This window comes from Coturnix japonica, chromosome 26 (genome assembly GCF_054131305.1).
Source record: "Coturnix japonica strain WE chromosome 26, WE-NBRP24, whole genome shotgun sequence".
Taxonomy (NCBI): domain Eukaryota; kingdom Metazoa; phylum Chordata; class Aves; order Galliformes; family Phasianidae; genus Coturnix; species Coturnix japonica.
This window is the reverse complement of record NC_140688.1, coordinates 3723643-3785000: the sequence shown is the minus strand read 5'-3', so window position 1 is coordinate 3785000 and position 61358 is coordinate 3723643. Positions and strand designations below refer to the sequence as shown.

Here is a 61358-nt window from a genome sequence, read left to right as displayed (position 1 = left end):
CTTATATTTGTTATAAGGATATTGTGGGAGACAGTATCAAAAGCCTTGCTGAAATCAAGGTAGACAACATCTACCGCTCTCTCCCCATCCACCCAGCCAGCAACAGTGTTATAGAAGGCTACCAGGTTGGTCACGCATGACCTCCACTTGGTAAACCCATGCTGACAACTCCTGATAACCTCCTTTTCTTCCAACTGTCTGAAGATGGCATTCAGCACAAGCTGTTCTGTCGCCTTTCCAGGGACAGAGGTGAGGCTCTCTGGCCTGTAGTTACCCAGATCTTCCTTCATACACATTTTTGAAGACAGGATTGACACTGGCTATCCTCCAGTCTTCAGGCACCTCCCCCATTCTCCAAGACCTCTCAAAGATGATAGAGAGTGGTTCTGCAGTCATCTCTGCCAGCTCCCTCAGCACACATGGATTTCTGAATATTGTTGTGGCCTAGGCGCTCATGGGCCAACTCTACCTTGACTAAAGGCAAGTCCTCCATTCCCCATACCCTCTCACTAAGCTCCAGGGTCTGGGATTCCTGAAGGAGAGCTTTTACACTGAAGACAGAAGCAAAGTAGGCCTTCAGTATCTCCACCTTCTCAACAACCCCCATTACCAGAACACCTCCCTCACTTAGTAGGGACTCACAGTCTCACTAGTCTTAACGTAATTAAGTAATTACGTAATTAGTAATAATTACTAATTATTCTTAACGTAATTTCAAAAGCCTTTTTTATTATCCTATTTAATGAGTATCAACCCATTTACGTAATACTATGTTCTGCCTGTGAGGAAGCGTGAGAGGGAGGAGGGTCAGTCAGTGCTGGTTCTGTGGCAAGGTGTTTATCACTGAAGAATACTAACTGTTAATGGAAAGATATATGGTATTAATAGTGTTTATGGGAACTGAAGAACTGTATTGTTTGACAAACTGTTCTTATGTTATAAGAAAGCATAATTGTTAATGGCATATGGAAGTGTTGTTGAGGGAATGTGGAAGTGTATCTGAGAGTACAAATAGTGGAATAGTTCACAGAGGAAAAAGGGTTAAAGAGAAAGTGAGTTTATCTGCACTGACATGAGAGCAAAGCAGAGCAGAGCAGAGTAGAGCAACTGTCCCCATGTAGCATGTAGTGTTATTCTGCTTACTAAATGGATGAGCTCACTACAGAAGAGACAAATCTTCTGTTCTGCTCCATCTCTGGCATACTCTGGAGTCCAAGGCATTTCAAAGCTATGGAACACTTACGTTCTTTCAATGATGACACCTTAGTATGCTCTGGGCTCTCATTTCAATTGCATCTAAGTAAGTTAAGAGTCATGACAGCTGACTGGAAGGCCAATGGTCCCATAAAGTGCATCAAGTAAGTTATTGCCATCTGGGTGAGGGAAAGGGTCGTCCCTGTCTGCTCTGCACTGCTGCAGCCTCACCTGGAGCACTGGGTGCACTTCTGGGCACCGCAGAAGATAAAGTGCATCAAACTATGGGAGAGTGTGCACAGGAGGGCACTGGAACTGAGAGATCAGAGATTCAGAGTTACATTGGGATTGACTGCTTGTTCAGATGGGGCCCTTCTCACATCCCACATCCTGTGATGAGACACAGGGCACATGTGGGTTATGAACTTGACAGCATTTCTGCAACACATGCAGAGCCTGGGATCTTCTCTTCCCATGTCTTTCACTTAACATCCCATAGATTTCCAACTCACTGCCACAGGAAGTGCCCTGAGGCAACATGAGAGACAGGATCTCCATGCCAAGGGTCTGGGAATCAGGTCTTGTCCTGTTTGCTTTTTAAGACAAAGGAGGATTTTCTTAGCATCACAGCCACCATGCCAGTGCCTTTGCCTGACTGGAGTCATGGCTTCCAATTATCTGCTCTAACTAGTGCCTTGGAAAGCTTGCTTGCTAATGGCCCTCAGTGGGCCCATTAATACTCCAAGAAACTTCACTGTTACTTCTGACTTGGTCTTGCCAAGTGCTTTATGCAAACTTCTGTCTGCACTGGAGGTTGATGGACTCAGCACCAAATGCACCCTGGGGCCCATTATAAACTAAAGAGCCTCCTGTGCCTTGTGCCTTCCTGTTATCTTCTTCAGGTTTTCAGAACATGTTCAGCAAAATGGAGAGAGCTTAAAGAGCAAGAATCCAAAATGCATTTAATGTCTGTTTATTTATAGTTTGTTTTATACAAGAAGTTAAAGAAGCACTTTGCAACTGATGTCAATGCAGGATGTCCCCAATGAGTTCTATTCTGTTGCTGTGTGGACAAAGTTCCTCCTCAACCTCCCCACCCCTCTTCTACTCACACTGGCCCCATGGGACTTGCATCACTTTTCCTCACATCACTCTTCTCCTCTGCCGTCACCCGCTCAGTGTTAAACCTCCTTTGTACCAACTCCCACTGGCTTTCCACAGAGAACCAGCTGCACAAAGAAAAAGAAAGATTTCTCTTTATTTATGGCCAACAAACAGAAGGAAAGGTGATGCAACTGAATGAACAGAAAAACACAGTGATCAATTGCATGCCACGTCCAAGCTGCTTCTATTGAGGTTTATCTTTCTTAGGGAATATTTGCACGAGAAATGAGTTAGACACAGATAGGATGGGATAGATAAAATCACGGTGAAGGACTTGAGAACAGATTTTTGAGGAATGGAGAAAATTCCAGTAATCTCCCTGGGATAGATCAGCCAGGGAGTTGGGAGGTATCAACGTAAAATTGAACAGGACTTGTGAGTATTTCACACACTGAGCATGAAAAATTAAAAAGAGAGAAAGAGAAGGAGAAAAAGAAAAAAAAAAAGAAAAAGGATGAAAGTAAAAGGAAAAGGAAAATTAAAAGGAAAAGGAGAAGAAAACGACATAGCAAAAGAAAAAGAAAGAGAAAATGAAAAGATAGGAAGGGATAGAATCACGGTGAAGGAGTTGACAACACAGTCCATCAGACTTTGGTGAGATGGAGCAAACTTGAGTCATCCCCCTAAAAGTCAGAAATCAGACCGATAATTGGGAGGTATCTGACTGAACAAAGACAAGGGATGAGGAAATCTGGCAGGCTGTGACAGGAGCGTGTGTCTAAATGGCCTGCTGAAAACATGCCCTTAACCACGGCTATTTATTGAGGAGAACTGGAGACACCTGGAGGATGAGGGACATCAAATAGGCAGCAGGGAAAATCAGCGGCAGGCGCCGGGCTATAGTCACAGGTCATTGGCACTGGCACCGCTGTCTGTGTCTCTGAACCTGAAGGCATTTGTGCCCAGCAAAAACAATTCTGGAAAACATCGTAGTTTCAGAAAAAGACAAAGGAAAAAAAAAAAAAGAAAAAAAAGGACATCAAATCACCTCAAAGATTCATATTTACAACTTAAAATGGAACAAGACTCATGAGAATTTCTCATGTTGAGAAGGGTTAACACGTTCTCATTGATTTTGATCTTTGTCTTCAATCCTTTGTCTCAATTTTATTGACATTTATGAACATCTTCTAAGCTTACACCCTCAAAATAAATAAATAAATAAATAAAAAGAGATACATTAGCATCTCGCACTTGGCCTGATGCCCCTTTGACCTTTATAATTCCCACCAGACCTTCCATGCTGGAGAGCATGAGATCCAGCAGAGAATCTCTCCACTTTGGTTCCTCCACAGCTTGGTCAAGAATCTCCCATCTGTGCTCTCCACGGATCTGCTGGATGGCACATGCCCTGCTGTGCTGTCCCTGCAGCAGATACTGGAGTGAAAAAGGCTCCCAAAGAGGACAATGGCCTGACAACATGTTAAACCCATCTGTCTGCAGAGGGCACCTTCCAATTGCTCTCTATGATCAAGAAGCCAGGAACAGACACTGATGGTCTCCTCTGTTTGCCATTTCCATTAGCTCTGACATGGCTGCTCTTCCATCCCCCGGCAGAGCTCAGTGCACTCTCACAGAGGGCAGCCGCCCTTCCTTGTCTCCTCGCCCATCCATCCTAAAGACTCTGTATCCTCCTTGTGCTACAGTGCAGTTGTGGAAGCCATTCAGCTGTGCCCCTGTGGTCCAAACAGGAGCTCAGGCCTGCAGCTCTACCAAGATTTTGAGCTTCTTGTGTGTTGCTGTTTGCATTAGTGCAAAACCACACGTGTCAACATCCTCATTGGAAAGCATCCCTGGACACAGCTGGACTGGAGAGCTCATCTATGGTATCAGTGTGCAGAAGGTGGCACACAGGCATCAGAGCCATCGTGGGTCTTGGAGCTGACGTAGCAGCACGGACACACCATGGGCATGGCTTTCCTGAAGGCCCTGTGCCGCACTTGCAGCTGCATGTGAATTCACCAGACAGCCGGTGCTATCCCCTCTCTGGCCCTCAGCTGATGCCCAGGAAGAAGGTGTCTGTCAAAGGGACTTCCCACACGGTTTACAAGCACTGGCACACATCAGGAGCAGCCCAGGCACCTTGGGCATCACCCAGTGTCTGTGTGTGAGCAACCGCCTCCCTGCTGAAGGACCGAGGACTCAGAGCAGGAGCTCACATGCAGGCAACCCCTTGTGCACATCAGAACCCTGTTACTCCACGCTCATCTCTATCTCCCCCGGTTCCTCATGGGCCGAATACTTCAGGCTCACAATCTTTCCCACGCTCCACTAAACACACTGGGTCCCCTTCCCTTCTTTTCCCTTCCCTTCTTTTCCCTTCCCTTCAACTCCCTTTTCCACAGCACATTGCAAAGGAAGCCCTCCAAGGCCAAAATCGAGCCGGCCAGGTGCCCTGCCAGGCCAAAAGGCTGTGGGCCAGTCCAGGGCCTTAGAAAGGCAGAACAAGGGAGAGGTTAGGGTTAGTGTAGGGTTAGTGCAGGGTTAGGGTTAGGGGGGATGTTCAATGTGTACCGCAAAGGAATCTGATGCTAGGGCAGTATAGTCGGTAACTCTGTGTATATATTTGTATGCAGACCCATGCGCATATTATGTTTTGATTATAGTTTATTTCTATGTAGATGTTTATATTAAGTATGACGTCGTGATGTAGAAGAGCAAGAGCAAATATTAAATATTAAAAGGTTCATACTGCAGAAAAACAGATATCCCTGGTGGCCTAGTGCTTAGGATTCTCAGCTCTCACTGCCGCAGCAGTTGATGTTGCTGCAGCCCCTTCGCTGTGACTGCGGCGCTGTGAGGAAAAGGGGGGGATGGGAGTTAAAGGGGGAGGGGGACTGCTCACATTCCCTGTGAGCTCCCCCCCAACCCCATCCCATAACCCCTGTAAACCACCCCAACGCCATCCCATAACCCATCCCAACCCCAAACCCATCCCAACACCTCTATAACCCCCCCATCCCATCCCATCCCATCCCACCCCACCCCATCCCATTCCCTGTGACCCCCCCACTCCATCCCGTAACCCAGCCCAACTGCCATCCCATTCCCTTTGTAACTCCCCATAACCCCATCCCACAGCCCCCAACCCCCCCACCTCGATCACATCCCATATCGCCCCCATCCCCAGGTCCCCCCTCACCCCATCCCATACATCCCCCCCATAACCACTGCCCCCACCCTCCCATCCAGATCCCCATCTAGACCCACAACCCCAACCTAATCCCCACCCCCTGGACCCCTCCCCACTCCATCCCTCACCGCCCCCCCCAAAAATCCCTATTCCATGGCCCTGCAACCCCTCCTCATATCTTCACCCCCCCGTCCCATGACCCCATTCCCCTTTCCCCCGCCATGACCCTATCCCATATCACCCCCACCCCCACCCCTTGACCCCCAAAGACCCCATTCCAACCCCCACATGCCCAACCCCTGAGCACCCCACAGCCCCATTCCTCACCCCCCATCCCTACCCCTTTACCCCGTCCCAGCCCCACATACCCCCTCCCTTGACCCCACTCCGTATCCGCCCTCCAAGCCTTTGCTCCCCCCCATCCCACTCACAACCCCCCCCCCATCCCCCACCTGACCCCCAATTCCCCCCTCCAACTCACCCTGTTCCAGAGATGCTGCTAATAGTCCTGTAGGAGAATGATCTGGAGGGAGGGTAGGTGGGAAAAGTTTAGAGGTGGGGGAGTCACAGGGACCCCCCCACAGCGCCATGGCCCACTCCCACCCCCGCCTCCCCCCATGAATCCAACCCTCCACACCAGACCCCACAACATTTCTCCATCTTCAACAGTAATACCCCCCCATAGCAATCCCCCACCCCATAACCCCCCCACCTGGCAATGGGGGCAGCAGCTCCCCTGCTTACAACACCCCACTATCCCCTCCAGACCCCCCCTCTGCCCCCCCATCTCTACCACAACCCCCACACTGCTCCCCCCCCTCCAGGCCCCTTCCCGACCCCCCATGGCCCCCCCCCTCTCCTGGCACTGGAGGCAGCATTTCCCCAACATCCGGTACCTCCCAAGCAGATATTGCCCCATGGCCCGGCTGATCCGTTCCTGCCGTTCCCTTCTCTCTTCCAATTCTGACTGAAATTTCAGGACTACTGTTTCACCCACTCTGCTATGGAAGGGGAAAAGGAAAAAAAAAAAAAAGCTCTTTCTTCCCATGACTTGCAGGCAGCCCAGCCTCCCCCCTTGCACTTGCCATACCTGAACATGGAAGGTCTGCGCGATCTCTCCGTCCACGTCATAGATAAACGATCGCAGGAGAGTTTCCACTTCATCCTCATCCACTCCCTCAAAGACAAGAGATGATGGCGGTCACACTTAGGCAGGCCGTGCCATAAAGAACACACTGAGGCCAAAGGTGGGAGCCCTTCCAACCCTCCCTGTGCTCTGGTAGGATTGGAGCACAGCGGAGGGTGAACCTGAGTCAGGGCACGTGGAGCAATTGCTCCCAGCTGCTCGGCCACAAAGAGCAGCAGAGGCCTTTGGAGACATGGAACCAGCCGAGGGATTCGGTGCCCTCAGGCAGGATGCCGTGCTCTGCAGCAGCCCACCACTGAAATTTGGGAGCTCCCAACTGTATGGGGTCGTATGGGGCTCTGTTGGGTGTCTACCGTGTGGCTCTATGGTGCTCTATGAGCTCTTGTGTGGCTCTATGGGGTCTTACAGGGCTCTATGTGGCAGTTATGGGGCTCTGTTGGGTGTCTGTAGGGCCCTTATGGGGCCCTGTTGGGTGTCTGTGGGGCACCATGAGGCTCTTTGGTTCTCTATGAGCTTCTTGTGCAGCTCTATGGGGTCTTATGGAGCATTATGGGGCTCTATGGGGTGTCTGTGGGGGCTCTATAGGGCTCTTCAGGGTGTCTGTGGGGGTCTATAGGGTCTTATGTTGTGGTTATGGTGTTCTGTTGCTTGTCTCTGGGGCTCTATAGGGGTTCAATGGGCTCTTATGGGGCTCTATGGCAAAGCTTTTTCCTCGGGGGCCTCCAGAAGCAGCAGCAGGCAGAGACTTACCAAGATGGCAAAGTCTCTGGGGGCACTGCTGACATCCCCAGAGGGAGACACCGCCTTGGAGACATGCCACATGGTGAAAGCCGTGGGCCAGATGTTCTCCGGCAGCTGGATGACGGCGTGGCCCTGCGAACCTTGGAAAGCCCAGCAGTTGCCAACAGAAATATCAGGCTGAAATGAGAGAGATGCGTCCATCAGCGGTGAGGCAAAGGGTCCCAGTGTTGTCACATCACTGGATGCTGGGGATCCGCTCCACATCGCACTGCTGGATCCCAAGGGTCCCCTTGGCACAGCACTGTGGGATCCAGATCACAAGGATCCCCCCCATGGCACCACCTCCAGGGCTCCCAATGATGGAGCACCTCAGGATCCCAGGGGGGACCCCCATAGCAGCCCCTCGCTGGATCCCATCCCTCCCCTTCCACACCACCTCCTTGTCCACTCCTTCCTCCTAACCCCTGCAGCCCAGGCCCAGCTGCTGTGGGGTCTGGGGTCTCCGAGAAGCCCAACTGCTGTCCACTGCGGAGCCGGCGTTGCTCCACGCCGCCCTCTGGGGGTCCCAGGGGGGTCTTTGTCCCATCCCTGCCTCCTTCCGACACTGCTTGGCTTCCTTAGCCCAGCACCCAGCTCTGCCCCTTCCCTGCGCCTCTTCTTCCTCCTCTGCCTCAGGACCCCCCCCTCGCCCCACTTAACCCCCCATTTGGCCACCAGCCTCTTCCCCACGTTCTACGACCCCCCCGAGCTTCTCCTGCCCCACTTAGAGCTGGCGGCTGGGGGAGGGGATGAAGGGCAGCGGGGCAGCTGTTGGCTCCGGGCTTTTGTGGTGGGGTTGGCAGCTCGGGGGTGTCCTCCCGGTGTTTTCTGCCGGGCTCTGGTGGCCTTATCTAAACACCTGGGGGGCAGCAGGACCCCCCCCCGTCGAGTTGGTCGCAGCCGCCACATCTTTGCTGCTGCGCTGCCCCCATTTCGCCCCCCAGATCTTAGAGGCCACAGGGGGGGCAGGGGGCTCTGGGCGCCTCTTTGAGGCAGGGGGTGCTCGGGGCACCGCCCCCCCCAAAACAAGGCTGCCAGATGAGTCCCTTGACCCCACTCCATGGGTTCATGGAGTATGGGTCCCTTTACCCCACTCCGTATCCACCCTCCAACCCTTTGCCGCCCATCTACAACCCCCCATCCCACTCCCATCCCCCCACCACCTGACCCCCAATTCCCCCCTCCAACTCACCCCTTTCCAGAGATGCTGCTAATAGTCCTGCAGGAAAATCGTCTGGGGGGTGGGGAGGGGTGGGTACAGTTTAGAGGTGGGGGAGTCACAGGGAGCCCCCCACAGTGCCATGGCCCACTCCCACCCCCGCCTCCCCACCATGAACCCAACCCCCCACTTAAGACCCCACAACATTTCTCCATCCCCAACAGTAATACCCCCCCATAGCAATCCCCCACCCCATAACCCCCCCACCTGGCAATGGGGGCAGCAGCTCCCCTGCTTACAACACCCCACTATCCCCTCCAGACCCCCCTCAGCCCCCCCATCTCTACCACAACCCCCACACTGCCCCCCCCCCCCCCCCGGGCCCCTTCCCGACCCACCATGTCCCCCCCCCCCACCTGGCACTGGGGGCAGCATTTCCCCAACATCCGGTACCTCCCCAGCAGATATTGCCCCATGGCCCGGCTGATCCGTTCCTGCCGTTCCCTTCTCTCTTCCAATTCTGACTGAAATTTCAGGACTACCGTTTCACCCACTCTGCTATGGAAGGGGAAAGGGGAGGGGGAAATGAAAAGGGAAGCGAGGGAGAGCCTTCTAGCCCCACATGCCCCTATAACCCACTCTATAGCCCCATACATCCCCTATAACACTGTATCCCACTAGAATCCTCCTACTGCCCACCCACAGTCCCTTAGAGACACATATCCTCCTATAATCCACCCAGAGCACCCTACACCCCCCCCTTTAGAACCTTACAACTCCCCCACAGCCCTACAGAGCACCCCAGCCCCCTAGAGCTCCATGATCCCCTGGAGCCCCCCACAGCCCAGCATCAGCCCTCTAGCCCCTCCACAGTCATCTATATTCTCCCCACAGCCCCCGCTGTCCCATATAGCCCTAGACCACATCAAAAGTCCCAGACAACTCTCTAGAACCCCATACCCCCTCCTATGGCCACTAGGAAGCTCCCCATAGCCCCACATACACCTACATCTACCCCTGCACTCCCCCTAGCACCTTACAGCCCCATATCCTCCTACAAACCCCGCACAGCCCTATAGCCCTCTACAGCCCAAACAGTGCTCCCTAGAGACCCACAGCTCTCCCGATAACCCCCTCACACCTTTCTACACTCCCACTTCACCTACCTACATCCCCATATCCCCCTACAGCCACCGGCAGACCCCACATTCCCCTCACAGCCACCCATTTCCTCCTATCCCTCGGGATCCCCACACAGCCCACTACAACCCCATCTCCCCCACTGTTCACCCCTACATCCATCCCACTGCCCCCCACAGCCCCACATTACCCTAGGCCCTCCCTACAGCCCCATAGGACCTACAGCCCCCCCACGGCCACACATTACCCCACAGCCCCCTCAACTCCCCCATCCCCCCCACTCCTCCCCCACTGCCCCCTACACCCACAGCCCACCTCAGCTTCCTCTCCCCAGCCCCGGCCCGGCCCCGTTCTCCTGCACACCTCCGGCGCCGCCGTCCTCAGCACCGCTCCCGTCGTGCCGCGGTTCCGTCTCGGTGCTGCCCGGACAGCTCCGGCGCGCAGCGGCTGCACCGGCGCTGCCGTGCGGGGCGGCCCGGGCTGCGGCAGCGGCTTCAGCCGAACGAAGGGAGAGCCGGGAGGCCCCGAGACACAAGATGGCGGCCGCTCCCGCGCGCGGAGCCTCAGCCAATCGGAGCCGGCGGCGCTGCCGCTGACCAATGAGACGGCGACACGCGTCGGCGGGGTACCCGCTGACCAATGAGAGGCCGGCACGGGCGGGATGAGCAGCTGACCAACGATCCGTTAGCCCCTGCTGCTGCCATCTCCTCAGTGGGAGACCCCGTTCCTTCGTTGCTGGGTGGCAGCGATGTGGATGTGAGGACAGACGGCTCCTCGGGCAGGCTCGATCTCCTCTGTCTCAGCCTTCAGCTGCTCTTCCAGCTGGGCAATGAGCTGCTTCTCCTGCAAGACAAAGCGTGTACCACCAGGGGTGGCTGCGTTGGGTCCCATGGACCCGAGGGATTGGGACCGAGGTCCTCCTGCACAGCCAGAGGCGTGAGGATGCCGAGCTGTGAGGACGAGCCCTCACTGCCCCCTACCTGCTCCAGCTCCTCTTTACGGGCAGCCGTTCTTTCAGCCCTTATTTGCTGGGCATTCTGTGGGAAAGCAGAAGAGCATCGACCGTCAGGGCACCGGTGCTCCCATGGGGCTCAGTCCCCTCCTGCCTCCTCCATCGGGGCAAGCAGGGCCTGCAGGGCTGGAGCTGCAGACCCACACGAGGGCACTTCTCCCACCCCACACCACACAGCAGCATCTCCTCACCTTCAACAAAGACTCCCTGGCCGTGGCCGTGCGGTTCTCCATGAGCTGCTCATGAGCCTGTGGGAGGGGAAGGGAGCAGCGTTGTCCCCCGGCCCTCTGCTGCCATGCCATGGGCAGGGTGCCCTTCAGCCGGCAGCTCGGCCCTTGTGTGCCCGTCCATTAGGTGCTCACCTGCTCCAGCTCCTGCAGCAGCTCCACTTGCTGCATGCTGTTAATGTTCCGCTGGCAAACTGGGCCCGCATTGCTGTACCACTCACACAGCTGCTTGCAGGACCCGCACCGCTTGCGGAATGGGGCCGGCTGGTGCCCATTGGCAACGGTGCCGTGTGCTGGCTGTGGATCCCCACACCTTTGCTGGTGCCATCTGGACTCCTGGGAGCCACAGCCTGTTGCGGGGCCGTCCTCCCACCAGCTCATCTTGGTGCGCATCACACACGCGGGTTGCTCCTTGTTGGCAACAGCCACATGGGAACTCATCCCTTCCAAATGCTTCCAGTCGTTCGCCAGAAGCTCCTCCAGGATGTGGCACCCACCGCCCTGCAGCCGCTCTGATGTGGCTCCTGGGTTCCATGTCACACAGCAGCCTATTCGACGCAATGGAATGCAGGCGGTCATGGCTGCTGCCCATTCTGAGCCCGCCTGCTGCCTGCCCTGCCTGCAGGAGCCCAGCTCTGCTCTTTTCAGGCTGATGCTCACCCCTTGTGTGCCATGGCCCCCACCAGTGGGGATGGAGGTGGCCTCCTCAGGCAGGCTGGCCTCAGGATGAGATGCTGAGCCCACTGCCCTTCTCAGCATCTTCCTGCATGGGCCTGAACCTCTTGACCGCTGCCATCTCTAATGATGAGCATCTCGATTGCTACAGCTCTCACTGGTGCTCATTGGGCACCCAGGGCAGGTCGGCCTCAGAGCTCAATGAGGATCAAGGGGCAGGTTTGGCTTTCTTTGACACGGGACTTGTTTTCAGCCAAAATAAGCTTAGAAAACTGCAGGCTCCCACCCCTGAGACCCCACAGTGCAGAGGAGAAACAACCCGCAGTGCTCTGGGCAAGTGCTGTGAGCTGTCAAAGCTCTTTAGTGGGGGCATAGGGCCCATTGGAACCAACCCATTCGTTGTGAGCATTGAACACATTGCGTATTGAAGTTCAGCTTGGATCTGCTCAGGCTCCCATTCCTGTCCTTCCAGTGAAGTGAAACCCTCCAGGCAGCATCTGGTTGGTCCATCCAGTGGCAGAGAGAAAATCCTCCTGTGGCACCTGTTAGGAACTGTTTGTGCTTTGAGTTTTCCTTTCTAGGTGAGGCCGGACACGTCGAACCACCAGGAGAAGCCACGAAGGGTCATAAACAGCACAGCTGGTTATTGGGATCCTGGAAAGAAAGAATGCACCTCTTTGCATTCTGGGATAAATAGTGATATTCGGGTGAAAACTGTCTAAATCTTGACATAAATAGATATTGAATGCTGAAATCATTGCATTTTTTGAGACAAAAATCTTATACTGGGGAGAAAGAATCATATTGTGCTAAGAAGAGTGATTTTTTGTAGAAAATTTCTTCTTTTGGAGATGAAAAGCAGTGTTTTTGGAAGAAAATGTCTTTTTGTTGGGATCAAGTATGACACTATAGTGAGATCATCGGCCTTTGTCCTGGAAGGGCTTCCCTGGCCTGCAGGCATTTGAGCTGGCAGTGCCCCCCAGAGCAGACAGCTGGCTTTTAGCCTGGCAGTGCCCATCTAACCGCATTACCAGCTTCAGGCCTGGCAAGGTCCCCCCGGACTACGTGGCCGGCTTTTGGCCTCACAGGCCCAGCAGGTCAGTCAGCCATTTTGTTGCCTGGCAGTGAGCCCCGGGCAGGCTGGATGTTGGCCTGGTACGACTCCCCAGGCTGGCCAGCCAGGTTTTGGCCTTCCAGTGTTTGCCGGCCGGCGGCAGGCTCTTGGCCTGGCAGGGCTTCCCAGACCTGCAGGCTTCTGGCCTGGCAGGGATCCCCAAGCCGGCCTTTGGCCTGGCAGGCGCCCCGCAACCATCTGACCAGACAACTTTCTCCTTCGGGCCTTCCTTGCCATCTGGCTTTTGGCCTGGATGGGACCCCATGTGCCGGCAGGGGTTCTAGAGGTTATGGGATGGGTTTGGGGTTGGGATGGGTTATGGGATGGTGTTGGGGTGGTTTACACGGGTTATGGGATGGAGTCGGGGGGGGGGGATGGGACACAAAGGGAATGTGCGCAGTCCCGCTCCCCTTTTAACCCAAGGACCAGTGCCTTCTGGCTCCCGTGCCGTGCCCTGTCCTACAGCCCCCTCCTCATGCCATGTGGAACACCAGTGCCAGCAGTGCCAGCAGTGCGGCCACCATGTTAGAACCCTGGCCATGTCACAGCAGTCACCTTGGTCACCGCTGCCCCACGCAACGCACTCACCTCTGAGAGCTCTGGCCATTAACAGCCATGTGGGGAGCTAAGAGAGCGAGGCTGGAGGATTCCCAGGATTTAGGTGGGAAGATGTAGCTGGGGACCGCAGGGTCGAAGAGGAGGAGGAGGGGGCCCGCCATGACCATCAGGCGGCAGACAGGCAAGAGAGCCCGTTCCCGTCATGCCTGGACCAGCCGTGTGAGCCCCTCCGTGGAGCCCATGGAGGTGGATCCACCCCCTGATGAGACCATGGAGGTGGATCCACCTCCTGATGAACCCTTAATAAGCCCTCCGGCCCATAACGGAGCCCATAACAAAGCCTCTCCTCTTTGCATTGGCAGGAGAAGCCCCTTCAATCCTACCAAAGGATCAAACTGGATGTGTGGAGCAACTGGGGGTACGCGGAGTACACCTCGTGTACCGAGTGGAAATCCACGGCAACGCCTAAAAACCTCTAAAAACACCTAAAAACCACTAAAAAGCCCTAATAAACCCTAAAAACCCCTAAAAAAATCTAAAAACCATTAAAAACCCTAATAAACCCTAAAAACCCCTAAACTCTGATGTCTATTAGAGGGTTTTAATTAGGGATTGATCATTCAATGAAGAGATGTCGATAACTTTCTGCCCGCCTCGAGGCTGGTTGGGGGGAGGGAGGAGCTGCGGGGATGAGTTGGGTGGGTGTTTGGGGGGGGGACTGGGGTGGGGACCGGGGCTAGGCCACAGGACAAGCAGGCCAACTTGGCCTAGTTACCCAGGGCACAGCACATGCTGGATGAGGCAGAGGAACGTGCTGACACGGCTGAGTCCCAGGTTAACAAACTGCAGGCACAGAGCCATGACATCAGCATCAAGGTGGTTTCCTACTCCGCATCCCTGCCCTCCATCTTCTCACCTCCCTCCATCTCCTTTCCCAATAGAAAGGACTCAGTGAGGAACAAAAGCTGCAGATGCTCTGCCTTCCAGCCCCAACCTCTGATCTCACAACCCCTTTGGATCTCTCAACTCTCCTGCTTTCAGCCAATAAGAGTTGTTGAGCGGCAGCAGCTGCATTTGTGGGACAGGGCTTAGTGTGGGTAGTGCTGTGGGTTTGGTGTGGGAGCCACGGGAGATGGAGGGTGGCCAAGAGTGTGAGTTGGCCACTCAGGCCATCCCACAGTGCCGTGAACTGTGGTACTAAAGGGCTGGACTGGAAGCACTGAGGTTTTGAGGGCCTGATGCACAGAGGGAGGCCAAAAAAGAGACCACGAGTCCATGAACATTTATGGCACAAAGGAAGGCTTAGAGCTGTAATGGAGAACACACCTGGAGGCACAGATGCCTGTAAGCTGTCCTAGAGGCATAGGGGGAGGCCTAAAGGCTTAGCGGTTGCCCAGGAGGCTTAGAGGCCTTAAGGTAAAACAGCCTGGAGGGAGGCCCAGAGCCTGGCCAAGAGGCCTTGCAGCTTAGTAGTCTTGAGGCCAAGGTGAGGCGTGGAGGCCAAGCAAGAGAAAGCCTCTGTGGGTAGGAAGCTCTTGTGAGCTGTGGTGTGGGTACCTGCCTCTAAATAGGGCCGCGTGAAGGGAAGGGCAGGGTGTGTGATGCAGGAGAGAGGAAAGGACACTGCAGAAGTGGCACAACACTGTAGCAGTGGAACGGTAAACTGAAGAAACTGCTCTTGACCAGAAGCTTGTGGTTGGCTGTGCTCAGATCCTCCTCCAAAGAGATGCTCTTCATGCATTTCTTGTCTCCTTTCTGTCAGAAGCTGATGGAAGCAGCCTTCCAGCAAATGGCAGCCTTGCAGAAAGCCAGGGGAGGAGCACAGAGCCAACAAAAGATGAGAATTTGCCACCAGGGAAAAGGGAAAGGGGCAGGGAGATGGGAGCTGGGCACAAGGAAACCAAGAGAGCAGCAGCAACCATCTAAGGAGGCAAACTTATTTCACTCACTATGACAAGGGAATGCAAGGTAAGCCAGGCCCCACAGGCCGGACAGCCGGCTTCTAGCCTGGCAGGGACCCCAGTCTGCAGGCTTTTGTCCTGGAAGGGCTTCCCTGGCCTGCAGGCATTTGAGCTGGCAGTGCCCCCCAGAGCAGACAGCTGGCTTTTAGCCTGGCAGTGCCCATCTAACCGCATTACCAACTTCAGGCCTGGCAAGGTCCCCCCCGGACTACGTGGCCGGCTTTTGGCCTCACAGGCCCAGCAGGTCAGTCAGCCATTTTGTTGCCTGGCAGTGAGCCCCGGGCAGGCTGGATGTTGGCCTGGTAGGACTCCCCAGGCTGGCCAGCCAGGTTTTGGCCTTCCAGTGTTTGCCGGCCGGCGGCAGGCTCTTGGCCTGGCAGGGCTTCCCAGGCCTGCAGGCTTCTGGCCTGGCAGGGATCCCCAAGCCGGCCTTTGGCCTGGCAGGCGCCCCGCAACCATCCGACCAGACGGCTTTCTCCTTCGGGCCTTCCTTGCCATCTGGCTTTTGGCCTGGATGGGACCCCATGTGCCGGCAGGGGTTCTAGAGGTTATGGGATGAGTTTGGGGTTGGGATGGGTTATGGGATGGTGTTGGGGTGGTTTACAGGGGTTATGGGATGGAGTCGGTAGGGGGGGGGGGCGGACACAAAGGGAATGTGCGCAGTCCCCCTCCCCTTTTAACCCAAGGACCAGTGCCTTCTGGCTCCCGTGCCGTGCCCTGTCCTACAGCCCCCTCCTCATGCCATGTGGAACGCCAGTGCCAGCAGTGCGGTCGCCATGTTAGAACCCTGGCCATGTCACAGCAGTCACCTTGGTCACCGCTGCCCCACGCAACGCACTCACCTCTGAGAGCTCTGGCCATTAACAGCCATGTGGGGAGCTAAGAGAGCGAGGCTGGAGGATTCCCAGGATTTAGGTGGGAAGATGTAGCTGGGGACCGCAGGGTCGAAGAGGAGGAGGAGGGGGCCCGCCAGGACCATCAGGCGGCAGACAGGCAAGAGAGCCCGTTCCCGTCATGCCTGGACCAGACGTGTGACCCCCTCCGTGGAGCCCATGGAGGTGGATCCAACCCCTGATGAGACCATGGAGGTGGATCCATCTCCTGATGAACCCTTAATAAGCCCTCCGGCCCATAACGGAGCCCATAACAAAGCCTCTCCTCTTTGCATTGGCAGGAGAAGCCCCTTCAATCCTACCAAAGGATCAAACTGGATGTGTGGAGCAACTGGGGGTACGCGGAATACACCTGCGTGTACCGAGTGGAAATCCATGGCAACCCCTAAAAACCTCTAAAAACACCTAAAAACCCCTAAAAATCCCTAAAAAAATCTAAAAACCATAAAAAACCCTAATAAACCCTAAAAACCCCTAAACTCTGATGTCTACCAGAGGGTTTTAATTAGGGATTGATCATTCAATGAAGAGATGTCGATAACTTTCTGCCCGCCTCGAGGCTGGCTGGGGGGAGGGAGGAGCTGCGGGGATGAGTTGGGTGGGTGTTTGGGGGGGGGACTGGGGTGGGGACCGGGGCTAAGCCACAGGACAAGCAGGCCAACTTGGCCAAGTTCCCCAGGGCACAGCACATGCTGGATGAGGCAGAGGAACGTGCTGACATGGCTGAGTCCCAGGGTGACAAGCTGCAGGCACGGAGCCGTGACATCAGCATCAAGGTGGGTTCCTACCCCACATCCCTGCCCTCCATCTTCTCACCTCCCTCCATCTCCTTTCCCAATAGAAAGGACTCAGTGAGGAACGAAAGCTGCAGATGCTCTGCCTTCCAGCCCCAACCTCTGATCTCACAACCCCTTTGGATCTCTCAACTCTCCTGCTTTCAGCCAATAAGAATTGTTGAGCGGCAGCAGCTGCATTTGTGGGACAGGGCTTAGTGTGGGTGGTGCTGTGGGGTTGGTGTGGGAGCCATGGGAGATGGAGGGTGGCCAAGAGTGTGAGTTGGCCACTCAGGCCATCCCACAGTGCCGTGAACCTTGATCCATGGTGACTGAACATCATCGTAACTGGCTGTGGGGCACAGTTGGTTGCTACAGGGCAGTATGTTCCCCTATGCACTAATATGGGTCCCTGCAGGTACATGTGTGAGTGTGTTAGTATAGCTCCCATATGGGTCTGTATTTGTTCCCCTTGGCTCCCCGTGGGTCTTTATTGCTCCCTGTCGTTCTTATGTGGCTCTATGACTCTCTATGATGTTCTTTTGGTTCTCTATGGGTCCTGTGGGTTCCTGCCCCTGACAGACGGTGGGAGGGGCCGGGTGACAAGAAGGGCAGAAACAGCCCCATTTCTGTCCCTGGCCGTGTTGCGTAGAGCCCCATGGGGAACCTTAGAGGCCATAGCTTGTAGGCAAACAGAAGCTTATGGTGCATAGCTTACGGGGCTAAGCTGTGGGGGTTATGGGACAGAGCATCAAGGGCAGTGGTGGTTCTATCGGACACAGCCAAAAAAAGGAGGCTGAGAGGCCTTAACAGCCCTGTAGAGCCTAAAGTCCTTGAAGCTTCAGGGTAGGCCTGGAGCCGAGGTACTAAAGGGCTGGACTGGAAGCACTGAGGTTTTGAGGGCCTGATGCACAGAGGGACGCCAAAAAAGAGACCACGAGTCCATGAGCATTTATGGCACAAAGGAAGGTTTAGAGCTGTAATGGAGAACACACCTGGAGGCACAGATGCCTGCAAGCTGTCCTAGAGGCATAGGGGGAGGCCTAAAGGCTTAGAGGTTGCCCAGGAGGATTAGAGGCCTTAAGGTAAAACAGCTTGGAGGGAGGCCCAGAGCCTGGCCAAGAGGCCTTGCAGCTTAGTAGTCTTGAGGCCAAAGGGAGGCATGGAGGCCAAGCAAGAGAAAGCCTAGAAGAGCAAAGGCCAAGAGGAGCTGGGGGTTGTACTTGTACCTTGAGGTCTGGACACCCACAGCCCAAGAAGTCTGAAGGCCTTGAAGCTGGACTAGAGGTCTTGAGACAGAGAGGCCAAGAGAGCCACAGGGTGGCCCAGGGGCACTCAGGCACCAAAGAAGGTGCAGAGGTGTACAGACTTAGACACCTACGGGAGGGCTTAGAGACATGGAGGTCCAGAGGAAGGCTGAGATGGCTAGAGGACTAGAGGCCTCTCTCCTGGCCTGCAGGCCAGGTCTAGTGCTCTCTCTCATTGGCATCCGTGGTCTCTCAGCCTCTTGAAAAGCTTCTTGTTCCATAGGTCTCCATTAACCCCTTGGTTACTAAGTGTAGGCCCTCAGGGCCACCACACAGGCCAGTAGGAATTAGGCCTCAAGGCCACTGATGGTACACTCCTTTTTGATGGCTGACCAGAGGTGATGGCTGGTGAGAGGACGCTAAGTGCTGGCTTCAGTTTAACTCTTTAATTCCTTTAGTTCCTTTTGAGCAACCTCTATTACCGTTCTGCTGAGAATGTTTTAAGTTGCACCCGTGGCTGGCATCAGGAGCAACTTGATCAAACCACAGCAGAGCTTCAAATAACATGAAGAAACAAAGTGTTGCACGTTCTAGGGGAATATGCAGACATCACACATGTCAGGTTATGCACAGATTACTGAATTTTCTAGGAGGTAAATCTATCCCCCATTCTTGCTGTATTCTTCTGTCTTTTCCTCCTTTCCTTGTTAAATGAAATTCTCATCTCTGCTTCACCTTCTGTCCCACCAGAACCTCTCACTGCCTGGACAATTGTTTTCATAACATTTCTGGGCATGTGTCATTTCCATAACCTACTGGTCCTGACTGCGCAGCACTCCCCATTCACACCAGCTACTCCGTCAATTGAAAACAAAACAAGTGAAAAACAAGCAATCTGAACAGCCAGCAGGACCCAGCTAAGCTCTGCTGTGTGATCTACCCCTGGATCTGAGGGGTCACCGTCAGGAAGCGCCCACTGTGACCAAAGCCAGCCACTGGGAACATCCCTACATCCAGCATGTCAGCATAGATGGACCCAAGGATGGGAGCTGGAGATGCTTCTGCAGAAGGCCACCTGATCCCAGAGGAGCCATTCCAACGTGCTCCGCAGCTCTGTATACTATAACCAGTGGACTTAAACAGACACAACTTTAGCATGGGGCCTGGGGGGGGGTTGGGGGAACACAACCAGTGCCCTCCAGGCATACAGCAGGGCTCCTGGCTGCTCATGGCAGTGTTCCATACTCAGGACAACTGCTGGTGGCCTGTGCTAATAGGCACAAGGGAACAGGATGCCACGGCTGAGGAGAAGCCAGTTTGGCAGTGTTCAGGCTCAGCACAGAACACACCAAATCCTCTGCCAAATCCTCTCGCAATGCTTGTATAATTTCCTGTCACAATACATGCTGACACAATTTAAAATGAGTGATGCTCAATTAAAGTTCATGCTCTTTTATGGGCCAGTGCCAGATGGTGCTACTGGAGGCATGTGGTTGTGAGGTGCAGGTCCATCCTATGCTCCATCAGTCCCATGCAGACCATCACCAGATGCTGCACATGATCTGACAGCAGCACTGGAATGCTTTGATGGCATTTCATTCCTTCCGCTGATCCTAGAGGCCCAAAGACTCACCGGGAGTAATACGGATGTTTCAGGGGTAGCAGGAGGGGACTGTCTGCCCTCCAGGGCAAGATACAGGTCGTATTTCTATCCTGGGTCAACGCTTCAGCTTGTACTGGGGCATGACCCGGCCGCCTGTACCACACCTTCTGGCCAGATGTCTGCAGCTGCATAACTGTCATGGTTGTGTAATGTTTGCTATTGGTTTCCCACCTCACGACATCCTGTGGAGCGCAGAGAAGAACTACACAGCCCAGAGGACCTCAATTTCAATTACATTGTATTATATTGTGTTATCTTATCTTGCATTCCAACATTGTAGTTAGTAAAGTAAGTCTTCCTCCTTAGATCGTTGCTGCTGCTGCTCTGTTTGTTTCCTTGAGCCCAGCTCCCATCCACCTACCATTTTCCTTTTTCCCTTCCCACATTTTGGAGACCATGGGGGGCACAGGCCTACGGCACCCCTGTCACAGACATGGATTGATCTAGATCTAGTGTTAGAACAAGAGGGAATGGTTTTAAACTGAGATGGGAAGGCTTAAATTAAATACTAGGAGGAAGTCTTTCACTCTGAAGGTGGTGACGCACTGGAACAGGTTGCCCAAGGAGGCTGTGGATGCCCCATCCCTGCAGGCATTCAAGGCCAGGCTGGACGTGGCTCTGGGCAGCCTGGGCTGCTGGTTGGCGACTCTGCACATAGCAGGGGGTTGGAAGTGGATGAGCATTACGTTCCTTTTCAACCCAGGCCATTCTATGAGTCTGTGACTTTCACAGCCCCTGCCAGCAGCACACGGCCTGTCCGTGCCCAGGACGGGAGCAGTTGTGCAATGGCACAGCCATCTTTACCAGGGCATCCAAAGGAGCTCGGAGCTGCTTCTGGGAATTCCAGCCTTGGGCTGGAGGCAAACCCACGGGAGTCAAGGAGCGGGACTGTCCCACACGGCTGGGTTGGGAGGAGGGAAATGGGCTGCAGGGCTCCGAGCACTCTGGCAAACTAATGGTCTCTCCTGACTGATGTCTCCCACAGCTGGAGCCTTCCTCTGGATATTGGGAGCCTGGGGAAATGTCCTGCAGGTCAGTGCCACAGCGTGCGGCAGAAGACAAAGCTCTGCCCTTCAGCCTCCGTGGGGACAGGGGGAGTTTGGCCACGGGCCCATCGCTGCTGAGACTCTGTGGGCCCTTGAGCCAGGCTGGGGGCTGCCTTGGCAGCAGGACGGGCTTTGGTGTGGCAGCATCTTCCCAGTGCCCAGCACGGAGCTCAGGCTGAAGGCAACAGCACATGGGAAGAAGGGGCCTTTGGCCTGTCCGTGACACTGTGGAGTCTGGAGGGGATGGGAGAGCAAACGGAGAAGCAGCAGATGCTCTGCAGCACGTGGAGGGCTGAAGGCCCAACTTTGGGCAGCGGTCCTCTGCAAAGTGCTGGGAAGTAGCAGGAAATTCTGCCAGCGGCTCCCTGGGAAGCTCCTTTGGAAGCTCTGGCCGTGCTCCTGGTGCTTCCTCCCATCAAATGCTTTTCTCTTCCAGGTGGTGTCAGCAGGACCTGTGCATGAGCTCCCGTCTCAGGGGTAAGAACACTTCCTTGCCATGCACCTGGCTCTGTAGCTTGGCCTCGGCTGGCTGTGTGCTCCATGCACGCCTTCACTTTGTGCCCAGGGCTCCAGCCTTTCCCATCTATATGGTGAAGGCAGCCCTTGGCAAAGCAAAGGAACCAAAGGGGCTGGGGGATAAGGAAGGGCACAACCCCCCGGAATCATTCACCTCGTGGCACTGAAACTCTGACCTGCGTTGCTGAACAAGACTTGCTTTGCTTTGCCTTCAGGAACTCAATGGTTGGGCCAGAATTACACCTGATAAGTTATGAGCTGTCAATCAGGAAGCATCTCATTGCACAATCAGTGTATGATGTCCTGGAGGAGAATGGGATCGACGAACTGACGAGACAGGTAATGGTACTGCTCCCTTCCAGCCCTTTACAGGGACAGCTCTGTGCTCAGGCCGCCTGCCCCACACCTGGCTCTCAGGCTCAGCCTCCCCTGTGTCTTGGAGCTACTTTGCTCCCCACACTGAGAGCTGCTGCTGGTGCTGGCTGCACGGTAAACCTGGGATCAGGGTGCTCTGTGCAGAGCCATGAGTTCCCCCTGGCTGGGCCCCAGCCAGAGGCCTGCTGGGCTTGGCTTGGAGGCTGGATGAGGCCCCTGCCAAGAGACTTGTGCTTCAGACTTCTTAGCTGGAAGGGCCATTCTCCAGGCCAGCTGCAACTGGAGCTCTGCAGAGCCTGGCTGGCTCAGGGCACGATCTGACTGTCTGTCCAGGCTGTTCTACAGCAGACACGGGGCTGGCAACACTGGGATCAGGCAGAGCCCAAAGTCCATCTTTGCTGTGTCTCTGGAGTGCAGTTCTTGGGTAGGACTCCCTGCTCACACCCATCTCCTGTCTTTGTGCTCACTGCTGTCTCTCCATTCCCTGTTTGTTGCCAGGAAATTTTTCTGTTGACACGGATTGAAATTGACAGCATCGTGGAAAACAGCTACTTGATGCCCAACTGGGCTCTGAAATCCCTGGGTATGTAGACAGCTTCACTACCCTCAGCTTTGCGCCTGGCACTCCCCAAAACCTGCCCAGCTCTGCTTCCTGTCACACTTATCTCATAGAGCTTTAGGATGGCTGAGGTCTGAAGGGACCTTAAGACCATCCCAGTCCAACTCCCTGCCACTGACAGGACTGCCACCCTTTGCATTAAGGTGCTCAGGGCCCCATCCAACCTGGTCTCCAACGCCTCCGGGAATGGGGCATCCATGGCTCCTCTGGGCAGCACATTGCAGGGCCTCACCGCCCACTGGGGGTCAAGAATTTCCTCCTCACATCCCGTCTAAAGCCCCCATCTCTGAGAATTTAAAAACCCTTCAACTCTGCTCCCAGGGCTGACCGGCTCATTTCCCCAGGTGCTCAATCAGCGCATCATGCCGGGACTCAGCAGTTCCCATACACAGCAGGAGGGATTCTGCACCCCAGAGCCCCGCCAAGAGCTTTGGGGAATGAGCATTCACTCCTTCAGCTTGTCTCTGGGCTGTCCCAGTGCACGTCTGTCCATCTTTATTTCAGGTGCCACTGTTGATGCGGAGAGGACAACCAAGAGTTACTGTGGGAAAGGCTGGCTTTCTCCCCTCTTTTCCTCCGCAAAGTCCCCTGAGACCCTCTTGCAGGTATGGCAGGAGAAGTGCTGACTGTGGGCTTCCCCCCCTTGCTTTCGCCCCCCTCCCCCTGCAGACACCCCACAGAGCCCCATAAGGGCTCCCCCTCCATCCCCCAGCCCTTCCTTCCCAGGATCCGTCCCCCTACATCCTTTCCCCCTCCCCATCCTTTCCCCCTCCTCAACCTTCCTTCCATCCTTCTCTCCCCCATCCTTCCCCTCCCTTTCTTCCACCATCCTTCCCCCCCATCCTCCCATTTCCTCCCTCCATCCTATCCCCCATCCTTCTCCCAGTCTTTCCTACCCCCAACCCTTCCCCCCATTCTCCCTCCCCCCATCCTCACCCCATTCTGGCTGCACATCCATTTCCTTTGGCCCAGCTGCTCTGCTCAGCCCACACTCTTCCCCACATCACTGACACCAGCGTTGGGAGGGTGCTGGGCTGACAGATGCTGGGGAGGGCTGCCCCGCCGGCTCTGGGCAAGCAGAGAAAGGCGGTTGACTCCAGAGCTGTTGTCCAAACCTTTGCATATTCCCCTCCTGTCCCTTGAGTAGCGTTCCATTACGGGGAGCACGGCAGCCCACACAGAAAACAAATTCTGTGCTCCTTGCCCAGCATCCAGCTCTGGCGACTCTTTGCCTCACCGCTGATGGACGCATCTCTCTCATTTCAGCCTGATATGTCTGTTGGAAACTGCTGGGCTTTCCAAGGTTCGCAGGGCCACGCCGTCATCCAGCTGCCGGAGAACATCTGGCCCACGGCTTTCACTGTCTGGCATGTCTCCAAGGTGGTGTCTCCCTCTGGGGATGTCAACAGTGCCCCCAGAGACTTTGCCATCTTGGTAAGTCTCTGCCTGCTGCTGCTTCTGGAGGCCCCTGAGGAAAAAGCTTTGCCATAGAGCCCCATAAGAGCCCATTGAAATCCTATAGAGCCCCAGAGATAACCAACAGAACACAATAACCGCAACATAAGACCCCATAGACCCCCACAGACACCCCATAGAGCCCCATAATGCTCCATAAGACCCCATAGAGCTGCACAAGAAGCTCATAGAGAACCAAAGAGCCTCATGGTGCCCCACAGACACCCAACAGGGCCCCATAAGGGCCCTACAGACACCCAACAGAGCCCCATAACTGCCACATAGAGCCCTGTAAGACCCCATAGAGCCACACAAGAGCTCATAGAGCACCATAGAGCCACACGGTAGACACCCAACAGAGCCCCATACGACCCCATACAGTTGGGAGCTCCCAAATTTCAGTGGTGGGCTGCTGCAGAGCACGGCATCCTGCCTGAGGGCACCGAATCCCTCGGCTGGTTCCATGTCTCCAAAGGCCTCTGCTGCTCTTTGTGGCCGAGCAGCTGGGAGCAATTGCTCCACGTGCCCTGACTCAGGTTCGCCCTCCGTTGTGCTCCAATCCTACCAGAGCACAGGGAGGGTTGGAAGGGCTCCCACCTTTGGCCTCAGTGTGTTCTTTATGGCACGGCCTGCCTAAGTGTGACCACCATCATCTCTTGTCTTTGAGGGAGTGGATGAGGACGAAAGGGAAACTCTCCTGGGACTGTATGTTTATGACGTGGGTGGAGATACTGCGCAGACCTTCCACGTTCAGGTATGGCAAGTGCAAGGGGGGAGGCTGGGCTGCCTGCAAGTCATGGGAAGAAAGAGCTTTCCTGCCCACCCTCTGCTCTCCAACATGGCCGACTCCCATGGGGTCCCTTTTGCAAGCCTTTGGAAGCACTTGTTTTGCTGGGGCTCTTCCCATGCCCATAACAAAGCCTCTCCTCTGCTACTGCTTCACTTGTATACTGAGACCTTGAAATAACTAGAAACTGCTTCACTTGTATACTGAGACCTTGAAATAACTACAAACTGCTTCACTTGTATACTGAGATCTTGAAATAACAACAAACTACTTCACTTCTATACTGAGACCTTGAAATAACTACAAACTACTTCACTTATATACTGAGACCTTGAAATAACTACAAACTACTTCACTTATATACTGAGACCTGGAAAGAAAAGATTCTTCTCTTGTTCTAAAGGCACAAACAACATTTTATTCCCACACTGATATGATGGGTGATAACAAGAGAGGGGTCTGCATGCTAAACAACTATTGAATATGGATCCGAATTCCAGGAAATCATTGACTGTGTATTAGGTTTACCCATATCTATGGGGCGAACAGTGGGAGCTATGGGGCACTATGAGATCTATGGGATGCTTTGTGATCTATGGGGCGAACAGTGGGAGCTATGGGGCACTATGGGGCACTGGTCCCCCTCCGGCCCATAATGAAGCCTTTCCTCTTTGCATTGGCAGGAGAAGCCCCTTCAGTCTGACACGTGCTGACACGGCTGAGTCCCAGGTAACAAGCTGCAGGCACGGAGCTGTGACATCAGCATCAAGGTGGGTTCCTACCCCACATCCCTGCCCTCCATCTTCTCAACTCCCTCCATCTCCTTTCCCAATAGAAAGGACTCAGTGAGGAACGAAAGCTGCAGATGCTCTGCCTTCCAGCCCCAACCTCTGATCTCACAACCCCTTTGGATCTCTCAACTCTCCTGCTTTCAGCAAATAAGACTTGTTGAGCGGCAGCAGCTGCATTTGCGGGACAGGTCTTAGTGTGGGTGGTGCTGTGGGGTTGGTGTGGGAGCCACGGGAGATGGAGGGTGGCCAAGAGTGTGAGTTGGCCACTCAGGCCATCCCACAGTGCCGTGAACCTTGATCCATGGTGACTGAACATCATCGTAACTGGCTGTGGGGCACAGTTGGTTGCTACAGGGCAGTATGTTCCCCTATGCACTAATATGGGTCCCTGCAGGTACATGTGTGAGTGTGTTAGTATAGCTCCCATATGGGTCTGTATTTGTTCCCTTTGGCTCCCCATGGGTCTCTATTGCTCCCTGTCATTCTTATGTGGCTCTATGACTCTCTATGATGTTCTTTTGGTTCTCTATGGGTCCTGTGGGTTCCTGCCCCTGACAGACGGTGGGAGGGGCCGGGTGACAAGAAGGGCAGAAACAGCCCCATTTCTGTCCCTGGCCGTGTTGCGTAGAGCCCCATGGGGAACCTTAGAGGCCATAGCTTGTAGGCAAACAGAAGCTTATGGTGCATAGCTTACAGGGCTAAGCTGTGGGGGTTATGGGACAGAGCATCAAGGGCAGTGGTGGTTCTATCGGACACAGCCAAAAAAAGGAGGCTGAGAGGCCTTAACAGCCCTGTAGAGCCTAAAGTCCTTGAAGCTTCAGGGTAGGCCTGGAGCCGAGGTACTAAAGGGCTGGACTGGAAGCACTGAGGTTTTGAGGGCCTGATGCACAGAGGGACGCCAAAAAAGAGGCCACGTGTCCATGAGCATTTATGGCACAAAGGAAGGCTTAGAGCTGTAATGGAGAACACACCTGGAGGCACAGATGCCTGTAAGCTGTCCTAGAGGCATAGGGGGAGGCCTAAAGGCTTAGAGGTTGCCCAGGAGGCTTAGAGGCCTTAAGGTAAAACAGCCTGGAGGGAGGCCCAGAGCCTGGCCAAGAGGCCTTGCAGCTTAGTAGTCTTGAGGCCAAGGTGAGGCGTGGAGGCCAAGCAAGAGAAAGCCTCTGTGGGTGGGAAGCTCTTGTGAGCTGTGGTGTGGGTACCTGCCTCTAAATAGGGCCGCGTGAAGGGAAGGGCAGGGTGTGTGATGCAGGAGAGAGGAAAGGACACTGCAGAAGTGGCACAACACTGTAGCAGTGGAACGGTAAACTGAAGAAACTGCTCTTGACCAGAAGCTTGTGGTTGGCTGTGCTCAGATCCTCCTCCAAAGAGATGCTCTTCATGCATTTCTTGTCTCCTTTCTGTCAGAAGCTGATGGAAGCAGCCTTCCAGCAAATGGCAGCCTTGCAGAAAGCCAGGGGAGGAGCACAGAGCCAACAAAAGATGAGAATTTGCCACCAGGGAACGGTGGGCCGGTCCCCGTTACCTGAAGTAATAGACGTCGCTTTTCCCGGTGCTCAGCCCCGATTTCCGTATCACTTCTTCCTTCTTCCACCCGGGCGGTAACGCCGGACAATCCACCCGCCCTTGTTTCTCCATCCCCGGTACCGGAACCGAAAACAGCCGAAAAAAGACGAAGTTCGTCCGGTGTTCGGAGCCGGTTCGGCTGCCGGAGGAGCCTGCTGAAGGGCCTTCCGGTTTACTTCCGGGTTGGTCTGGCCACTTCCGTTCCGGTTCGGCTCTCTTCGGAAGTATTCGGAAGCGCTCGGGTCGTTCTGAAGCGACTTTTGGTTAACTTCCGGGTTGCTCCGAGATCCACTTCGTCTCCGTTCGGAAGCGCTCGGGTCTTTTCGGAGCGAGTTCCGGTTTACTTTCGGGTTCCTTCGATTTCGCCTTCGGAATTCTTCGGAACCGCTCGGGTCGGGTTTGGAACCGCTCCCAGCGACTTCTGGTTGACTTCCGGGTTTCTACAGGCGGCTTCCGGTCGGGTTCGGAGCTGTTCGGAACCTTTCGGAAACGCTCGGGTCTATTTCGGGATCGCTACGAGCGATTTCCGGGTTTTTCGGGCTTCGGTTCCGTTCGGAAGCGCTCGGGTCAACTTCGGAAACATTCAGAAACTTTCGGGTCCAGTTCGGAGCCGTTCGAAGCCGTTTGGGGTCGCTACGAGCGACTTCTGGGTTTCTTCAGGCTTTGGAACCATTCGGATCCTTTCGGAAGCTCTCGGGTTCACTTCGGAGGAGCTTGGAAACGCTCGGAGCCCTTCGGGTCCACTTCGGAGCTATTCGGGATCGCTACGAGCAATTTCCGTGTCTCTTCGGGCTTCGGACCCTTTCGGAACCATTCGGAACCGTTCGGAAGCGCTCCGGTCGACTTTGGAGACGCTCGGAAACACTCGGGTCCAGTTCGGAGCCATTCGGGATCGCTACGAGCGACTTCCTTGTTCCTTCACGCTTCGGAACCGTTCGGAACCTTTCGGAAGCGCTCGGATCGACTTCAGAACCACTCGGGTGCACTCGGAAGCGCTCGGAGCCGCTCGGGTCAAGTTCGGAGCCGCTCCGCTCGACTTCCGGGTTTCTTCGGGCTTCGGAAACCTTCGGATGCGTTCGGAAGCGTTCGGAACCCGGAAGTCCCTTTATGCCTCTCTAAACCCGGAAGTCTCTTCTAGCCCGTCCAACTCTATGGCCCTGGAGGACCGTCTCAATACAATCAATGCGTTGCCATCTGTTTAATGAGTTACAAGCGTTAATTAATGAGCTTTAATTAATCCCGGAGCAACATCCGGGTCTTTTCTAGATCCGTACTGAAGAGGCGAGCCAAGATGGCGGCCGGGAGAGACCGGAAGTAGCGATTGAGGCGCTGGGTTTGGAGTTCCTATAGGTGCCAAATAGTGAGCCATTAAAATGAATGGAGGCTCTGAGCTGCCAAACAGGGAGCCATGGGAATGAATGGAGGCCCATAGGTGCCAAATAGGGAGCTATTAAGGTGAATGGTGGGCCAGATAGCTGCCAAATAGTGAGCCATATGAATGAATGGAGCCCCATAGGAATGAACGGAGGCCCATAGTTGCCAAATAGGGATCCATTCGAATGAATGGAGGGCCAGGGATGCCAAATTGTTAACCCATAGAGCCCCATAGAGACCCCATAAACCCCATAGAAACCCCATAGCACCCCATAGAGCCCTATAGCCCCCCATAGACCCCCATAGGACCCCATAGAGCCCCATAGACCCCATAAGGCTCCATAGAGCTCCATAGAACCCCATAGAGCCCCACAGACCACCATAGAACGCCATAGAGCCCCATAGACACCCCATAAACCCCCACAGACCCCCATAGGACCCCATAGAGCCCCATATAGACCCCATAGAGCCCCATAGAGACCCATAGAGCCCCATAGACCCCCATATACCCCCATAGACCCCCATAGACCCCATAGCTGCCAAATAGTGACCCATAGACCCCTATAGACCCCCCATAGAGCCCCATAGACCCCCATAGGACCCCATAGAGCCCCATAGACCCCCATAGACCCCATAAGGCTCCATAGAGCCCCATAGAACCCAATAGGACCCCATAGAACCCCATAGGACCCAATTGGATCCAATAGGACCCCATATAGACCCCATAGCCACCCATAGAGCCCCATAGACCCCTATAGACCCCATAGACCCCCATAGAACCCCATATATACCCCATAGACCCACCATATTCCCAGTGCTATAACCCAGCACCAATAGGATCCCGTCGGGGCACCCGCTCTTCAAGTAATGCTGGCTCCCCATAGGGAAGAATAGGACGTCCCCCACTTCCACCTCGAAGCTCAGGCTCTCCCCATTCTCCAACACCAGGCCGGCCTGCATTCGCATATTCATGAGCTCATTAAGCCTCATTTGCATCCCACCCCCCTATATCCCCTATATATAATATAGGGCCTTACCTTGCCACAGCCTTGGAGGATGTAAGCCAGCTCGTTAGCGTTAAGATGATAATGGGGTTGGCCAAGTTCATTAGGGAAGATCCTTAGGGTGGCTATGGTGAGAGGATCGGGGTGCTGCAATGAGTTATATATAGGATCATATAGGGTTATATAGGTTTATATGGGGGTCTATGGGGTCCTATGGGGGTCTATGGGGCTCTATGGGGCTCTATGGGGGTCCTATGGGGGGTCTATGAGGGTCGTAGGGGTCCTATGGGGTCCAATGGATCACTATTTGGCAGCTATGGGGGCTAATGGATCGCTATTTGACAGCTATGGGGCTCTATGGGGTTCTATGGGGGGTTATGGGGTCTATGGGGCTCTATGGGGCCCATTGGCCTCTATGGGGTCTAATGGGTCTGTATTTGGCAGCTATGGGGCTCTATGGGGTCCAGTGGAGGGTTATGGGGTCCTATGGGGCTCTATAGGGTCCTATGGGGTGGCTATGGGAGTCTATGGGGTCCTATGGGGCTCTATGGGTCACTATTTGTCAGCTATGGGGCTCTATGGGGGTCCTATGGGGGGGGCTATGGGGTCTAATGGATCCCTATGGGGCTCTATGGGGCTCTATGGGGGTCTATAGGGTCCTATGCGGTGGCTATGGGACTCTATGGGGTCCTATGGGGGGTTATGGGGCTCTATGGGGTTCTATGGGGCTCTACGGGGGAATATGGATGACTATTTGGCAGCTATGGGGTCCTATGGGACTCTATGGATCACTATTTGGCAGCTATGGGGCTCTATGTAATCTAACGGATCACTATTTGGCAACTACGCTTTCCAGTGTAACCTAATGGATCACTATTTGGCAACGCTGGTTTCCTATGTCTTTTATTGGCTCACTATTTGGCAACAATGGGCCCCTATGAAAACCAATGACTCCTTATTTGGCACCTATGCATTCCATTGGCTCACTATTTGGCAACCGACCCCTCCAAGGTCCTGGCAGCTTAAAGGCGTTACCTGAAGGAGCGACTGGATGTAAATGAGATTCATTGGTTCCATCCAGGTCCTGGCAGGTCGATACGGAGCCCAGTGGAAAACTCCGCCATTAAATGGTGCCGGAGGGGAACCTAAGGGGGATAGAAAGGTCCTGGAAGGTTAAAGGAAGGGTCCTGGAAGGGGAATATGGGATTATATGGGGGTATTAAGGTCCTGGAAGGGGAAGAATGGGGTCTAATGGGGTCTTATGGGGTCTATGGGGTCTTATGGGGTCTATTAAGGTCCTGGAAGGGTAATGCCATGGAAGGTCCATGCCATGCCCTATAGAATATAGGGGAAATCCTATAGGGTTTTAGGGTAAACCCGCGAGGTAAATGGATTACAAGGTAGGGGAATAAGGGTTAAATGAAGCCATAGAGGAAAAGGAAGGATATTCTTAAAGGTGGAAGAGAGAAAGAGGAAGTGGAAGCAAAACCAAAGGCTGCGGCCTACCTGCACCACGTAGCCATGGACGTTGGCATTAAAATGCCAGTGGGGAACCCGGAGCGCTCCGGGTTTGATCCTGATTAAAGCCAGGCTCATTATGGCTTGATGCTCGTGGAGGCTTTGAGCGAAGATGCGAGCTTCTCGATCCGGATAACGCTTGGGATCCAGCCAGTACATCGCCCATTGGATTTCACCTCCAGGGTAGCGTTGTGGCTGGAAAGGAAATGGGCTTATTCCTTTTCCTCTTCCCCCTCCCCTTCCCCTTCCCATAGGAAAGGAAGAAGATACCCCATAGGACCCTATAGGACCCCATAAGCCCCATAGGACCCCATAAGACCCCATAGGACCCCATAAACCCCATAGGAATCAATAGGAAGCAATAGGACCCCATAGAACTCCATAAGACCCCATAAGACCCCATAGACCCCATAGGACCCCATAGGACCCTATAAGACCCCATAGGACCCCATAAGACCCCATAGGACCCCATAGGACCCCATAAGACCCAATAAGACCCCATAGACCCCATAGAGACCCCATAGAGACCCCATAAGACCCCATAAGACCCCATACACCCCATAAAACCCTATAAGACCCCATAGACCCCATAGTCTCACCCTATATCCTCCTATAGGATGAAGCCGTTAGTGCTGTGTAACTATTGCCTCAGCCGTATGCAAATGAGGGCTGGAGGAGAGCTCTGATTGGTTGAAAGACCAGGAAAAGCTTCGTTTGATTGGTTAATAGGGGGAATTTGGGGCTCCTTCCTTCCCCTTATGGGGTTCTATGGGGTCTTATGGGGTTTATGGGGTCTATGGGGTCTTATGGGGTCTTATAGGATCCTATTGGTTCCTATGGGGTCTTATGGGGTCCTATGGGGTCTCTATGGGGTCTATGGGGTCCTATGGGGTCATATGGGGCTTATGGGGTCTAATGGGGTCCTATGGGGTCTTATGGGGTCCTATGGGGTCCTATGGGGTTTATATGGGGTCCTATGGGGTCTAATAGGGTTCTATGGGGTCTTATAGGGTCCTATTCATTCCTATGGGGTCTTATTGGGTCCTATGGGGTTGTATGGGGACTTATGAGGTTCTATGGGATCTTATGGGGTTCTATGGGGTCTTATAGGGACTTATGGGTTCTATGGGGTCCTATGGGGTTTATGGGGTCTTTTGGGGTCCTATTGATTCCTATGGGGTCCTATGGGGTCTATGGAGTCCTATGGGGTCTTATGGCATCCTATTGGGTTTAATGGGATCCCATAGGGTTCTGTTGGGGTCTTATGGGGTCCTATTGGTTCCTATGGGGTTCTATGGGGTCCTATGGGGTCCTCTTGAATCCTATGGGGTCCTATGGGGTCTTATGGGGTCTTATTGGTTCCTATTGGGTCTTATAGGGTTCTATGGGGTTCTACGGATTCCTATTGGTTCCTATGGGGTCTTATGGGGTCCTATGGGGTCTCTTATGGGGTCTCTTATGGGGTTCTATGGGGTCCTATTGATTCCTATGGGGTCTTATGGGATCCTATGGGTTTCTATGGGGTCTTATGGGGTCTTATGAGGTCCTATTGGTTCTTATGGGGTCTTATGGTTTCTAATTATCCTATTGATTTCTATGGGGTTTATGGAGTCCTATGGGGTCTTATGGAGTTCTATTGGGTTCTATGGGGTCCTATTGGTTCCTATGGGGTCTCTGGTGTCTTATGGGGTCCTATTGATTCCTTTGGGGTCCTATGGGATCTTATGGGGTCTTATGGGGTCAATGGAGTCTTATAGGGTCTTTTTGATTCCTATGGAGTCCTATTGGTTTCTATGGGGTCTTATGAGGTCTTACTGGTTCTTATGGGGTCTTATGGCTTCTAATGGGGTCCTATTGATTCCTATGGGGTCTTATGGGGTCCTATTTGTTCCTATGGGGTCTTATAGGGTCTTATGGGGTCTGTGGGGTCCTATGGATCCTATGGGGTCCTTTGGGTATTATAGGGACTTATGGGGTCTTATGGGGTTCTACGGGATCTTATTGGGTTCTATGGGGTCCTATTGATTCCTATGGGGTCTTATGGGGTCCTATTGTTTCCTATGGGGTCCTATGGGGTCTTGTAGGGACTTATGGTTTCTATGGGGTTTATGGGATCCTATTCATTCCTATGGGGTCTTTTAGGGTCCTATGGGGTTCTATGGGGACTTATGAGGTTCTATGGGGTCCTATGGGGTCTCTGTGGGGTTCTATGGGGTCTTATGAGGTCTTATAGGGACTTATGGGTTCTATGGGGTATCATGGGGTCTTATAGGGTCTTATTGGTTCCTATGGGATTCTATGGGGTCGTATTGGTTCCTATGGGGTTCTATGGGGTCTTATGGGGTCCTATTGGTTTCTATGGGGTTTTATGGGGTCCTATTGATTCCTATGGGGTCTTGTGGGGTCCTATTGGTTCCTATGGGGTCTTATAGGGTCTTATGGGGTCTGTGGGGTCCTATGGAGTCTATGGGGTCCTATGGGGTCTTATAGGGACTTATGAGTTCTGTGGAGTCCTATGTGATTCTTATGGGGTCCTATTGATTTTTATGGGGTCCTATGGGGTCTATAGGGTCTTATAGGCTCCATCCCCCCCATATACCCCATATCCCCCGCAATAACACCAGACCCTGTCGCTCTTCCGCCATCTTTATTCTCATCCAACCGCATCCATCATCTCCCCCCTCCCCCCCACCCCCGGCAACACATCGACCCTCGTTAACCCCATAATTAACCCCTTAATTAACCTCTTAATTAATGCCTTAATTAACCCCCCCCCCCCCATATTAACCCCATCGGAATGAAGGAAGAACAAGACGCCGACCAATCGGGCACCAGCTTTGTTAACGTGTGCGCATTAATTAATTATGCAAGTGAAGGGGGCGTGGCTTTGTCAAACCCCACCACGCCCAACCAACTAACATTGAGACCTCATTAGCATGTGATTATATATTCATGAGCCACTGGTCTGATTTGCATAGCCCCGCCCCCTTTCCCGGTCCCTGTTATTAAGTGCTAATGAGGCCTCGATTAATGGATTAATTAATTAATGGCAGCTCATTAATTAATTAATCATTAATTAACTAATTAGGGGGGGGCGGAAGTCGCTCCGTCGTCGATATGGACCTGGAAAGAGAAAAGATAGAGCTAATTAGGGTTAATTAGCCTAATAATTAATAATCAATTAATAATTAATTAATCATCTGTCATGGTTTTGTAATTTTGTAATTTTGCTATCAGTATTCCACATCATAACATCATGTCAAGTAGAATACTAACAGAAGATACTTCTGTTGAATGTGCAGTCCACAGAAGAAGACTACGTATCCCAGAGAACAACAGGGGTAACAATAAGTCACGGGACCAGGACGCTGTATAATCTCGTTCTCAGGCTGGAGTGCCCTCCTTCTTCTCTCGAACTTCTCGGAGAGTGGGAAGCGTTCCAGCCGTGTCGCCTAGAGTTCACAGTAGGCCTCTCGGTTTTCGGGGACTCTCTCTCTTTGTTTCGTTCGATTTGTTAGCCTCAATTATATTATATTGTGTTATCTTGTATTTCGGTATCATATTTAGTAAAATAAGTTTTTCCTCCTTAGATTGTCGCTGTTTTATCCCACTCCCTTTTTTCCCCCTCCTTTCCGGGCCCCGGGGGGGGGGCCCACGGGGTGGCTTCCCCTGTCACGAGCATAGGTAAATCTAAGTAACCCGTGACAGATTTTTTGGTGGAGAATGCGGGCATAGAGCTTTTTAGCTTTTAGAACGACTCTCTCTTTACTCTTAAAGAGCTTCGTTAGGGGAGTGTTATCTTTTCATAGCTGCTCACTGAGAACGTGACCTTGAAATACCAGACAAATTGTCAACATTAAGGGCTGCTGTACATTCTCAGCATTGCTATCTAACTTTTGTGTAGAAAACAAAGGGATTTCTTTCTCCCTTAGAGCAAAGCTAGCTAGCTCTGACTTTTACAGAGCCTGCCAGCTATGAATCCACTCTTCATCCCAGTTGCTCTGTTTAAGGGATTGAAAGCAATTATGATCTTCTTAAAGTATTGGTCAACTATTAACACCATAATTTGGTGTTGTGGAATTGTGCAGGTATATAGCCTAATAAGGTGGATACTGATGGAGACACCTGCCTGGTACTTTTACGAGATGTGGTATGGTCAGAATTTTGGCACCTACACCCCAGATGGAATTGTGAATCTTACAAACACTTGCATCCCAGATGGAACAGGCAATTTTACAAATACTTGCATCCCAGATGGAACAGGCAATTTTACAAACACCACCATGTTTAATTCATTGTACAGGCTAAAAAAACCCTTTTTATTTAGGTTGTACTCTCAGATTTCCACACGCTTCTCAATAACTGAGATAGGGTTCATACTTGCATTCATGTTATCACTATCAATGCATGCATATATGTTCCTATGCATTCGTTCTATGCGGAAGTCTCCTCCAGAGCCAGAGAATGATGACTGGCAGGGAATATGGAAAGGTTTAGGAAAAGTCTTAGAAGCATGGGGACCCGCAGTGTCATGGGATTTCACTCTTGAACACCTAAGTGACCCTAAGAAATTAAGTGAGTATTTGGGTCAGAGATCTAAGGAGGTAAACCTTATGTGGGGTTTGGCTTATGCATACCGTGCTTTGTATCATACTATTCTGGAGAGAGAGAGTTTCCAATCTGAGATTCAAGCCCAAGTTAATTCTGATCAGTCACAGGAGGCATCAGTAGCAATATCAGTTGCCCCTGTGGAAGGCAAGAAATGGAAACGGGTGTCCATGCGTCTAGAACGAAAAGAAGAAGCACAGGGGGGGGCAGCAGAAGACCCAGGTGCCGGGCATGGAGCAGTACCGAAAAAAGCAAAGGCAAAAACCAAGAGGCATGAAGAAGAGACTGATGATGAGGAGGAAATCACCTATTGTCGACCTCTGAAGCTGACTGAAATCCAAGGCTCAAGAAAGGAGTTCACACGGCGTCAAGATGAAGGTATCCTTGCTTGGTTGCTTTGCTGCTGGGACAACGGGGCCAACAGCTTGTCTCTAGATGGTAATGAAGCTCGCCAACTAGGAAGCATTGCCTAAGATGCAGGTATCGACAGAGGGATTAGCAGATGTTCGGATGGAGCTGCCACTCTCTGGTTGCGGCTGTTAGAAGCCGTGAGAGAAAGGTACCCCTATAAGGATGCTTTGAAGCCTAAATTTGATAGTTGGAATACCGTCCAAAAAGGTATTCAGCGCCTGAGGGAATTGGCCATGGCGAAAATGTTGTACAGCCCTGATCCAAGCAAACTTGACCCTGAGAGAGTGAGGGCCGATCCTGACATGTGGCAGAAAATCACAAGTACAGCACCAGAGAGAATTGCACAGTCATTGGTATCAGGATCTAAAGGATTCGTGGACAGATGGCCCCGAGTTGTTGAGCTGATTATAATGCTTCAAACCACCGATCAGCAGCTCCCCCAACTGCATGCCGCAGTTTCTGCCATCTCACGGCTAGAAAACCGAGTAGATGAAATGTGCAAGAAATTGTTTCCATCAACTAATTGTAATGATCCCGTAATAGTATCAGAAACAACTGATGAAGGTCAATCCTCGTACGGGCCACCAGGTCTAATGAAGGATCTGATCAAAGTATTCCAGTCCTACTCCCCACCTGCATCATCAAAAGTCTCAGCTGTTAAACGCACACGCTTCCCAGCTCGAGCAAAGAACAACAGTACGATTGCACCGCGTGTTTCCATGTGGCGCTACCTACGTGACCGTGGAGAGGACATGAGGAAGTGGCATGATCAGCCTACTTCTGCACTACGAGCACGGGTGAAAGAACTACTAGACATACCAACCACCAGTGGAGTTGCTCCAGTCATCACAGGTAACCAATAGAGGGGCCCTGCCCTCAGTCAGGGGAGGGAAAGGGAGTTTATTGGACTGTGTGGATTCGATGGCCTGGCACATCAGAACCACAGGAATATAAGGCGCTGGTGGATACCGGTGCACAGTGCACCCTAATGCCCTCCAGTCATGAAGGGACAGAATCAATCCATATTTCTGGAGTGACTGGGGGCTCTCAAGAATTGACTGTGCTGGAGGCTGAAATAAGCCTCACTGGCAAAGACTGGCAAAAACATCCTATTGTGACTGACCCAGGGACTCCATGTATACTGGGTATTGATTACCTCAGAAGGGGGCATTTCAAGGATCCTAAGGGGTATCGATGGGCCTTTGGGATAGCTGCTGTAGACATGGACAACATTAAGCAGCTGTCTGTTTTGCCTGGCCTGTCAGAGGACCCGTCTGTTGTGGGGCTGCTACGAGTAAAAGAGCAGCAGGTACCAATTGCTACGAAGACAGTGCACAGACGGCAGTATCGCACCAACAGGGATTCCTTGATCCCCATTCATGATTTGATTCGCCAGCTGGAGAATCAGGGAGTGATCAGTAAAACTCACTCACCTTTTAACAGTCCCATATGGCCAGTGCGTAAAGCCAGTGGAGAATGGAGGCTGACAGTAGACTACCGTGGCCTGAATGAGGTCACACCCCCATTGAGCGCTGCTGTGCCGGACATGTTGGAACTCCAGTACGAGCTGGAGTCAAAAGCAGCCAAATGGTATGCCACCATTGACATTGCCAATGCCTTCTTCTCTATTCCTTTGGCCGCAGAATGCAAGCCACAGTTTGCCTTCACCTGGAGGGGCATTCAGTATACTTGGAACCGTTTGCCCCAGGGGTGGAAACACAGCCCAACCATTTGCCATGGGTTGGTCCAAACTGTACTGGAACAGGGTGGTGCTCCTGAACACCTGCAGTACATTAATGACATTGTTGTGTGGGGCGATACAGCAGAAGAAGTTTTCACAAAAGGAGAGCAGATAATCCGGATTCTTCTACAAGCCGGCTTTGCTATTAAGCGAAGCAAAGTAAAAGGACCTGCCCAGGAAATTCAGTTCTTAGGTATAAAGTGGCAGGATGGACGTCGTCACATCCCAGCAGATGTGATCGACAAAATCACTGCCATGTCTCCACCAACTAGCAAGAAAGAGACACAATCTTTCCTGGGTGCAGTGGGCTTTTGGAGGATGCACATTCCAAACTACAGCCTCATTGTAAGCCCCCTTTATCAGGTGACGCGGAAGAAGAATGATTTTGCATGGGGCCCAGAGCAGCAGCAGGCTTTTGAACAGATTAAACAAGAGATAGCCCGTGCTGTAGCCCTGGGGCCAGTACGGACTGGACAGGATGTAAAGAACATCCTCTACACTGCTGCTGGAGAGAAAGGCCCCACTTGGAGTTTGTGGCAAAGAGCCTCAGGAGAGACCCGAGGCCGACCCCTGGGATTCTGGAGTCGATCATATAAGGGGTCTGAAGAGTGCTACACTCCAACTGAGAAGGAGATCTTAGCCGCGTATGAGGGGGTTCGGGCTGCTTCCGAAGTAGTTGGGACTGAAACACAGCTCCTTTTGGCACCTCGACTGCCAGTGTTGAACTGGATGTTCAAAGGACAGGTTCCCTCCACCCATCATGCTACCGATGTCACCTGGAGCAAGTGGATTACGCTGATTACACAGCGAGCGCGAATGCGAAACCTCAATCGTCCAGGAATCCTAGAGGTAATCATGGACTGGCCTGAAGATAAAAAGTTTGGAACATCACCAGCAGAAGAGGTATCACGTGCTAAAGAGGCCCCACCATACAACGAATTACCAGAAAATGAAAAGAAATATGCCCTATTCACTGACGGATCATGTCGCATTGTAGGGAAGCATCGCAAATGGAAAGCTGCTGTGTGGAGCCCCACACGACAGGTTGCAGAGGCCACTGAAGGTAAGGGAGAATCAAGTCAGTTTGCAGAGGTAAAAGCTGTCCAGCTGGCCTTAGATGTTGCTGAACGGGAGAGGTGGCCAATGCTGTATCTTTATGCTGACTCATGGATGGTGGCAAATGCCTTATGGGGGTGGTTACAGCAGTGGGAACAAAATAACTGGCAACGGAGGGGAAAATCTGTTTGGGCCGCTGAACTATGGAAGGACATTGCTTCCCGAACAAAGAATATGGTTGTAAAGGTGCGTCATGTGGATGCACATGTGCCCAAAAGTCGGGCTACTGAAGAACAACAAAACAACCATCAGGTAGATAAAGCTGCTAGAATTGAGGTGGCTCAAATCGACTTGGATTGGCAGAATAAGGGCGAATTATTTCTAGCTCGATGGGCTCATGAGACCTCAGGCCATCAAGGAAGAGACGCAACATATAAGTGGGCCAGAGACCGAGGGGTGGACTTAACCATGGACGCTATTGCGCAGATTATTCATGATTGTGAAACATGTGCCATAATTAAACAAGCCAGAAGGATGAAACCTCTCTGGGAGGAAGGGCGATGGCAAAAGTATAAATATGGGGAGGCGTGGCAGGTTGATTATATCACCTTGCCACGATCTCGCAGTGGTAAGTGTTATGTACTCACTATGGTAGAGGCAACCACTGGGTGGCTTGAAACATACGCAGTACCCCATGCAACTGCTCGAAACACCATATTAGGTCTTGAGAAACAAGTCCTGTGGCGACATGGCACCCCTGAAAGAATTGAATCTGATAATGGGACACATTTCAAAAATTCTCTTATAAATACTTGGGCCAAAGATCATGGCATTGAGTGGATTTATCATATTCCCTACCATGCACCAGCTTCTGGTAAAACTGAACGATATAATGGGTTGTTGAAAACTATGTTGAAAGCAATGGGTGGTGGAACATTTAAGCACTGGGAGAAGAATCTGGCAGAAGCCACTTGGTTGGTCAATACTAGAGGATCTGTCAATCGTGATGGTCCTAGTCAATCTAGCCCCCTACACACTGTAGAAGGAGATAAGGTCCCTGTTATACATGTAAAGAACATGTTGGGAAAAGCTGTTTGGGTCCTTCCAGCTTCTGGAAAGGGCAAACCTATCCGTGGAACTGTCTTTGCCCAGGGACCTGGGTGCACTTGGTGGGTAATGCAGAAGGATGGGGATGTTCAATGTGTGCCACAAGGGAATTTGATGCTGGGGGAGTGCAGTCAATAATTTTATGTATCTATATATATATATATATGTTTGCATGTGTAGTGTATTTTAGTTATTATAGTTGTACATTTAGTTATGTTACATGCAATTCTACTATTTAGCTATCATAATTTTACATACGTGTATATATATGTATATATATGTATATATTAACCATGATGTAATAATGTAGAATAAGGGGTGGAATGTCATGGTTTTGTAATTTTGTAATTTTGCTATCAGTATTCCACATCATAACATCATGTCAAGTATGGATACTTCTGTTGAATGTGCAGTCCACAGAAGAAGACTACATATCCCAGAGAACAACAGGAGTAACAATAAGTCACGGGACCAGGACTCTATATAATCTCGTTCCCAGGCTGGAGTGCCCTCCTTCTTCTCTCGAACTTCTCGGAGAGTGGGAAGCGTTCCAGCCGTGTCGCCTAGAGTTCACAGTAGGCCTCTCGGTTTTCGGAGACTCTCTCTCTCTCTGTTTCGTTCGATTTTGTTAGCCTTAATTATATTATATTGTGTTATCTTGTATTTCGATATCATATTTAGTAAAATAAGTTTTTCCTCCTTAGATTGTCGCTGTTTTATCCCACTCCCCTTTTCCCCCTCCTTTCCGGGCCCCGGGGGGGGGTGTGGGGTGGCTTCCCCTGTCACGGGCATAGGTAAATCTAAGTAACCCGTGACAGTATTCCACATCAGAACATCATGTGGAGCACAGAGAAGAACTACACATCCCAGAGGACCTCAGTTTCAATAAGACTGTATTATATTGTGTAATCTTACATCCCAACATCATAGTTAGTAAGGTAAGTCTCCACCTTAGATTGTTGCTGCTGCTCTGTTTGTTTCCCTGAGCCCAGCTCCCGTCTCCCTACCCCTTTTTCCTTCCCATTAATGGGGGGCGGGGAGCCCATAGGCCTGCTAACCCCAGTCACGGACATAGATTGATCTAGATAACATAATGACACACTCCTGTGTGGATGCTCTGATGCAGCATCAGTTCAGAACTCCCTTTGAAGCTCTTACCACACTCAGGACACTTTCAGGGTATTTCTTTTGTGTGGATGTGCTGGTGGCGCTTCAAATCAGAACTCCTTTTGAAGCTATTCCCACACTCAGTACATTTAAATGGTCTCTCTCCCATGTGGATAAACTGATGGGAAGAGAAGCTGGAACTCCATTTGAAGCTTTTCCCACACTCAATACATTTAAAGGGTTTGTCTCCCGAGTGGACATTCTGGTGCAGTTTCAATTTAGAACTGCTTATGAAGGCCTTCCCACACTCAGTGCACTGAAAGGGTTTTACTCCTGTATGGATGCGCTGGTGGCACTTCAGTTCAGAATTGCTTTTGAAGCTCTTCCCACACTCAGGGCACGTATAGGGTTTCTCTCCCGTATGGATGCGCTGGTGGCACTTCAAAAAAGAACTGCTGGCGAAGCTCTTCCCACACTCAGTGCACTTAGACAGTTTCACTCCTGTGTGGATGCGCTGGTGGCGCTTCAAATCATAACTCCCTTTGAAACTCTTCCCACACTTAGGACATATAAAGGGTCTCTCTCCCATGTGGACGCGCTGATGGGAAGAGAAGCTGGAACTCCATTTGAAGCCTTTCCCACACTCAGGGCATTTAAATGGTTTGTCTCCTGAGTGGACATTCTGGTGCAATTTCAATACAGAACTGCTTTTGAAGCTCTTCCTACACTCAGGACACTGAAAGGGTTTCAGTCCTGTGTGGATGCGTTGATGGCACTTCAAAACAGAACTGATTTTGAAGCTCTTCCCACACTCAAAGCACTTATATAGTCTCACTCCTGTGTGGGTGCGCAGGTGGAGCGTCAATTCAGAGCTGCTCCTGAAGCTGTTACCACACTCAGTGCACTTAAATGGTCTCTCTCCTGTGTGGATGCGATGGTGTTGGGAGAACTTGGAACTGCTTTTGAAGCTCTTCCCACACATAGAACACTTATATGGTTTCTCTCCTGTGTGGATGCGCAGGTGCATCTTCAATTCATAGCTGCTTCTAAAGCTCTTCCCACACTCAGTACACTTAAATGGTCTCTCTCCTGTGTGGACGCGATAGTGGTAGATGAGGCTGGAACTGTTTTTGAAGCTCTTCCCACACTCAAGGCATTTATATGGTCGCTCTCCTGTGTGGACACGTTGGTGTCTTTTGAGTTTAGAACTACATTTAAAGCTCTTCCCACACTCAGGGCACTTGTACATTCTCTCTCTTCTGTGGATACACTGGTGGGAAGTGAGGCTCCCACTGTCCGTGAAATTCTTTCCACAATCAGAGCACTCGGAGGCTCTCTCTCCTGTGTACATGCACTGCTGGCCAGTGGGGTGGACTCTCCTTTTCATGCTCTCTGCAGAATCACAGAACTCGTAATGCCTCTTTGCTGAGTGCATGCACTGGTGGTTAGTGATGCTGGAATCTGTTTTAAAGCTTTTCTCACACTCAGTGCACGGATTCTGCTTTTTCATCTGGCACGCATCCTTGCTCCTGGTTTCCTCAGGCTGCTTTGGACCTATGGTGAAGTCCACTGGGTTCCTCAATGTCATTCCCAGACGCTTTCCCAGGGGCTTCTTGATGTGCTCACCCGGCCCATGCTGCAGGCCTTCATGGGCATCCCTTCTGATTTCTTCCATAGAGATGTGACCCCACTGTCTATCTGCTACACAACTTCTCTGCAGAACCTCCTTTGCATTTTTGATCCCATCAGCTGCTGGATGACAGACAAAATGCAGCAATAGCACACGGTGCCCAACATAAAACACAGGCAGAGAAGGCTCTTACAGCCCCAACATTCCCCTTCCCTCCACCATCTCACCTGGGATGAGGTCTCCTGGCATGGCCTCAGGGCTACGCACATCTGGGATCCAGGGGTCTTCCCCACTTTCAAGCAGGGAGATCACCACGGGCTTGGGGCCTGGAAATGGAGCTTCAGGGAGAGAAACAGGGAACAAGAGAGCATTTCCATCATGCTGGCACACTGCCTGTTCAACAGCTCCACTCTGTCTCCCTCCGCATGGACAAACCACCCCTTGGGCCTGAATGTTGGAGCAAAGAATGATTTGACATCTGAACATTATGAAGGGATATTTTTCTTATATGTTCAACAGGTCATCAGCACCACTGTGTCCCTCCCCAAGGAGAAACCACCATTTGGGCCTGAATGACACCACGCCTACAGCTTCCCTTGGAGCAAAGAATGCTTTGACATCTCTGAACATTGTGAAGGGATATTTTTTCTTTCAAATTAACTTTAAAACAGATTATTTTCTTACAATCTACCAGTGGTCAAGGCATCAAAATGTTGATGGCAATTGCATGTAAAATCCTCAATTTCATAGCAGTATTCAGGGATTCATCTGTGAGCTGGAGCTGGTGGCACCATGCAACACTCAACACAAGGGCTGGTTTTCTACCTCCTGGCTGATGCCTCCTTGCCAGCACTGACTCTGCAGCTTTGATCACAGTGCCGTGCATACTAATCCCTTCTGAAACTCATGCTTCTCAGTATCTCCTTTCTTGCTGGCACTGCTGTGTTAGTCAATATGTAGCTGCATGACAATTATTCAAGGCCCAGCTTGCAGAGGCTCATTCTGCACAGTTAAAGGTGCCCTAACAAGGAGGAAAGGCAGACAAGCTCTCACCCAGCGAGGCCACACACTGGTACGTCTCCAGCATCACGTCCCGGTAGAGCGCTCGCTGCGCAGGGTCCAGCAGCGCCCACTCCTCCCTGCTGAAATACACGGCCACCTCCTCAAAGCTCACGGGCTCCTGCAAGCAAAGAGGCTCCCTGCTGGGAACAGCCAAGGCCCAGGCAAACAGTGCACACAGGACAGAACCTCCCATCTCAGCTGCTTCCCTGTCCCCTGCACACACACGCTGGCTGAGAGCACCTCCCTCTTCCCCTGCATTCACATCCCTGGCCCTTTGGCCTCTCCTGCCTGCTTCCCCAGCCCCTACCTCAGCTAGATGTGTTGCAGACATTTGCTGCTCTCCTGCAGGCTGGGATGATCACGGCTGGAAGGCAGAAGTTGAACTGGAGCCTGCAGGGAGAAGAGAAATGGCAGGGGAGCTGTGAGGGAATGCAGCAGTCCCAGTCCCAGCTCAGCCCTTCTGCAGGGCGCTGCCTGGGCTTACAGAGGAAGACAATGAGCTGCAGCACAGGAAACAGCCTAGCTCAAAGAGATAAACTGCCACAAAGCTGTTTCATACTGGGAGGCTGATGCAACTGGTAGCAGACACTTAGTTCAACAGCTGAGACTGAGCTGGGGACTTAACGATAAAAGCAAGGCAAGGAGGCAGCCATCTTATCCCAAAACAGGGAGCAGCACAAGTGCCCCTCCAGCTCTGCTGCACAGCAGCAGGCTGCACTACAGGACCTGCCTTCAAGCAGGGCTCTCTGCAGCTCACACCTGCACAGAGATCCCTTGCAGCTTGACATCAAGACTCCTTCTCAATACTGATCTTCTCTAAGGCACCTGTGGTTACTTTGGAGCTTTAATGTGCTCTATAAGGCTCTGCCTTAGTGGGACCGTTTGATTCCTTCCACACAAAGCCTTGAGCAAGTTTGGGACTAGGAGAGGATCCAGCCACATCCTAGCTCCTTACCTCTGTGGTCTGAAGACATGAGAAAGAAAGGGGAAGTACTCTGAGCCTCGTGACTCAATGGGATGGCCTCCTGTAGCTGTGCGTGTAACCCTACCCTCTATGCAGTAAATAACCAAGTGTATCCAGTCACCTCAGAAGGGGAGTTTTATTGGAGGTCTGAGTGGAGAAGAAAGTTGAGGACATACAACAAGGACAGGCTGTGCTGACTGGGGGATCTTTTGACTGACTGCAAGCACGTCTAAATGGGACGGCTACCCAGGAAAGAGCTGCAAAAATACTGTTAGAAAATGGTATGGCCATCCAACCATCCAGCAGGAGGTGCAGAAAAGCACCTGGTTCATGGAAGAACACTGTGAATGCAGCCCCCAACACACAAACACAGCAAGCCTCAGCGCAGATGGCAGCTGCCAGCAGAGCAGCCTGCTAGAGCACTGCCTCTACAGATCAGCAAGGGGAACACCTGGTGGCAAATGGATAAAATCCTCTGGCAGATGTCTGTACATCCTCTCAGGAGTGGAAGTAGCCTTGGGCTTGCTGAAATCAACCAAGCCCTCATAAAAGGGTTGGGAAAAGTACTTTGTGAAGGAAAATGATGTAGTTCTCAAAACCACCTGCTGCTGATGTTACCTAAAAGTGATGAGGGCTCACATTCCTTGTGTAAGGAAGTGCAAAATGGCGAGGAGTCAACTGGATTTTACACACTTCTCAAATAAACGGGATGGCTTACTTAAACACAGAAACAAATCAATAAAACATCCAAAAAACTCCTGAAAAGAGAGAGTATCTGACAGCACTGCAGCCAAACCAGCCTGTGACGGTCACTACCACAACCAGACAATGCTGTGCTGGGAATTTTAACCGAACCAGGAAGGCAACTGACCAAATAGTAGCAGTGCTAAACAGAATAATTATGGCATCGTGGACTTATTCCTCTTTGTGATGCCAAAGACAATGCACAACACACCAGGAAACACTCCAGCAATAACAGATGAAAGGCCATAAAACTGCAGTACACCGACTGCGCTCATTAGCAGGGAACGCTCTCAGCAGCGCGTGCCCTTTGCAGAAGGCACCTGGGCTGTGCTTTACTGACCTGCTGCTGCTCGGCCATGTTCTCAACGCGTGCTCCAGTCAGCCCACAGGCTGCCAGCTTCTCATCGTCTGTTCCAGAGCCCAGTGCCGGAGCTGCTGCAGATGCTGAACGTGCTCAGGGCCCGCAGCTGTGCGCTCAAGGCATCTGCAGCTGCCGGGACAGCCTGAACAAAAGCCTTGCCAGGGCTTTGCACAACCCCAGCTGAGGCATCAGGCAAGCGCTCAGCAAACAAAAGGTAACGCCATTTCAAGGGTCGCCAGAGGCACGTGTTGCCCGCAGGGTCCCCGAAGGGAAGCTGGGAACTGCCGGGGAGGAGGAGCAGGGGGAGTGCAAATTTCCACTTGGAGGCTTCACATTAAGGCACTCCAAAGGAGGCATCGGGGGGTTTAAAGCTTCCATCAATCCACTCGTGCACAGCTGCAGAGCGAGGCCGTCTCGTGTCTCCCGTGGCCCAGAGGAAGAACTGCAGTCCCAGCTGCGCTGTGTTACAGAGATCCAACCGGGCAGCAGAGCACGCTGACCTCCTCTGCTCCCTTCCTCACTGTCCCAGCTCCCAGCCCGTTCCCGTGCCCCTCGGAGCCCAGCCCGGGCTGCATGAACTGCCGCCCTGGTTGCAGCCCGTCTGGGCCAGCAAACCTGCTGCGCTGAGCGGGAGCTGGAGCCGGGACCAGGGTCCCGCCTGGGGTACGGCAGTGCGGGTTCCGCCCCGTCCGGGGCCGCTCCCCGCTCCTCTCCCGGTGCTGCTGGCAGGGGGCAGGAAGCGTGCGCTCCTCTGCACGAGCCACGAAGGGCACCTACCTTGGGTGTGGAGCAGGCTGCTCCCAGCTCTGGTGCAGGTAGCCGGGCTCCTCGGAGTCGCGTAGAGCAGAGGATGCCCTCAGCCCGGAGCTGGCCGCAGGACGGCCTTGGTGCACCTCCTGCCACCGCGGTGCTGCCCGGATGGCTTCCAGACAGGCTCTCGCCTCTTCCGCACAGGCTCAGGAAGGCAGGAATTCCCACAGCGAGCACGCCCAGAGCTCGTTTTCATGGCACATCTGCCCCCGGGGGATGGCGATGGGAAGGGGTGCGGGGGAGGAGGGTGGGAGGAATGGGGGCTGTGTTTTGTTACGCTAATGAAGCATCGCTTTCTGCCGGCTCTCTTTGCTTCCTTCGGTGGGGACATTCGCACACCCTTGTGGTCAGGCATCCCTCCCTTGCTGTCCTGGCGTTCCTGTTACTCCTAACCCCCACGAGTATGTCCCAGCAAGATGTAATCTCAGGTACAGCACCAGAGGACATTGTATGTTGAACACAACTCTTGCAATGGAACCGAGCTGTGGGTTGCAGCTTTACCCAAAAGCTGCGGTAAGAATACGACTATCCCCAGATCCTTGTCTAAGGGTCCTAATAAGTCTTCTGTGAAGCAATACTATGGAGTTCTGTGTGGGTTTTTGGTCTGTATGGTTGTCTGCTATAGATTCCCGTGTCAAAACCGTGTCAAAACCATCAAATCTTGTGATTTAAATAAAGGGATAGCTTTATTCAATTAAGGAAGGTGGTAAAGTGAGCAAAACAGAGCTGGGTGCTGAGGGGAGTCTGTACTCCGCCAGGGTGGCAATTTGAACAAAGGTTCTGCATTTGTACAGTTGTTATCTCTTTTATATATTCCAGTCATTCTTGTGGCTGTGCAGGTTATTGCTGCGGTCGTAGAGTGTTGTGGGGGTGAAAGTCAGCAGTCTTTTCCGTTATTCTTTGGTTATTTTCTAGCAGCTTATGTGCCCTGGCAATATGTAGTTTGCAGTGCTTGCTGCTTCTTAGTTTCCCTGCTTTACAACACGATTTACATTTTACAACACTGTTTCCAGGACTCCTGAGAAAGCACCACTGAGTTTCATTTGACTAACAAACTTAACCCTTACCTATCACAATCTCCCTTTTTCTATTTAATCCTGATTTTGTTCATTAAATCGTTTTACTGCTTCTTTAGCCCTTTGGAGGGTAGATTCATCCTCTTCCTTGCTACTGATACGTTCATATTCTTTTCTTACTAACATTAAATAGGCTGTTTCTAACCGACCCTTAACAATAGCAATAAGTGTATTGAACAGAAATGGTCCAAGAGTTAGTCTCAGGATTAATAAAATAAGAGGTCCTGCTAAAGTGGACAGCAAGGTAGTCAGCCAGGGAGAACAGTCAAACATTGATTCATACCAGCTTTGTTGCATCTCTCTCCTTTCTCCATTTTTCTAGTCCCTCTCGTAGTTTGGTCACTGTTTCTCTTACAACCCAAGTTTGGCAGCTTATACACAGCACTCCTCTCAAAGTGCGGTACACATCCCCCTCCCGCTGTAAAAAGATAAGGTCTAATGTATTGGGGTTGACCCTACGTACCCAGTGCAATACATTCCAAATTGCCACAGATACCAACTGACTGCCGTACATTTTGTGGGAATCAAGTGTTGTTTCTGCATTTAGAACAAGATACGAGTATTTCGTTTAAAGCTCTCAGCATCTAAGTGAAGCAATTTGTAGTTATTAAAAATTAGATTAAAGTCATACGTACAAAGACTGCAGCTCATTTCTGTCCAGCCATCTGAAATAGAACTACTGATTTTCGGTGCTGGACAAACAAGACCTGAGTAATAAAGGATCCAAAGAGGAGAAGTTAAAATAATTAACTGTATAACTGTATAAACTAACACAATGTATATATATATATATATAAGTCGTGATATACCTATACAAAAGTATAATTGAGGGTATGTGGAACTGTAACTGAGGGTACAAGTAGTGGAATAGTGTTCAAAGGAAAATGGGTTAAGGAGAAAGTGAGTTTATCTGCGCTGGTATGAGAGATTCTGTAGATATTCAAGACCCATCTGGGCGCCTACCTGTGCAACATGGTATAGGGAACTTGCTTTGACAGGGGGTTTGGACTCGATGATCTCTAGAGGTCCCTTCCAACCCCTACAATTCTGTGATTCTGTGAGAGTAATCCCCCTTCATTGTTCCCTCCCCCAGCAGGAACTTTTAGAGTGAGAGAGAGCCAGGGAAAGAGACTGCTGCTGTAAACAGGGAAGGGGGAGGTGGAGAGGACGGGGCAATGGAAGTGAGAATAGCCATCATGTGCAGAGATCTAGGAAACCTGAAATCCCAGTGTTAGCACTGGACACCTCTGGAGAGAAGGAGGCGAAAGTGAAATAGGATGTTAGTAGCTTATGTAATGATGAGAGTTTGGAAAATAAGAAAGTTTGGGACAGACACAGGCAGAAGAAAGAAGGACTGGCAAGGTATAAAAGGAATGTCAGGACGGAAGAGTGGTGAATGATATGAAAACTAACCAAAACAAAACTGATTGACGTACAGATATAAAAGTAATTGGGAATAAGAACAGCTGTTACTGTTGTGGTGCCAGAATAGGGCCGTAGGATCCAGAGATCCCCTCAGGGAGAGTTGGGGGGATGGGGTCTTGAAGATCCCAGGGAGGGCTCCTCCCCACTGGAAGGAAAGCAGTGTGCAAACTGCAATGGGAAATTGCATCTAGGGAAGCAGGATATAGAGGTTCATTTTCTGGTGGATATTGATGCTTCTTAGAAGCCATTGCCCAACAAGAAAAGGTTTCCTTTTTTGGATTAATTAAATATAAGCTAAGAAAACAAGTAGGAATACAGAAATTCTTGTACCTGCCAGGTTACTCTGGGAAGAAATTGAGTAAAACTGGAGCTAAGAGTGCGATTATATTGACTGATTAAAAACTGTAACTCTGGCTTTAACACAAACTGGGCAAAATATTGTGTCATGGTTTTGTAATGTTGCTGTCAATATTCCACATCATAACATTATGTGCAGTGTGGATCATTAGAAGCTTCATACTCCAGTTCCATGGAATAACAACGTTCCGAATACAAATCTCTCAGAAGAAAACTACATATCCCAGAGGACTTCATGGCCAGAGATAAGTCACACGTAGAGGACATATTTATAATCTTGCTCCCAGGCTGGAGCTCTCTTTTTTGGGCTGGGGGCCCTACGGGGCAGCTGCCCCCTGTCATTCCCAAAGGTAAATCTAGGTAACCTGTGACAGATTTTGGTGGAGATGGCGGGCATAAGCTGCTGCTTTTTAGCTTTTAGAACAAATCTCTCTTTGCTCTCAGAGAGCTTTGTTAGGGGAGTGATATCTTTTTGTAGCTGCTCACTGAGAGTGTGACCTTGAAAGTCCAGGCAAACTGTCAACGTTCAGGAGTAGCTGTAAACTCTGAGCATTGCTGTCTTGCTTTTGTAAAGAAAACAATGGGATTTCTTTCTCTCCCAGAGCACAGCTAGCTAGCTCTGACTTTTACAGCGCCTGCCAGCTACTGCCAGCTATGAGTCTGCTCTTTATTTTAGGAGCACTGCATAGGGGATTCAAAGCCATCATGTTCTTTGGAACTTATTGGCCCCTTCTTAATTTTTGGATTTCTTGTTATAGAATATATGCATTATACAACCAAGTAAGGGCATTGATGGAGACACCTGCCTGGTACTTCTATGCATTGTGGTATGATGTGAATTTTGACACTTGCATCCCAGATGAAATAGTTAATTTTACAATGACTAATTTCACAATTGCTAATTTCACAGCAGCTAATTTTACAAACACCACGATGTTCAATCTGGTTTCCAGGCTGCCTTATCAGTTTGCCGCACAGTTTTTGAAAACCGAGTTAGTGTTCATACTCGTGTTCATACTCATGTTCACGTCATGCGTCATGTTCACGTTCTATGCGGAAGTCCCCTCCAAAACAAAAAATGCTGACTGGCAAGGAATATGGAAAGGTTTAGGAAAAATCTTAGAAGTGTGGGGATCCGCAGTGTCATGGGATTTCACTCTTGAACACCTGAGGGACCCTGAGTAATTGAGTATTTGAGTCAGAGATATAAGGAGGTAAACCATACTTGGGGTTTGGTTTATGCTTACTGTACTTTGTATAATACTACCCAAGAGAGAGAGAGTTTCCTATCTGAGGTTCAAACCTCAAAAGAAAATCCCCAAGTTAATACTGATCAGTCACAGGAGTCACCAGTAATAATATCAGTTGCCCATGTGGAAGGAAGAAATGGAAACGGGTGTCCTTCTGTCTAGGACGAGAAGAAGGAGAAGCAGAGGAGGAGGCAGCAGAAGATCCAGGTAGGGGGTCTGGATTGGCACTGAGAAATGCAAAAAAACAAACAAACAAACAAAAAAAATACTAAGAGGCATGAAGAAGAGAGTGATGAGGAGGAAATCTCTATTACCATTCATCAATCTCTGAAGATGGATGAATTCCAAGGCTCAAGAAAGGAGTTTACATGGCATCAAAATGACGGTCTCTTGCCATATTGATTCGCTGCTGGGACAACGGGGGCAACAGCCTGTCTCTAGCTGGTAATGAATCTCACCAACTAGGAAGCATTGCCAGAGACCCAGCTATCGACAGAGAGATTAGCAGATGTTTGGATGGAGCTGGCACCCTCTGGACTGTTAACAGCCGTGAGGGAAATGTAACCTTTCAAAGATGCTTTGAAGCCTCAGACTATTAAGTGGGATACCATTGAAAAAGGTATCCAGTACCTGAGGGAAATGACCGTGGTGGAAATGTTGTATGACTCTGATCCACAAGACCGTGATCCTGAGAGAGTGAGGACCAAGCCTAGCATGTGGCAGAAACTCACAAGTACAGCACCAGAAAGATATGCACACACACTGGCAACAACATTTGGAAGATCTGAGGAACAAGAGAGAAGACCCCGAGTTTTTGAACTGATTATGACACTTCAAAACTATGAAGAGCAGCTCCCCCCAGTACGCACCACAGTTTCTGCCATCTCACGAGTAGAAGACTGATAGATGAAATGCACAAGAAACTATTTCCATCGACTAATTGTGTTGGTCGAGTAGTAGTATCAGAAACGACTGATGAAGGTCAGTCTCCATACGGGTCACCAGGTCTAGTGAAGGACCTGATCAAAATATTCCAATCCTACTCCTCACCTGTATCATCAAAAGTTTCAGCTATTAGACGCACGTGCTTTCCAGCTCGAGCAAGGAACAACAGTAAGATTGCACAGCGTGTTTCCATGTGGTGCTACCTACGGGACCACAGAGAAGACACGAGGAAGTGGCACGACCAACCTACTCCTGTACTACGAGCACGGGTGAGAGAACTACAAAACAGACCAACCACCAGTGGAGTTGCTCCATTCATCACAGGTAACCAATAGAGGGGCCCTGCCCTCAGTCTTGTCGGGGAGAGGGATAATAAGAGTTTATTGGACTGTGTGGATTAAATGGTCTGGCACAACAGAACCACAGAACCACTGCTGGACACCGGTGCACAGTGCACTCTAATGCCCTCGAATCACAAAGGGACAGAATCAATCCATATTTCTGGAGTGAATGGGGGCTCTCAAGAATTGACTGTGTTGGAGGCCGAAATAAGCCTCACTGGTAAAGACTGGCAAAAACATCCTATTGTGACTGGCCCAGTGGCTCCATGTATACTTGGTATTGATTACCTCAGAAGGATCCGAAGAGGTATTGATGGGCCTCTGGAATAGCTGCTGTAGATATGGACATTAAGAAGCTGTCTGTTTTGCCTGGCCTGACAGAGGACCCATCTGTTGTGGGGCTGCTACAAGTAAAAGAGCAGAAGGTACCGATTGCTACAAAGACAGTGCACAGACGGCAGTATCGCACCATCAGGGATTCCTTGCTCCCCATTCATGATTTGACTCACCAGTGGGAGAATCAGGGAGTGATCAGCAAAACGCAGTCACCTTTTAACAGCCCCATATGGCCAGTGCGTAAAGCCAGTGGAGAATGGAGGCTGAGGGTAGACTACCATGGCCTGAATGAGGTCACACCCGCACTGAGTGCTGCTCTGCGGGACATGTTGGAACTCCAGTACGAGCTGGAGTCAAAAGCAGCCAAATGGTATGCCACCACTGACATTGCTAATGCCTTCTTCTCCATTCCTTTGGCTGCAGAATGTCGGCTGTTGGGGTACAAAGCTGTCTTTGCAAGGATTTATGAGTGCATACAGTAGTTCTGAGTAGATGGAGTGTTCTAGAATAGCTGAGTAAGGCCTGCAGATTAAGAGTTAGTGGGTGGGGTGTTTAGTTAGGTGTGTGTAGAGGCTCTCTCGCGTGCATCGGGTTTTGCGTAGAAGGTGTACGTGTCTGCACAGGATTTAGGATGGTATATAAGGAGTGTGACGCAGCGAAAAAATGAGAGAAGACATCATGGCATCCATGTTTGTGTCTCTCCCCCGGAAAGTCAAGGTCCTGGGATAAGTCAGGTTAATTTGCAGATACGTCAGTAGGCCACAGTTTGCCTTCACCTGGAGGGGCATTCAGTATACTTGGAACCGTTTGCCCCAGGGGTGGATACACAACCCAACCATTTGCCATAGGTTGGTCCAAACTGTACTGGAACAGGGTGGTGCTCCTGAACTCCTGAAGTACATTAATGACATTGTTGTGAGGGGCGATACAGCAGAGGACGTTTTCACAAAAGGAGAGCAAATAATCCAAATTCTTTTACAAGCTATTAAGCAAAGCAAAGGGCCTGCCCAGGAAATTCAGTTCCTAGGTATAAAGTAGCAGGATGGACATAGTCACATCCCAGCTGATGTGATCGAAAAACTCACTGCCATGTCTACATCAACTAGCAAGAATGAGGCACAGTCTTTCCTGGGTGTAGTAGGCTTTTGGAGGATGCACGTTCCAAACTACAGCCCTACACCTTTATCAGGTAACACAGAAGAAGATTAGTTTTGGATAGGGCCCTGAACAGCAGAAGGCTTTTGAGCAGATTAAACAAGAGGTACCCTGTGCCGTGGCCGTGGGGCCAGTATGGATGGGACAGGATGTAAAGAACATCCTCTACACTGCTGCTGGAGAGAAAGGTCCCACTCGAAGTTTGTGGCAAAGAGCCTCAGGAGAGACCTGAGGCTGACCCCTGGGATTTTGGAGTTGAGCATACAAGGAGTCCGAAGAGTGCTACACTCCAACTGAGAAGGAGATCTTAGCTGTGTATGAGGGGATTCAGGCTGCTTCCGAAGTAGTTGGTACTGAAACACAGCTCCTTCTGGCACCTCGACTGTCAGTGCTGAACTGGATGTACAAAGGAGAGGTTCCCTCCACCCATCGTGCTACTGATGCCACCTGGAGCAAGTGGATTGTGATGATTACACAACAAGCTCAGATGGGGAACCTCAGCCTTCCAGGGATCCTAGAGGTGATCATGGACTGGCCTGAAGGTAAAAAGTTTGGAACATCAGCAGCAGAAGAGGTGTCATAGTACCATAGTCTCGTGCAGGTTGGAAGGGACCTTAGAGATCATTGAGTCCAACCCCCCGGGATTGAAGCCTCCTGTGTAGCAGAGCGGCACTTCTACCACTTGCGCCACAGGGGGGATTCACGTGCTAAAGAGGCCCCACCATACAGCGAGCTTCCAGAAAATGAAAAGAAATATGCCCTGTTCTCTGATGGATCATGTCACATCGTAGGGAAGCATCGCAAATGGAGCCCCACACAACAGGTTGCAGAGGCTACTGAAGGTAAAGGAGAATCAAGTCAGTTTGCAGAGGTAAAGGCTGTCCAGCTGGCCTTAGATGTTGCTGAAAGGGAGAGGTGGCCAATGCTTTATCTTTTATACTGACTCATGGATGGTGGCAAATGCCTCATGGGGGTGGTTACAGCAGTGGGAAAAAAGTAACTGGCAACGGAGGGGTAAACCAATCTGGGCTGCTGGACTGTGGAAAGACATTGAAACCCGAAGGTACGGTTGTAAAGGTGTGTCATGTGGATGCACACGTGCCCAAGAGTCAGGCTACTGAAGGACAACAGAACAACCATCAGGCAGATTGAGCTGCCAGAATTGAGGTTTCTCAAATTGACTTGGACTGGCAGAATAAGGGTGAGTTATTTCTAGCTCGATGGGCTCATGAGACCTCGGGCCATCAGGAAACAGATGTGACATATAAGTGGGCCGGAGACCGAGGGGTGGACTTAACTATGGACACTATTGCGCAGGTTACTCATGACTGTGAAACACGTGCCGTAATTAAACAAGCCAAGAGGTGAAACTTCTCTGTGAGCAAGGACAATGGCAGAAGGTTAAATACAGGGAGGAGTGGCAGGTTGATTATATCACCTTGCCACCATCTCACAATTGAATAGTGAAAAAAGACCGCATAGTAGATGAAAAGGGAACACTTTGCTACAGAAAGGGAAAGGGGGCCTCACTAAGGCAAAGGGTAGTTACTGATAGATAGTTTATGTTAAGGGGGGGCAGAGAGGTGGAATAGCAGACACTAATTTTGAGAAAACAAGGAGATGAAGGCCATGAAGAGAAGGGTGGAAGAGCCCCAGAACAGTGTGGTGATTAGATGTCCACAGAGCAAGCTGGAATGAGTTTGGGGGGTGCCCCTCCCGCAGGGTCGAAAGTTTACAGCGAGGAAGATGATGAGCCTTCATCCCACAACCACCCCCACAACTCAGTACACATACGCAAGGGGGGAGGGACTGCATGCTAATGGGGTCTCATGAATATAATTAATATGTATCCAAATTCCTGCAAACTATTGATTATGTATTAGTTCAGCCTATATCTGTTGCACATTTTGTCCTAACGGTGTGCAAGTAAGGTGAAGCTATCCCCCATGCACCAGGGTGTATGCGCATCACTCATTAAACATACCTGCTTTATAACTGCTTCGTGGTTATGGAGTTGGATTACGCAAGTCACAATGGCAAGTATTATGTGCTTACCATGGTGAAAGCAAACACTGGGTGGCTTGACACATACACAGTACCCATACTACCACCTGAAACACCGCACTGAATCTTGAGAAGCAAGTCCTATGGTGACATGGCACCCAAGAAAGATATGAATCTGAAAATGAGACACAATTCAAACGTTTCCGTGACATGGCACCCAAGAAAGATATGAATCTGAAAATGAGACACAATTCAAACATTTCCTTAGAAAAACATTGGGTTTATCATATCCCCTACAGTGACCAGCTTCTGGTAAAATTGAACAATGGGTTGTTGAAAGCTATGTTGAAAGCAATAGATGGTGGAACACTGAAGCACTGGGAGAAGCATTGGGCAGAAGCCACTTGGTTGGTCAGTATGAGAAGATCTGTCAATCATGAGGGTCCTAGCCAATCCAGCCCCCTGCACAATGTAGAGAGAGATAAGATCCCTGTAGTACATGTAAAGAACATGTTGGGAAAAGCCGTTTGGGTCCTTCCAGCCTCTGGAAAGGGCAAACCACTTGGTGAAATATTTTTTGCCCAGGGACCTGGGAGCACTTGGTGGGTGACGCAGAAAGAAAGGGCATGTTCAATATGTACCACAAAGGAATTTGAGGTTTGGGCAGTGCAGTCAGTAATTCTATGTATATATATATAAATAGACCCGTGTGTGTCATACATTTTAATTTTTGTTTATTTATATGTATTTTAAGCATATTATAGCGATGTAGAATAAGAGATGGAATGGGATGGTTTGGTAATATTTTTTCTATTGGTATTTCTCATCATATCATCATGTGGAGCACAGAGAAGAACTACACATCCCAGAGGACCTCAGTTTCAATTAGACTGTATTATATTGTGTAATCTTGCATCCCAACATCATAGTTAGTAAGGTAAGTCTTCCTCCTTAGATTGTTGCTGCTGCTCTGTTTGTTTCCCTGAGCCCAGCTCCCATCTCCCTACCCCCTTTCCCTTCCCATTTTTGGGGGGCAGGGAGCCCAAAAGACTGCTAACCCCCTGTCACGGACATAGTTTGATCTAGATAACACCGTGACACTCTCCTGTATGGATGCTTCAATTCAGAACTCCCTTCGAAGCTCTTCCCACACTCAGGACACTTTCAGGGTCTCTCTTCCGTGTGGATGCACTGATGGCACTTCAAAGCACGCCTCGTGGCAAAGGTCTTCCCACACACAGAGCACTTATATGGTCTCACTCCTGTGTGGATGCGCTGGTGCACCTTCAATTCAGAGCTCCTTTTGAAGCTCTTCCCACACACAGGACACGTATAGGGTTTCTCTCCTGTATGGATGCGCTGGTGCAGCTTCAAATCATAGCTGCTTTTGAAGCCCTTCCCACACTCAGTGCACTTAAATGGTCTCTCTCCTGTGTGGATGCGATGGTGGTACTTCAAAACAGAACTGTTTTTGAAGCTCATCCCACACTCAGAGCACTTATATGGTCTCTCTCCTGTGTGGATGCGCTGGTGCCATTTCAATTCATAGCTGTTTTTGAAGCTCTTCCCACATTCATTGCACTTATATGGTCTCTCTCCTGTGTGGATGCGCTGGTGGCGCATCAAATGAGAATGACGTTCGAAGCTCTTCCCACATTCAGTGCACTTAAATGGTCTCTCTCCTGTGTGGATGCGCTGGTGCGATTTCAATTCATAGCTGCTTTTGAAGCTCTTCCCACATTCAGTGCACTTAAATGGTTTCTCTCCTGTGTGGATGCGATGGTGGTAGGCGAGTTGGGAATTATATTTGAAGCACTTCCCACACTCAGTGCACTTATATGGTCGCTCTCCTGTGTGGATGCGATGGTGGTCGGTGAGGTAGGAACTCCTTTTGAAGCTCTTCCCACATTCAGTGCACTTAAATGGTCTCTCTCCTGTGTGGATGCGCTGGTGCGATTTCAATTTGTAGCTGCTTTTGAAGCTCTTCCCACATTCAGTGCACTTAAATGGTCTCTCTTCTGTGTGGATGCGCTGGTGTGATTTCAATTCATAGCTGCTTTTGAAGCTCTTCCCACATTCAGTGCACTTAAATGGTTTCTCTCCTGTGTGGATGTGATGGTGGTAGGCGAGTTGGGAATTATATTTGAAGCACTTCCCACACTCAGTGCACTTATATGGTCGCTCTCCTGTGTGGACACGTTGGTGCCTTTTGAGTTTATAACTATCTTTGAAGTTCTTCCCACACTCAGCACACTTGTACAGTCTCTCTCTTCTGTGGATACACTGGTGGGAAGTGAGGTTCCCAGTGTCCATGAAATTCTTTCCACAATCAGAGCACTCAAAGGCTCTCTCTCCTGTGTACATGCACTGCTGGCCAGTGGGGTGGACTCTCCTTTTCATGCTCTCTGCAGAATCACAGAACTCGTAATGCCTCTTTGCTGAGTCCATGCACTGGCGGTTAGTGATGCTGGAATCTGTTTTAAAGCTTTTCTCACACTCAGTGCACGGATTCTGCTTTTTCATCCGGCACGCATCCTTGCTCCTGGTTTCCTCAGGCTGCTTTGGACCTATGGTGAAGTCCACTGGCTTCCTCAATGTCATTCCCAGATGCGTTCCCAGGGGCTTCTTGATGTGCTCACCCTGACCTTGCTGCAGGCCTTCCTGGACACCCCTTCTGATTTCTTCCACAGAGATGTGACCCCACTGTCTATCTGCTACACAACTTCTCTGCAGAACCTCCTTTGCATTTTTGATCCCACCAGCTGCTGGATGACAGAGAAAATGCAGCAATAGCACACGGTGCCCAAAATAAAACAAAGGCAGAGAAGGCTCTTACAGCCCCATCATTCCCCTTCCCTCCACCATCTCACCTGGGATGAGGTCTCCTGGCATGGCCTCAGGGCTACGCACATCTGGGATCCAGGGGTCTTCCCCACTTTCAAGCAGGGAGATCACCACGGGCTTGGGGCCTGGAAATGGAGCTTCAGGGAGAGAAACAGGGAACAAGAGAGCATTTCCCTCATTCTGGCACAGTGCCTGTTCAACAGGTCACTCTGTCTCCCTCCCCAAGGAGAAACCACCATTTGGGCCTGAATGACACCACGCCTACAGCTTCCCTTGGAGCAAAGAATGCTTTGACGTCTCTGAACATCATGAAGGAATATTTTTTCATTCAAATTAACTTTACAACAGCTTATTTATTTTCTTACAATCTACCAGAGGTCAAGGCATCAAAATGTTGACGGCAATTGCATGGAAAATCATAAATTCCAAAGCCGTAACCAGGGAGTCATCTGTGAGTTGGAGCTGGTGGCACCATGCAACACACAACACAAGGGCTGGTTTTCTCCCTCCTGGCTGATGCCTGCTTGCCAGCACTGACTCTGCAGCTTTGATCACAGTGCCATGCATACTAATCCCTTCTGAAACTCATGCTTCTCAGTATCTCCTTTCTTGCTGGCACTGCTGTGTTAGTCAATATGTAGCTGCATGGCCATTATCCAAGGCCCGGCTTGCAGAGGCTCATTCTGCACAGTCAAAGGTGCCCTAACGAGGAGGAAAGGCAGACAAGCTCTCACCCAGCGAGGCCACACACTGGTATGTCTCCAGCATCACATCCCGGTAGAGCTCTCGTTGCACAGGGTCCAGCAGCGCCCACTCCTCCCTGCTGAAATACACGGCCACCTCCTCAAAGCTCACGGGCTCCTGCAAGCAAAGAGGCTCCTTGCTGGGAACAACCAAGGCCCAGACAAACCGCTCGCACAGGACAGAACCTCCCATCCCAGCCGCTTCTCTGTCCCCAGCACACACATGCTGCGTGAGGGCATCTCCCTCTTCCCCTGCATTCACATCCCTGGCCATTTGGCCTCTCCTGCCTGCTTCCCCAACCCCTACCTCAGCTGGATGTGCTGCGGCCATTTGCTGCTCTCCTGCAGGCTGGGATGATCACGGCTGGAAGGCAGAAGTTGAACTGGAGCCTGCAGGGAGAAGAGAAATGGCAGGGGAGCTGTGAGGGAATGCAGCAGTCCCAGTCCCAGCTCAGCCCCTCTGCAGGGCGCTGCCTGGCCTTGCAGAGGAAGACAATGAGCTGCAGCACAGGAAACAGTCTGGCTCAAAGAGATGAACCGTCACAAAGCTGTCTCAGACTGGGAGGCTGAAACAACTGGTAGCTGACACTTAGTTCAACAGCCGAGACTGAGCTGGGGACTAAAGAGAAAGCAAGGCAAGGAGGCAGCCATCTTACCCCAAATCAGGGAGCAGCCCAAGTGCCCCTCCAGCTCTGCTGCACAGCAGCAGGCTACACTGCAGGACCGCCCTCAAGCAGGGCTGTCTCTGCAGCTCACACCTGCACAGAGATACCTTGCAGCTTGACGTCAAGACTCCTTCTCAAAACAGACTTTCTGTAAGACACCTGTGGTTACTTTGGAGCTTTCTTGTGTTCTCTAAGGTTCAGCCTTAGAGGGACTGTGCAGTTATGATTCCTTCCACACAAACCCTTGAGCACGCTTGGGACTAGGAGAGGATCCAGCCACATCCTAGTGAACAGCGATGCAAGAAACAGAGGCTCTGGTGGAATTTAGAACAAAGGGGGGGCTAGAGGGAGATAGTTATATGTAGTTTGTAGGTGGGAAAAGGAATGATCTAGTTAGAATAACAAGAAATGGAGACAATGGCTCTGGGAGAGCAGGAAGGATGCAGATAAGAAGTGAGATCTCCCTGAGACACCTGGGGAGGAGAGGATTAGAAGTTTAAATATCAGAAGAGGAGTTGCATCTCCCTGATAAGATGGGCGATAACAAGAGGGGGGTCTGCATGCTAAAGAACTATTGAATATGTATCAGAATTTCGAGAACTCATTGACTATGTATTAGATGTACCTATATCTATGTCACGATTTTACAAATCGGTGTGCAAGTTTGGTTGGAGCTATCCCCCTTGCACCCGGCACTGCACAACACTGGAATAAACATACCTGCTTTATAACCCATCTCTGGATTATAGAGTTTGATTCCGCAATCACTAGCACCTTACCTCTGTGGGCTAAAGACACGAGAAAGAAATGGGAACTACTCTGAGCCTCGTGACTCGATGGGAGTGCCACCTGTAGGTGTGTGTGTATCCCTACCCTCTATGCAGTAAATAACCAAGTGTATCCAGCCACCTCCGATCCTGTTTGTCACTACTAAATCACTACAGCATATCCCTATTATATCAACAAATATAAGCCTGTTTCTCCCTTAGGAGTGTATACTGTGTTTCGATCCACCTGTGACCAATGGGGAAAGTCTGTAGGATGGCAAGAAGGGAAACAAACTGACAACAAGAGACATTAAGTGCATCCCAAACTCTTCTGTGAATGACTGCTTATTGTCTACCTTTGCTGCGGGAATGGGAAAAGGGAGTTTTATTGGAGGTCTGAGTGGTGAAGAAAGTTGAGAATATACAACAAGGACAGTCTGTGCCAACTGGGGATCTTTCGACTGACAGCAAGCACGCCTAAAGGGGATGGCTACCCAGGAAAGAGCTGCAGAAATACTGTTAGAATATGGTATGGCCATCCAACCATCCAGCAGGAGGTGCAGAAAAGCACCTGGTTCATGGAAGAACACTGAATGCAGCCCCCAACACACAAACACAGCAAGCCTCAGCGCAGATGGCAGCTGCCAGCAGAGGAGCCTGCTAGAGCACTGCCTCTACAGATCCGTGAGAGGAACACCTGGTGGCAAATGGATTAAATCCTCTGGCAGATGTCTGTACATCCTCTCAGGAGTGGAAGTAGCCTTGGGCTTGCTGAAATCAACCAAGCCCTCATAAAAGGGTTGGGAAAAGTACTTTGTGAAGGAAAATGATGTAGTTCTCAAAACCACCTGCTGCTGATGTTACCTAAAAGTGATGAGGGCTCACATTCCTTGTGTAAGGAAGTGCAAAATGGCGAGGAGTCAACTGGATTTTACACACTTTTCAAATAAACAGGATG

The 61358-nt window shown here is 51.2% G+C and overlaps 5 protein-coding genes, 1 long non-coding RNA gene and 1 pseudogene across 14 annotated transcripts; 1 reads left to right on the top strand and 6 right to left on the bottom strand.

Moving 5' to 3' along the window:
- Positions 1–4947: 4947 nt before the first annotated feature.
- LOC146756671 (SUN domain-containing protein 3-like) lies at positions 4948–9132 on the bottom strand. 4 transcript variants are annotated; one of them, XM_085524109.1, is made up of 7 exons: positions 8994–9132; positions 8611–8652; positions 7389–7556; positions 6582–6668; positions 6388–6458; positions 5973–6014; positions 4948–5152 (listed from the first exon to the last, which is right to left on the bottom strand). In XM_085524109.1, the coding sequence occupies exons 3-7, from the start codon at positions 7458–7460 to the stop codon at positions 5101–5103; spliced, it is 324 nt and encodes a 107-aa protein (XP_085380235.1). In that variant the 5' UTR covers positions 7461–7556; positions 8611–8652; positions 8994–9132; the 3' UTR covers positions 4948–5100. The 4 variants fall into 4 exon arrangements, with proteins under 4 accessions (XP_085380235.1, XP_085380233.1, XP_085380231.1 ...); XM_085524107.1 differs by lacking the exon at positions 8611–8652 and having other exon boundaries at positions 6388–6492; XM_085524105.1 differs by lacking the exons at positions 8611–8652; positions 8994–9132 and having other exon boundaries at positions 7389–8051.
- A 948-nt stretch (positions 9133–10080) lies between these two features.
- On the bottom strand, positions 10081–11379 carry LOC146756670 (uncharacterized). Of its 2 annotated transcripts, XM_085524093.1 has the most exons (4): positions 11092–11379; positions 10921–10977; positions 10698–10754; positions 10081–10560 (listed from the first exon to the last, which is right to left on the bottom strand). In XM_085524093.1, exons 1-4 carry the CDS (start codon positions 11347–11349, stop codon positions 10426–10428), a joined length of 507 nt encoding a protein of 168 aa, XP_085380219.1. In that variant the 5' UTR covers positions 11350–11379; the 3' UTR covers positions 10081–10425. The 2 variants fall into 2 exon arrangements, with proteins under 2 accessions (XP_085380219.1, XP_085380218.1); XM_085524092.1 differs by having other exon boundaries at positions 10081–10754.
- Positions 11380–11969: 590 nt separating this feature from the next.
- Positions 11970–27274, bottom strand: LOC146756669 (methyl-CpG-binding domain protein 2-like). Of its 3 annotated transcripts, none has more exons than XM_085524141.1 (3): positions 26955–27274; positions 23333–23912; positions 11970–12285 (listed from the first exon to the last, which is right to left on the bottom strand). In XM_085524141.1, exons 1-2 carry the CDS (start codon positions 27065–27067, stop codon positions 23654–23656), a joined length of 372 nt encoding a protein of 123 aa, XP_085380267.1. In that variant the 5' UTR covers positions 27068–27274; the 3' UTR covers positions 11970–12285; positions 23333–23653. The 3 variants fall into 3 exon arrangements, with proteins under 3 accessions (XP_085380267.1, XP_085380269.1, XP_085380270.1); XM_085524143.1 differs by having other exon boundaries at positions 23333–23876; XM_085524144.1 differs by having other exon boundaries at positions 23333–23864.
- Positions 27275–29175: 1901 nt separating this feature from the next.
- Positions 29176–30520, bottom strand: LOC146756668 (uncharacterized). The gene is made up of 3 exons (XR_014937287.1): positions 30409–30520; positions 29407–29520; positions 29176–29323 (listed from the first exon to the last, which is right to left on the bottom strand). It is a non-coding gene; the product is annotated as an uncharacterized LOC146756668 (long non-coding RNA).
- A 3195-nt stretch (positions 30521–33715) lies between these two features.
- On the bottom strand, positions 33716–44100 carry LOC146756666 (zinc finger protein 707-like). 3 transcript variants are annotated; one of them, XM_085523987.1, is made up of 5 exons: positions 43921–44100; positions 43605–43731; positions 42779–42889; positions 40973–42673; positions 33716–34014 (listed from the first exon to the last, which is right to left on the bottom strand). In XM_085523987.1, exons 1-4 carry the CDS (start codon positions 43942–43944, stop codon positions 40989–40991), a joined length of 1947 nt encoding a protein of 648 aa, XP_085380113.1. In that variant the 5' UTR covers positions 43945–44100; the 3' UTR covers positions 33716–34014; positions 40973–40988. The 3 variants fall into 3 exon arrangements, with proteins under 3 accessions (XP_085380113.1, XP_085380114.1, XP_085380112.1); XM_085523988.1 differs by lacking the exon at positions 40973–42673; XM_085523986.1 differs by lacking the exon at positions 33716–34014 and having other exon boundaries at positions 40691–42673.
- LOC146756667 (uncharacterized) lies at positions 36532–40517 on the top strand. The gene is made up of 2 exons (XM_085523979.1): positions 36532–39335; positions 40175–40517. The coding sequence occupies exons 1-2, from the start codon at positions 36899–36901 to the stop codon at positions 40444–40446; spliced, it is 2709 nt and encodes a 902-aa protein (XP_085380105.1). The 5' UTR covers positions 36532–36898; the 3' UTR covers positions 40447–40517.
- Positions 44101–56256: 12156 nt separating the features above from the next.
- LOC146756665 (uncharacterized) lies at positions 56257–59161 on the bottom strand (annotated as a pseudogene).
- Between the last annotated feature and the right edge of the window lie 2197 nt (positions 59162–61358).

What these genes read in the sequence shown, in the direction of transcription:
- LOC146756670 (XM_085524092.1), bottom strand. Translation starts at nt 11,349, where the DNA reads ATGCGCACCAAGATGAGCTGGTGGGAGGACGGCCCCGCAACAGGCTGT. An exon ending in TGCTGCAGGAGCTGGAGCAG is followed by an intron (nt 10,978 to 11,091) that starts GTGAGCACCTAA and finishes CCCCTCCCACAG; the next exon opens with GCTCATGAGCAGCTCATGGA. An exon ending in CCAGGGAGTCTTTGTTGAAG is followed by an intron (nt 10,755 to 10,920) that starts GTGAGGAGATGC and finishes GCTTTCCCACAG; the next exon opens with AATGCCCAGCAAATAAGGGC.
- LOC146756671 (XM_085524105.1), bottom strand. Translation starts at nt 7,643, where the DNA reads ATGTGGAGCGGATCCCCAGCATCCAGTGATGTGACAACACTGGGACCC. An exon ending in CCAGAGACTTTGCCATCTTG is followed by an intron (nt 6,669 to 7,388) that starts GTAAGTCTCTGC and finishes CTTGTCTTTGAG; the next exon opens with GGAGTGGATGAGGATGAAGT. An exon ending in AGCAGCATCTCTGGAACAGG is followed by an intron (nt 5,153 to 5,972) that starts GTGAGTTGGAGG and finishes TTTTCCTCACAG; the next exon opens with CGCCGCAGTCACAGCGAAGG.
- LOC146756667 (XM_085523979.1), top strand. Translation starts at nt 36,899, where the DNA reads ATGCCCTCCAGTCATGAAGGGACAGAATCAATCCATATTTCTGGAGTG. An exon ending in CTTGCCACGATCTCGCAGTG is followed by an intron (nt 39,336 to 40,174) that starts GTAAGTGTTATG and finishes TTTTGCTATCAG; the next exon opens with TATTCCACATCATAACATCA.
- LOC146756666 (XM_085523987.1), bottom strand. Translation starts at nt 43,944, where the DNA reads ATGTCTGCAACACATCTAGCTGAG. An exon ending in CTGCAACACATCTAGCTGAG is followed by an intron (nt 43,732 to 43,920) that starts GTAGGGGCTGGG and finishes CTTTGCTTGCAG; the next exon opens with GAGCCCGTGAGCTTTGAGGA. An exon ending in CCAGTGTGTGGCCTCGCTGG is followed by an intron (nt 42,890 to 43,604) that starts GTGAGAGCTTGT and finishes CTCTCCCTGAAG; the next exon opens with CTCCATTTCCAGGCCCCAAG.
- LOC146756669 (XM_085524141.1), bottom strand. Translation starts at nt 27,067, where the DNA reads ATGGAGAAACAAGGGCGGGTGGATTGTCCGGCGTTACCGCCCGGGTGG. An exon ending in AGCGACGTCTATTACTTCAG is followed by an intron (nt 23,913 to 26,954) that starts GTAACGGGGACC and finishes GGGGCTCTATAG; the next exon opens with GATTTCAATGGGCTCTTATG.